At 44.0% G+C, this 72,089-nt stretch overlaps 2 protein-coding genes and 8 pseudogenes across 2 annotated transcripts; 2 read left to right on the top strand and 8 right to left on the bottom strand.

The window, feature by feature from the left end:
- Positions 1 to 40,891: 40,891 nt before the first annotated feature.
- Positions 40,892 to 41,010, bottom strand: LOC149670719 (5S ribosomal RNA; annotated as a pseudogene).
- Positions 41,011 to 41,372: 362 nt separating this feature from the next.
- LOC149670718 (5S ribosomal RNA) lies at positions 41,373 to 41,491 on the bottom strand (annotated as a pseudogene).
- Positions 41,492 to 41,852: 361 nt separating this feature from the next.
- LOC149670717 (5S ribosomal RNA) lies at positions 41,853 to 41,971 on the bottom strand (annotated as a pseudogene).
- A 122-nt stretch (positions 41,972 to 42,093) lies between these two features.
- Positions 42,094 to 42,196, bottom strand: LOC149670716 (5S ribosomal RNA; annotated as a pseudogene).
- Positions 42,197 to 42,333: 137 nt separating this feature from the next.
- LOC149670715 (5S ribosomal RNA) lies at positions 42,334 to 42,452 on the bottom strand (annotated as a pseudogene).
- A 360-nt stretch (positions 42,453 to 42,812) lies between these two features.
- LOC149670714 (5S ribosomal RNA) lies at positions 42,813 to 42,931 on the bottom strand (annotated as a pseudogene).
- A 362-nt stretch (positions 42,932 to 43,293) lies between these two features.
- On the bottom strand, positions 43,294 to 43,412 carry LOC149670713 (5S ribosomal RNA; annotated as a pseudogene).
- A 314-nt stretch (positions 43,413 to 43,726) lies between these two features.
- On the bottom strand, positions 43,727 to 43,845 carry LOC149670712 (5S ribosomal RNA; annotated as a pseudogene).
- Positions 43,846 to 46,195: 2,350 nt separating this feature from the next.
- On the top strand, positions 46,196 to 50,041 carry LOC149670711 (uncharacterized). Its single transcript, XM_089840456.1, has one exon. The coding sequence runs from the start codon at positions 46,196 to 46,198 to the stop codon at positions 50,039 to 50,041; it is 3,846 nt and encodes a 1,281-aa protein (XP_089696582.1).
- LOC149670710 (uncharacterized) lies at positions 50,042 to 50,998 on the top strand. The gene has a single exon (XM_089840455.1). The coding sequence runs from the start codon at positions 50,042 to 50,044 to the stop codon at positions 50,996 to 50,998; it is 957 nt and encodes a 318-aa protein (XP_089696581.1).
- The last annotated feature ends 21,091 nt before the right edge of the window (positions 50,999 to 72,089 follow it).

Below are 72,089 nucleotides of genomic sequence, written 5' to 3'. Positions count from 1 at the left end.
CTCCCGGGAGGGCTCAAAACACCAGTCTTTTGAATAGCAGCTGAACGCGCTAACCATTGCGCCACGGAAGCCCAAAAATTAAATGGTCGTCAGGTATTGTGGAAAAACCTTGACTTTTTACTTCACAACTGAGACGTCACAACACCGCTCCCGGATGGGCTCGAACCACCAACTTATTCGTTAACAGCCGAACGCGCTAACCATTGATCCACGGAAGCTCAGAAATTAAATGGTTGTCAGGTATTGTGGAAAAGTTACGACTTTTTACGCTACATCTGAGACCCCACAACACCTCTCCTGGGTGGGCTCGAAATACCAACCTTTCGATTAACAGCTGAACGTTCTAACCATTGCGCTACGGAAGCCCAAAAATTAAATGTTCGTCAGGTATTGTGGAAAAACTCAGACATTTTACGTTACATCTGGGACGTCACAACACCGCTCCCGGGAGGGCTCAAACCACCAGTCTTTTGAATAGCAGCTGAACGCGCTAACCCTTGCTCCACGGAAGCCCAAAAATTAAATGGTCATCAGGTATTGTGGAAAAACTTTGACTATTTACTTCACATCTGAGACGTCACAACACCGCTCCCGGATGGGCTCGAACCACCTACCTATTCGTTAACAGCCGAACGCGCTAACCATTGAGCCACGGAAGCTCAGAAATTAAATGGTTGTCAGGTATTGTGGAAAAGTTATGACTTTTTACGCTACATCTGAGACCCCACAACACCTCTCCCGGGTGGGCTCGAACCACCAACCTTTCGGTTAACAGCTGAAAGCGCTAACCATTGCGCCACGGAAGCCCAAAAATTAAATGTTCGTCAGGTATTGTGGAAAAACTCTGACATTTTACGTTACATCTGAGACGTCACGACACCGCTCCCGGGAGGGCTCAAACCACCAGTCTTCTGAATAGCAGCTGAACGCGCTAACCATTGCGCCACGGAAGCCCAAAAATTAAATGTTCGTCAGGTATTGTGGAAAAACCTTGACTATTTACTTCACATCTGAGACGTCACAACACCGCTCCCGGATGGGCTCGAACCACCTTCCTATTCGTTAACAGCCGAACGCGCTAACCATTGAGCCACGGAAGCTCAGAAATTAAATGGTTGTCAGGTATTGTGGAAAAGTTATGAATTTTTACGCTACATCTGAGACCCCACAACACCTCTCCCGGGTGGGTTCGAACCACCAACCTTTCGATTAACAGCTGAACGTGCTAACCATTGCGCCACTGAAGCCCAAAAATTAAATGTTCGTCAGGTATTGTGGAAAAACTCTGACATTTTACGTTACATCTGAGACGTCACAACACCGCTCCCGGGAGGGTTCAAAACACCAGTCTTTTGAAAAGCAGCTGAACGCGCTAACCATTGCGCCACGGAAGCCCAAAAATTAAATGGTCGTCAGGTATTGTGGAAAAACCTTGACTTTTTACTTCACATCTGAGACGTCACCACACCGCTCCCGGGAGGGCTCAAAACACCAGTCTTTTGAATAGCAGCTGAACGCGCTAACCATTGCGCCACGGAAGCCCAAAAATTAAATGGTCGTCAGGTATTGTGGAAAAACCTTGACTTTTTACTTCACATCTGAGACGTCACCACACCGCTCCCGGGAGGGCTCAAAACACCAGTCTTTTGAATAGCAGCTGAACGCGCTAACCATTGCGCCACGGAAGCCCAAAAATTAAATGGTCGTCAGGTATTGTGGAAAAACCTTGACTTTTTACTTCACATCTGAGACGTCACCACACCGCTCCCGGGAGGGTTCAAAACACCAGTCTTTTGAAAAGCAGCTGAACGCGCTAACCATTGCGCCACGGAAGCCCAAAAATTAAATGGTCGTCAGGTATTGTGGAAAAACCTTGACTTTTTACTTCACATCTGAGACGTCACCACACCGCTCCCGGGAGGGCTCAAAACACCAGTCTTTTGAATAGCAGCTGAACGCGCTAACCATTGCGCCACGGAAGCCCAAAAATTAAATGGTCGTCAGGTATTGTGGAAAAACCTTGACTTTTTACTTCACATCTGAGACGTCACCACACCGCTCCCGGGAGGGCTCAAAACACCAGTCTTTTGAATAGCAGCTGAACGCGCTAACCATTGCGCCACGGAAGCCCAAAAATTAAATGGTCGTCAGGTATTGTGGAAAAACCTTGACTTTTTACTTCACATCTGAGACGTCACCACACCGCTCCCGGGAGGGCTCAAAACACCAGTCTTTTGAATAGCAGCTGAACGCGCTAACCATTGCGCCACGGAAGCCCAAAAATTAAATGGTCGTCAGGTATTGTGGAAAAACCTTGACTTTTTACTTCACATCTGAGACGTCACCACACCGCTCCCGGGAGGGTTCAAAACACCAGTCTTTTGAAAAGCAGCTGAACGCGCTAACCATTGCGCCACGGAAGCCCAAAAATTAAATGGTCGTCAGGTATTGTGGAAAAACCTTGACTTTTTACTTCACATCTGAGACGTCACCACACCGCTCCCGGGAGGGCTCAAAACACCAGTCTTTTGAATAGCAGCTGAACGCGCTAACCATTGCGCCACGGAAGCCCAAAAATTAAATGGTCGTCAGGTATTGTGGAAAAACCTTGACTTTTTACTTCACATCTGAGACGTCACAACACCGCTCCCGGATGGGCTCGAACCACCAACCTATTCGTTAACAGCCGAACGCGCTAACCATTGAGCCACGGAAGCTCAGAAATTAAATGGTTGTCAGGCATTGTGGAAAGGTTATGACTTTTTACGCTACACCGGAGACCCCACAACACCTCTCCCGGGTGGGTTCGAACCACCAACCTTTCGATTAACAGCTGAACGTGCTAACCATTGCGCCACTGAAGCCCAAAAATTAAATGTTCGTCAGGTATTGTGGAAAAACTCTGACATTTTACGTTACATCTGAGACGTCACAACACCGCTCCCGGGAGGGTTCAAAACACCAGTCTTTTGAAAAGCAGCTGAACGCGCTAACCATTGCGCCACGGAAGCCCAAAAATTAAATGGTCGTCAGGTATTGTGGAAAAACCTTGACTTTTTACTTCACATCTGAGACGTCACCACACCGCTCCCGGGAGGGCTCAAAACACCAGTCTTTTGAATAGCAGCTGAACGCGCTAACCATTGCGCCACGGAAGCCCAAAAATTAAATGGTCGTCAGGTATTGTGGAAAAACCTTGACTTTTTACTTCACATCTGAGACGTCACAACACCGCTCCCGGATGGGCTCGAACCACCAACCTATTCGTTAACAGCCGAACGCGCTAACCATTGAGCCACGGAAGCTCAGAAATTAAATGGTTGTCAGGTATTGTGGAAAAGTTATGACTTTTTACGCTACATCGGAGACCCCACAACACCTCTCCCGGGTGGGTTCGAACCACCAACCTTTCGATTAACAGCTGAACGTGCTAACCATTGCGCCACTGAAGCCCAAAAATTAAATGTTCGTCAGGTATTGTGGAAAAACTCTGACATTTTACGTTACATCTGAGACGTCACAACACCGCTCCCGGGAGGGTTCAAAACACCAGTCTTTTGAAAAGCAGCTGAACGCGCTAACCATTGCGCCACGGAAGCCCAAAAATTAAATGGTCGTCAGGTATTGTGGAAAAACCTTGAATTTTGACTTCACATCTGAGACGTCAACACACCGCTCCCGGGAGGGCTCAAAACACCAGTCTTTTGAATAGCAGCTGAACGCGCTAACCATTGCGCCACGGAAGCCCAAAAATTAAATGGTCGTCAGGTATTGTGGAAAAACCTCGACTTTTTACTTCACATCTGAGACGTCACAACACCGCTCCCGGATGGGCTCGAACCACCAACCTATTCGTTAACAGCCGAACGCGCTAACCATTGAGCCACGGAAGCTCAGAAATTAAATGGTTGTCAGGTATTGTGGAAAAGTTATGACTTTTTACGCTACATCTGAGACCCCACAACACCTCTCCCGGGTGGGTACGAACCACCAACCTTTCGATTAACAGCTGAACGTGCTAACCATTGCGACACTGAAGCCCAAAAATTAAATGTTCGTCAGGTATTGTGGAAAAACTCTGACATTTTACGTTACATCTGAGACGTCACAACACCGCTCCCGGGAGGGTTCAAAACACCAGTCTTTTGAAAAGCAGCTGAACGCGCTAACCATTGCGCCACGGAAGCCCAAAAATTAAATGGTCGTCAGGTATTGTGGAAAAACCTCGACTTTTTACTTCACATCTGAGACGTCACAACACCGCTCCCGGATGGGCTCGAACCACCAACCTATTCGTTAACAGCCGAACGCGCTAACCATTGAGCCACGAAAGCTCAGAAATTAAATGGTTGTCAGGCATTGTGGAAAAGTTATGACTTTTTACGCTACATCGGAGACCCCACAACACCTCTCCCGGGTGGGTTCGAACCACCAACCTTTCGATTAACAGCTGAACGTGCTAACCATTGCGCCACTGAAGCCCAAAAATTAAATGTTCGTCAGGTATTGTGGAAAAACTCTGACATTTTACGTTACATCTGAGACGTCACAACACCGCTCCCGGGAGGGTTCAAAACACCAGTCTTTTGAAAAGCAGCTGAACGCGCTAACCATTGCGCCACGGAAGCCCAAAAATTAAATGGTCGTCAGGTATTGTGGAAAAACCTTGACTTTTTACTTCACATCTGAGACGTCGCCACACCGCTCCCGGGAGGGCTCAAAACACCAGTCTTTTGAATAGCAGCTGAACGCGCTAACCATTGCGCCACGGAAGCCCAAAAATTAAATGGTCGTCAGGTATTGTGGAAAAACCTTGACTTTTTACTTCACATCTGAGACGTCACAACACCGCTCCCGGATGGGCTCGAACCACCAACCTATTCGTTAACAGCCGAACGCGCTAACCATTGAGCCACGGAAGCTCAGAAATTAAATGGTTGTCAGGCATTGTGGAAAAGTTATGACTTTTTACGCTACATCGGAGACCCCACAACACCTCTCCCGGGTGGGTTCGAACCACCAACCTTTCGATTAACAGCTGAACGTGCTAACCATTGCGCCACTGAAGCCCAAAAATTAAATGTTCGTCAGGTATTGTGGAAAAACTCTGACATTTTACGTTACATCTGAGACGTCACAACACCGCTCCCGGGAGGGTTCAAAACACCAGTCTTTTGAAAAGCAGCTGAACGCGCTAACCATTGCGCCACGGAAGCCCAAAAATTAAATGGTCGTCAGGTATTGTGGAAAAACCTTGACTTTTTACTTCACATCTGAGACGTCACAACACCGCTCCCGGATGGGCTCGAACCACCAACCTATTCGTTAACAGCCGAACGCGCTAACCATTGAGCCACGGAAGCTCAGAAATTAAATGGTTGTCAGGTATTGTGGAAAAGTTATGACTTTTTACGCTACATCGGAGACCCCACAACACCTCTCCCGGGTGGGTTCGAACCACCAACCTTTCGATTAACAGCTGAACGTGCTAACCATTGCGCCACTGAAGCCCAAAAATTAAATGTTCGTCAGGTATTGTGGAAAAACTCTGACATTTTACGTTACATCTGAGACGTCACAACACCGCTCCCGGGAGGGTTCAAAACACCAGTCTTTTGAAAAGCAGCTGAACGCGCTAACCATTGCGCCACGGAAGCCCAAAAATTAAATGGTCGTCAGGTATTGTGGAAAAACCTTGACTTTTTACTTCACATCTGAGACGTCACCACACCGCTCCCGGGAGGGCTCAAAACACCAGTCTTTTGAATAGCAGCTGAACGCGCTAACCATTGCGCCACGGAAGCCCAAAAATTAAATGGTCGTCAGGTATTGTGGAAAAACCTCGACTTTTTACTTCACATCTGAGACGTCACAACACCGCTCCCGGATGGGCTCGAACCACCAACCTATTCGTTAACAGCCGAACGCGCTAACCATTGAGCCACGGAAGCTCAGAAATTAAATGGTTGTCAGGTATTGTGGAAAGGTTATGACTTTTTACGCTACATCTGAGACCCCACAACACCTCTCCCGGGTGGGTACGAACCACCAACCTTTCGATTAACAGCTGAACGTGCTAACCATTGCGACACTGAAGCCCAAAAATTAAATGTTCGTCAGGTATTGTGGAAAAACTCTGACATTTTACGTTACATCTGAGACGTCACAACACCGCTCCCGGGAGGGTTCAAAACACCAGTCTTTTGAAAAGCAGCTGAACGCGCTAACCATTGCGCCACGGAAGCCCAAAAATTAAATGGTCGTCAGGTATTGTGGAAAAACCTTGACTTTTTACTTCACATCTGAGACGTCACCACACCGCTCCCGGGAGGGCTCAAAACACCAGTCTTTTGAATTGCAGCTGAACGCGCTAACCATTGCGCCACGGAAGCCCAAAAATTAAATGGTCGACAGGTATTGTGGAAAAACCTTGACTTTTTACTTCACATCTGAGACGTCACAACACCGCTCCCGGATGGGCTCGCACCACCAACCTATTCGTTAACAGCCGAACGCGCTAACCATTGAGCCACGGAAGCTCAGAAATTAAATGGTTGTCAGGCATTGTGGAAAAGTTATGACTTTTTACGCTACATCGGAGACCCCACAACACCTCTCCCGGGTGGGTTCGAACCACCAACCTTTCGATTAACAGCTGAACGTGCTAACCATTGCGCCACTGAAGCCCAAAAATTAAATGTTCGTCAGGTATTGTGGAAAAACTCTGACATTTTACGTTACATCTGAGACGTCACAACACCGCTCCCGGGAGGGTTCAAAACACCAGTCTTTTGAAAAGCAGCTGAACGCGCTAACCATTGCGCCACGGAAGCCCAAAAATTAAATGGTCGTCAGGTATTGTGGAAAAACCTTGACTTTTTACTTCACATCTGAGACGTCACCACACCGCTCCCGGGAGGGCTCAAAACACCAGTCTTTTGAATAGCAGCTGAACGCGCTAACCATTGCGCCACGGAAGCCCAAAAATTAAATGGTCGTCAGGTATTGTGGAAAAAACCTTGACTTTTTACTTCACATCTGAGACGTCACAACACCGCTCCCGGATGGGCTCGAACCACCAACCTATTCGTTAACAGCCGAACGCGCTAACCCTTGAGCCACGGAAGCTCAGAAATTAAATGGTTGTCAGGTATTGTGGAAAAGTTATGACTTTTTACGCTACATCGGAGACCCCACAACACCTCTCCCGGGTGGGTTCGAACCACCAACCTTTCGATTAACAGCTGAACGTGCTAACCATTGCGCCACTGAAGCCCAAAAATTAAATGTTCGTCAGGTATTGTGGAAAAACTCTGACATTTTACGTTACATCTGAGACGTCACAACACCGCTCCCGGGAGGGTTCAAAACACCAGTCCTTTGAAAAGCAGCTGAACGCGCTAACCATTGCGCCACGGAAGCCCAAAAATTAAATGGTCGTCAGGTATTGTGGAAAAACCTTGACTTTTTACTTCACATCTGAGACGTCACAACACCGCTCCCGGGAGGGCTCAAAACACCAGTCTTTTGAATAGCAGCTGAACGCGCTAACCATTGCGCCACGGAAGCCCAAAAATAAATGGTCGTCAGGTATTGTGGAAAAACCTTGACTTTTTACTTCACATCTGAGACGTCACAACACCGCTCCCGGATGGGCTCGAACCACCAACCTATTCGTTAACAGCCGAACGCGCTAACCATTGAGCCACGGAAGCTCAGAAATTAAATGGTTGTCAGGTATTGTGGAAAAGTTATGACTTTTTACGCTACATCTGAGACCCCACAACACCTCTCCCGGGTGGGTTCGAACCACCAACCTTTCGATTAACAGCTGAACGTGCTAACCATTGCGACACTGAAGCCCAAAAATTAAGTGTTCGTCAGGTATTGTGGAAAAACTCTGACATTTTACGTTACATCTGAGACGTCACAACACCGCTCCCGGGAGGGTTCAAAACACCAGTCTTTTGAAAAGCAGCTGAACGCGCTAACCATTGCGCCACGGAAGCCCAAAAATTAAATGGTCGTCAGGTATTGTGGAAAAACCTTGACTTTTTACTTCACATCTGAGACGTCACAACACCGCTCCCGGGAGGGCTCAAAACACCAGTCTTTTGAATAGCAGCTGAACGCGCTAACCATTGCGCCACGGAAGCCCAAAAATTAAATGGTCGTCAGGTACTGTGGAAAAACTCTGACATTTTACGTTACATCTAAGACGTCACAACTCCGCTCCCGGGAGAGCTCAAACCACCAGTCTTTTGAATAGCAGCTGAACGCGCTAACCATTGCGCCTGGGAAGCCCAAAAAAAAATGTTCGTCAGGTATTGTGGAAAAACTCTGACATTTTACGTTACATCTGAGACGTCACAACACCGCTCCCGGGAGGGTTCAAAACACCAGTCTTTTGAATAGCAGCTGAACGCGCTAACCATTGCGCCACGGAAGCCCAAAAATTAAATGGTCGTCAGCTATTTTAGAAAAACTCTGACATTTTACGTTACATCTGAGACGTCACAACACCGCTCCCGGGAGGGTTCAAAACACCAGTCTTTTGAATAGCAGCTGAACGCGCTAACCATTGCGCCACGGAAGCACAAAAATTAAATGTTCGTCAGGTATTGTGGAAAAACTCTGACATTTTACGTTACATCTGAGACGTCACGACACCGCTCCCGGAAGGGCTCAAACCACCAGTCTTTTGAATAGCAGCTGAACGCGCTAACCATTGCGCCACGGAAGCCCTATTTACTTCTCATCTGAGACGTCACAACACCGCTCCCGGATGGGCTCGAACCACCAACCTATTCGTTAACAGCCGAGCGCGCTAACCATTGAGCCACGGAAGCTCAGAAATTAAATGGTTGTCAGGTATTGTGGAAAAGTTATGACTTTTTACGCTCCATCTTAGACCCCACAACACCTCTCCCGGGTGGGCTCGAACCATCAACCTTTCGGTTAACAGCTGAAAGCGCTAACCATTGCGCCACGGAAGCCCAAAAATTAAATGTTCGTCAGGTATTGTGGAAAAACTCTGACATTTTACGTTACATCTGAGACGTCACGACACCGCTCCCGGGAGGGCTCAAACCACCAGTCTTTTGAATAGCAGCTGAACGCGCTAACCATTGCGCCACGGAAGCCCAAAAATTAAATGGTCGTCAGGTATTGTGGAAAAACCTTGACTTTTTACTTCACATCTGAGACGTCACAACACCGCTCCCGGATGGGCTCGAACCACCAACCTATTCGTTAACAGCCGAACGCGCTAACCATTGAGCCACGGAAGCTCAGAAATTATATGGTTGTCAGGTATTGTGGAAAAGTTATGACTTTTTACGCTACATCTGAGACCCCACAACACCTCTCCCGGGTGGGTTCGAACCACCAACCTTTCGATTAACAGCTGAACGTGCTAACCATTGCGACACTGAAGCCCAAAAATTAAATGTTCGTCAGGTATTGTGGAAAAACTCTGACATTTTACGTTACATCTGAGACGTCACAACACCGCTCCCGGGAGGGTTCAAAACACCAGTCTTTTGAAAAGCAGCTGAACGCGGTAACCATTGCGCCACGGAAGCCCAAAAATTAAATGGTCGTCAGGTATTGTGGAAAAACCTTGACTTTTTACTTCACATCTGAGACGTCACAACACCGCTCCCGGGAGGGCTCAAAACACCAGTCTTTTGAATAGCAGCTGAACGCGCTAACCATTGCGCCACGGAAGCCCAAAAATTAAATGGTCGTCAGGTATTGTGGAAAAACTCTGACATTTTACGTTACATCTAAGACGTCACAACTCCGCTCCCGGGAGAGCTCAAACCACCAGTCTTTTGAATAGCAGCTGAACGCGCTAACCATTGCGCCTGGGAAGCCCAAAAATTAAATGTTCGTCAGGTATTGTGGAAAAACCTTGACTTTTTACTTCACATCTGAGACGTCACAACACCGCTCCCGGGAGGGCTCAAAACACCAGTCTTTTGAATAGCAGCTGAACGCGCTAACCATTGCGCCACGGAAGCCCAAAAATTAAATGGTCGTCAGGTATTGTGGAAAAACTCTGACATTTTACGTTACATCTGAGACGTCACAACACCGCTCCCGGGAGGGTTCAAAACACCAGTCTTTTGAATAGCAGCTGAACGCGCTAACCATTGCGCCACGGAAGCCCAAAAATTAAATGGTCGTCAGGTATTGTGGAAAAACCTTGACTTTTTACTTCACATCTGAGACGTCACAACACCGCTCCTGGATGGGCTCGAACCACAAACCTATTCGTTAACAGCCGAACGCGCTAACCATTGAGCCACGGAAGCTCAGAAATTAAATGGTTGTCAGGTATTGTGGAAAAGTTATTACTTTTTACGCTACATCTGAGACCCCACAACACCTCTCCCGGGTGGGTTCGAACCACCAACCTTTCGATTAACAGCTGAACGTGCTAACCATTGCGACACTGAAGCCCAAAAATTAAATGTTCGTCAGGTATTGTGGAAAAACTCTGACATTTTACGTTACATCTGAGACGTCACAACACCGCTCCCGGGAGGGTTCAAAACACCAGTCTTTTGAAAAGCAGCTGAACGCGCTAACCATTGCGCCACGGAAGCCCAAAAATTAAATGGTCGTCAGGTATTGTGGAAAAACCTTGACTTTTTACTTCACATCTGAGACGTCACAACACCGCTCCCGGGAGGGCTCAAAACACCAGTCTTTTGACTAGCAGCTGAACGCGCTAACCATTGCGCCACGGAAGCCCAAAAATTAAATGGTCGTCAGGTATTGTTGAAAAACTCTGACATTTTACGTTACATCTGAGACGTCACGACACCGCTCCCGGGAGGGCTCAAACCACCAGTCTTTTGAATAGCAGCTGAACGCGCTAACCATTGCGCCACGGAAGCCCAAAAATTAAATGGTCGTCAGGTATTGTGGAAAAACCTTGACTTTTTTCTTCACATCTGAGACGTCACAACACCGCTCCCGGATGGGCTCGAACCACCAACCTATTCGTTAACAGCCGAACGCGCTAACCATTGAGCCACGGAAGCTCAGAAATTAAATGGTTGTCAGGTATTGTGGAAAAGTTATGACTTTTTACGCTACATCTGAGACCCCACAACACCTCTCCCGGGTGGGTTCGAACCACCAACCTTTCGATTAACAGCTGAACGTGCTAACCATTGCGACACTGAAGCCCAAAAATTAAATGTTCGTCAGGTATTGTGGAAAAATTCTGACATTTTACGTTACATCTGAGACGTCACAACACCGCTCCCGGGAGGGTTCAAAACACCAGTCTTTTGAAAAGCAGCTGAACGCGCTAACCATTGCGCCACGGAAGCCCAAAAATTAAATGGTCGTCAGGTATTGTGGAAAAACCTTGACTTTTTACTTCACATCTGAGACGTCACAACACCGCTCCCGGGAGTGCTCAAAACACCAGTCTTTTGAATAGCAGCTGAACGCGCTAACCATTGCGCCACGGAAGCCCAAAAATTAAATGGTCGTCAGGTATTGTGGAAAAACTCTGACATTTTACGTTACATCTAAGACGTCACAACGCCGCTCCCGGGAGAGCTCAAACCACCAGTCTTTTGAATAGCAGCTGAACGCGCTAACCATTGCGCCTGGGAAGCCCAAAAATTAAATGTTCGTCAGGTATTGTGGAAAAACTCTGACATTTTACGTTACATCTGAGACGTCACAACACCGCTCCCGGGAGGGTTCAAAACACCAGTCTTTTGAATAGCAGCTGAACGCGCTAACCATTGCGCCACGGAAGCCCAAAAATTAAATGGTCGTCAGGTATTGTGGAAAAACCTTGACTTTTTACTTCACATCTGAGACGTCACAACACCGCTCCTGGATGGGCTCGAACCACCAACCTATTCGTTAACAGCCGAACGCGCTAACCATTGAGCCACGGAAGCTCAGAAATTAAATGGTTGTCAGGTATTGTGGAAAAGTTATTACTTTTTACGCTACATCTGAGACCCCACAACACCTCTCCCGGGTGGGTTCGAACCACCAACCTTTCGATTAACAGCTGAACGTGCTAACCATTGCGACACTGAAGCCCAAAAATTAAATGTTCGTCAGGTATTGTGGAAAAACTCTGACATTTTACGTTACATCTGAGACGTCACAACACCGCTCCCGGGAGGGTTCAAAACACCAGTCTTTTGAAAAGCAGCTGAACGCGCTAACCATTGCGCCACGGAAGCCCAAAAATTAAATGGTCGTCAGGTATTGTGGAAAAACCTTGACTTTTTACTTCACATCTGAGACGTCACAACACCGCTCCCGGGAGGGCTCAAAACACCAGTCTTTTGAATAGCAGCTGAACGCGCTAACCATTGCGCCACGGAAGCCCAAAAATTAAATGGTCGTCAGGTATTGTGGAAAAACTCTGACATTTTACGTTACATCTAAGACGTCACAACTCCGCTCCCGGGAGAGCTCAAACCACCAGTCTTTTGAATAGCAGCTGAACGCGCTAACCATTGCGCCTGGGAAGCCCAAAAATTAAATGTTCGTCAGGTATTGTGGAAAAACTCTGACATTTTACGTTACATCTGAGACGTCACAACACCGCTCCCGGGAGGGTTCAAAACACCAGTCTTTTGAATAGCAGCTGAACGCGCTAACCATTGCGCCACGGAAGCCCAAAAATTAAATGGTCGTCAGGTATTGTGGAAAAACTCTGACATTTTACGTTACATCTAAGACGTCACAACTCCGCTCCCGGGAGAGCTCAAACCACCAGTCTTTTGAATAGCAGCTGAACGCGCTAACCATTGCGCCTGGGAAGCCCAAAAATTAAATGTTCGTCAGGTATTGTGGAAAAACTCTGACATTTTACGTTACATCTGAGACGTCACAACACCGCTCCCGGGAGGGTTCAAAACACCAGTCTTTTGAATAGCAGCTGAACGCGCCAACCATTGCGCCACGGAAGCCCAAAAATTAAATGGTCGTCAGGTATTGTGGAAAAACTCTGACATTTTACGTTACATCTAAGACGTCACAACTCCGTTCCCGGGAGAGCTCAAACCACCAGTCTTTTGAATAGCAGCTGAACGCGCTAACCATTGCGCCTGGGAAGCCCAAAAATTAAATGTTCGTCAGGTATTGTGGAAAAACTCTGACATTTTACGTTACATCTGAGACGTCACAACACCGCTCCCGGGAGGGTTCAAAACACCAGTCTTTTGAATAGCAGCTGAACGCGCCAACCATTGCGCCACGGAAGCCCAAAAATTAAATGGTCGTCAGGTATTGTGGAAAAACTCTGACATTTTACGTTACATCTGAGACGTCACAACACCGCTCCCGGGAGGGTTCAAAACACCAGTCTTTTGAATAGCAGCTGAACGCGCTAACCATTGCGCCACGGAAGCCCAAAAATTAAATGGTCGTCAGGTATTGTGGAAAAACCTTGACTTTTTACTTCACATCTGAGACGTCACAACACCGCTCCCGGGAGGGCTCAAAACACCAGTCTTTTGAATAGCAGCTGAACGCGCTAACCATTGCGCCACGGAAGCCCAAAAATTAAATGGTCGTCAGGTATTGTGGAAAAACTCTGACATTTTACGTTACATCTAAGACGTCACAACTCCGCTCCCGGGAGAGCTCAAACCACCAGTCTTTTGAATAGCAGCTGAACGCGCTAACCATTGCGCCTGGGAAGCCCAAAAATTAAATGTTCGTCAGGTATTGTGGAAAAACTCTGACATTTTACGTTACATCTGAGACGTCACAACACCGCTCCCGGGAGGGTTCAAAACACCAGTCTTTTGAATAGCAGCTGAACGCGCCAACCATTGCGCCACGGAAGCCCAAAAATTAAATGGTCGTCAGGTATTGTGGAAAAACTCTGACATTTTACGTTACATCTGAGACGTCACAACACCGCTCCCGGGAGGGTTCAAAACACCAGTCTTTTGAATAGCAGCTGAACGCGCTAACCATTGCGCCACGGAAGCCCAAAAATTAAATGGTCGTCAGGTATTGTGGAAAAACCTTGACTTTTTACTTCACATCTGAGACGTCACAACACCGCTCCTGGATGGGCTCGAACCACCAACCTATTCGTTAACAGCCGAACGCGCTAACCATTGAGCCACGGAAGCTCAGAAATTAAATGGTTGTCAGGTATTGTGGAAAAGTTATTACTTTTTACGCTACATCTGAGACCCCACAACACCTCTCCCGGGTGTGCTCGAACCACCAACCTTTCGATTAAAAGCTGAACGTGCTAACCATTGCGCCACGGAAGCCCAAAAATTAAATGTTCGTCAGGTATTGTAGAAAAACTCTGACATTTTACGTTACATCTGAGACGTCACAACACCGCTCCCGGGAGGGTTCAAAACACCAGTCTTTTGAAAAGCAGCTGAACGCGCTAACCATTGCGCCACGGAAGCCCAAAAATTAAATGGTCGTCAGGTATTGTGGAAAAACCCTGACTTTTTACTTCACATCTGAGACGTCACAACACCGCTCCCGGGAGGGCTCAAAACACCAGTCTTTTGAAAAGCAGCTGAACGCGATAACCATTGCGCCACGGAAGCCCAAAAATTAAATGGTCGTCAGGTATTGTGGAAAAACCTTGACTTTTTACTTCACATCTGAGACGTCACCACACCGCTCCCGGGAGGGCTCAAAACACCAGTCTTTTGAATAGCAGCTGAACGCGCTAACCATTGCGCCACGGAAGCCCAAAAATTAAATGGTCGTCAGGTATTGTGGAAAAAACCTTGACTTTTTACTTCACATCTGAGACGTCACAACACCGCTACCGGATGGGCTCGAACCACCAACCTATTCGTTAACAGCCGAACGCGCTAACCATTGAGCCACGGAAGCTCAGAAATTAAATGGTTGTCAGGTATTGTGGAAAAGTTATGACTTTTTACGCTACATCGGAGACCCCACAACACCTCTCCCGGGTGGGTTCGAACCACCAACCTTTCGATTAACAGCTGAACGTGCTAACCATTGCGCCACTGAAGCCCAAAAATTAAATGTTCGTCAGGTATTGTGGAAAAACTCTGACATTTTACGTTACATCTGAGACGTCACAACACCGCTCCCGGGAGGGTTCAAAACACCAGTCTTTTGAAAAGCAGCTGAACGCGCTAACCATTGCGCCACGGAAGCCCAAAAATTAAATGGTCGTCAGGTATTGTGGAAAAACCTTGACTTTTTACTTCACATCTGAGACGTCACAACACCGCTCCCGGGAGGGCTCAAAACACCAGTCTTTTGAATAGCAGCTGAACGCGCTAACCATTGCGCCACGGAAGCCCAAAAATAAATGGTCGTCAGGTATTGTGGAAAAACCTTGACTTTTTACTTCACATCTGAGACGTCACAACACCGCTCCCGGATGGGCTCGAACCACCAACCTATTCGTTAACAGCCGAACGCGCTAACCATTGAGCCACGGAAGCTCAGAAATTAAATGGTTGTCAGGTATTGTGGAAAAGTTATGACTTTTTACGCTACATCTGAGACCCCACAACACCTCTCCCGGGTGGGTTCGAACCACCAACCTTTCGATTAACAGCTGAACGTGCTAACCATTGCGACACTGAAGCCCAAAAATTAAGTGTTCGTCAGGTATTGTGGAAAAACTCTGACATTTTACGTTACATCTGAGACGTCACAACACCGCTCCCGGGAGGGTTCAAAACACCAGTCTTTTGAAAAGCAGCTGAACGCGCTAACCATTGCGCCACGGAAGCCCAAAAATTAAATGGTCGTCAGGTATTGTGGAAAAACCTTGACTTTTTACTTCACATCTGAGACGTCACAACACCGCTCCCGGGAGGGCTCAAAAGACCAGTCTTTTGAATAGCAGCTGAACGCGCTAACCATTGCGCCACGGAAGCCCAAAAATTAAATGGTCGTCAGGTACTGTGGAAAAACTCTGACATTTTACGTTACATCTAAGACGTCACAACTCCGCTCCCGGGAGAGCTCAAACCACCAGTCTTTTGAATAGCAGCTGAACGCGCTAACCATTGCGCCTGGGAAGCCCAAAAATTAAATGTTCGTCAGGTATTGTGGAAAAACTCTGACATTTTACGTTACATCTGAGACGTCACAACACCGCTCCCGGGAGGGTTCAAAACACCAGTCTTTTGAATAGCAGCTGAACGCGCTAACCATTGCGCCACGGAAGCCCAAAAATTAAATGGTCGTCAGCTATTTTAGAAAAACTCTGACATTTTACGTTACATCTGAGACGTCACAACACCGCTCCCGGGAGGGTTCAAAACACCAGTCTTTTGAATAGCAGCTGAACGCGCTAACCATTGCGCCACGGAAGCACAAAAATTAAATGTTCGTCAGGTATTGTGGAAAAACTCTGACATTTTACGTTACATCTGAGACGTCACGACACCGCTCCCGGAAGGGCTCAAACCACCAGTCTTTTGAATAGCAGCTGAACGCGCTAACCATTGCGCCACGGAAGCCCTATTTACTTCTCATCTGAGACGTCACAACACCGCTCCCGGATGGGCTCGAACCACCAACCTATTCGTTAACAGCCGAGCGCGCTAACCATTGAGCCACGGAAGCTCAGAAATTAAATGGTTGTCAGGTATTGTGGAAAAGTTATGACTTTTTACGCTCCATCTTAGACCCCACAACACCTCTCCCGGGTGGGCTCGAACCATCAACCTTTCGGTTAACAGCTGAAAGCGCTAACCATTGCGCCACGGAAGCCCAAAAATTAAATGTTCGTCAGGTATTGTGGAAAAACTCTGACATTTTACGTTACATCTGAGACGTCACGACACCGCTCCCGGGAGGGCTCAAACCACCAGTCTTTTGAATAGCAGCTGAACGCGCTAACCATTGCGCCACGGAAGCCCAAAAATTAAATGGTCGTCAGGTATTGTGGAAAAACCTTGACTTTTTACTTCACATCTGAGACGTCACAACACCGCTCCCGGATGGGCTCGAACCACCAACCTATTCGTTAACAGCCGAACGCGCTAACCATTGAGCCACGGAAGCTCAGAAATTATATGGTTGTCAGGTATTGTGGAAAAGTTATGACTTTTTACGCTACATCTGAGACCCCACAACACCTCTCCCGGGTGGGTTCGAACCACCAACCTTTCGATTAACAGCTGAACGTGCTAACCATTGCGACACTGAAGCCCAAAAATTAAATGTTCGTCAGGTATTGTGGAAAAACTCTGACATTTTACGTTACATCTGAGACGTCACAACACCGCTCCCGGGAGGGTTCAAAACACCAGTCTTTTGAAAAGCAGCTGAACGCGGTAACCATTGCGCCACGGAAGCCCAAAAATTAAATGGTCGTCAGGTATTGTGGAAAAACTCTGACATTTTACGTTACATCTGAGACGTCACGACACCGCTCCCGGAAGGGCTCAAACCACCAGTCTTTTGAATAGCAGCTGAACGCGCTAACCATTGCGCCACGGAAGCCCTATTTACTTCTCATCTGAGACGTCACAACACCGCTCCCGGATGGGCTCGAACCACCAACCTATTCGTTAACAGCCGAGCGCGCTAACCATTGAGCCACGGAAGCTCAGAAATTAAATGGTTGTCAGGTATTGTGGAAAAGTTATGACTTTTTACGCTCCATCTTAGACCCCACAACACCTCTCCCGGGTGGGCTCGAACCATCAACCTTTCGGTTAACAGCTGAAAGCGCTAACCATTGCGCCACGGAAGCCCAAAAATTAAATGTTCGTCAGGTATTGTGGAAAAACTCTGACATTTTACGTTACATCTGAGACGTCACGACACCGCTCCCGGGAGGGCTCAAACCACCAGTCTTTTGAATAGCAGCTGAACGCGCTAACCATTGCGCCACGGAAGCCCAAAAATTAAATGGTCGTCAGGTATTGTGGAAAAACCTTGACTTTTTACTTCACATCTGAGACGTCACAACACCGCTCCCGGATGGGCTCGAACCACCAACCTATTCGTTAACAGCCGAACGCGCTAACCATTGAGCCACGGAAGCTCAGAAATTATATGGTTGTCAGGTATTGTGGAAAAGTTATGACTTTTTACGCTACATCTGAGACCCCACAACACCTCTCCCGGGTGGGTTCGAACCACCAACCTTTCGATTAACAGCTGAACGTGCTAACCATTGCGACACTGAAGCCCAAAAATTAAATGTTCGTCAGGTATTGTGGAAAAACTCTGACATTTTACGTTACATCTGAGACGTCACAACACCGCTCCCGGGAGGGTTCAAAACACCAGTCTTTTGAAAAGCAGCTGAACGCGGTAACCATTGCGCCACGGAAGCCCAAAAATTAAATGGTCGTCAGGTATTGTGGAAAAACCTTGACTTTTTACTTCACATCTGAGACGTCACAACACCGCTCCCGGGAGGGCTCAAAACACCAGTCTTTTGAATAGCAGCTGAACGCGCTAACCATTGCGCCACGGAAGCCCAAAAATTAAATGGTCGTCAGGTATTGTGGAAAAACTCTGACATTTTACGTTACATCTAAGACGTCACAACTCCGCTCCCGGGAGAGCTCAAACCACCAGTCTTTTGAATAGCAGCTGAACGCGCTAACCATTGCGCCTGGGAAGCCCAAAAATTAAATGTTCGTCAGGTATTGTGGAAAAACCTTGACTTTTTACTTCACATCTGAGACGTCACAACACCGCTCCCGGGAGGGCTCAAAACACCAGTCTTTTGAATAGCAGCTGAACGCGCTAACCATTGCGCCACGGAAGCCCAAAAATTAAATGGTCGTCAGGTATTGTGGAAAAACTCTGACATTTTACGTTACATCTGAGACGTCACAACACCGCTCCCGGGAGGGTTCAAAACACCAGTCTTTTGAATAGCAGCTGAACGCGCTAACCATTGCGCCACGGAAGCCCAAAAATTAAATGGTCGTCAGGTATTGTGGAAAAACCTTGACTTTTTACTTCACATCTGAGACGTCACAACACCGCTCCCGGATGGGCTCGAACCACCAACCTATTCGTTAACAGCCGAACGCGCTAACCATTGAGCCACGGAAGCTCAGAAATTAAATGGTTGTCAGGTATTGTGGAAAAGTTATGACTTTTTACGCTACATCTGAGACCCCACAACACCTCTCCCGGGTGGGTTCGAACCACCAACCTTTCGATTAACAGCTGAACGTGCTAACCATTGCGACACTGAAGCCCAAAAATTAAATGTTCGTCAGGTATTGTGGAAAAACTCTGACATTTTACGTTACATCTGAGACGTCACAACACCGCTCCCGGGAGGGTTCAAAACACCAGTCTTTTGAAAAGCAGCTGAACGCGCTAACCATTGCGCCACGGAAGCCCAAAAATTAAATGGTCGTCAGGTATTGTGGAAAAACTCTGACATTTTACGTTACATCTAAGACGTCACAACGCCGCTCCCGGGAGAGCTCAAACCACCAGTCTTTTGAATAGCAGCTGAACGCGCTAACCATTGCGCCTGGGAAGCCCAAAAATTAAATGTTCGTCAGGTATTGTGGAAAAACTCTGACATTTTACGTTACATCTGAGACGTCACAACACCGCTCCCGGGAGGGTTCAAAACACCAGTCTTTTGAATAGCAGCTGAACGCGCTAACCATTGCGCCACGGAAGCCCAAAAATTAAATGGTCGTCAGGTATTGTGGAAAAACCTTGACTTTTTACTTCACATCTGAGACGTCACAACACCGCTCCTGGATGGGCTCGAACCACCAACCTATTCGTTAACAGCCGAACGCGCTAACCATTGAGCCACGGAAGCTCAGAAATTAAATGGTTGTCAGGTATTGTGGAAAAGTTATTACTTTTTACGCTACATCTGAGACCCCACAACACCTCTCCCGGGTGGGTTCGAACCACCAACCTTTCGATTAACAGCTGAACGTGCTAACCATTGCGACACTGAAGCCCAAAAATTAAATGTTCGTCAGGTATTGTGGAAAAACTCTGACATTTTACGTTACATCTGAGACGTCACAACACCGCTCCCGGGAGGGTTCAAAACACCAGTCTTTTGAAAAGCAGCTGAACGCGCTAACCATTGCGCCACGGAAGCCCAAAAATTAAATGGTCGTCAGGTATTGTGGAAAAACCTTGACTTTTTACTTCACATCTGAGACGTCACAACACCGCTCCCGGGAGGGCTCAAAACACCAGTCTTTTGAATAGCAGCTGAACGCGCTAACCATTGCGCCACGGAAGCCCAAAAATTAAATGGTCGTCAGGTATTGTGGAAAAACTCTGACATTTTACGTTACATCTAAGACGTCACAACTCCGCTCCCGGGAGAGCTCAAACCACCAGTCTTTTGAATAGCAGCTGAACGCGCTAACCATTGCGCCTGGGAAGCCCAAAAATTAAATGTTCGTCAGGTATTGTGGAAAAACTCTGACATTTTACGTTACATCTGAGACGTCACAACACCGCTCCCGGGAGGGTTCAAAACACCAGTCTTTTGAATAGCAGCTGAACGCGCCAACCATTGCGCCACGGAAGCCCAAAAATTAAATGGTCGTCAGGTATTGTGGAAAAACTCTGACATTTTACGTTACATCTAAGACGTCACAACTCCGTTCCCGGGAGAGCTCAAACCACCAGTCTTTTGAATAGCAGCTGAACGCGCTAACCATTGCGCCTGGGAAGCCCAAAAATTAAATGTTCGTCAGGTATTGTGGAAAAACTCTGACATTTTACGTTACATCTGAGACGTCACAACACCGCTCCCGGGAGGGTTCAAAACACCAGTCTTTTGAATAGCAGCTGAACGCGCCAACCATTGCGCCACGGAAGCCCAAAAATTAAATGGTCGTCAGGTATTGTGGAAAAACTCTGACATTTTACGTTACATCTGAGACGTCACAACACCGCTCCCGGGAGGGTTCAAAACACCAGTCTTTTGAATAGCAGCTGAACGCGCTAACCATTGCGCCACGGAAGCCCAAAAATTAAATGGTCGTCAGGTATTGTGGAAAAACCTTGACTTTTTACTTCACATCTGAGACGTCACAACACCGCTCCCGGGAGGGCTCAAAACACCAGTCTTTTGAATAGCAGCTGAACGCGCTAACCATTGCGCCACGGAAGCCCAAAAATTAAATGGTCGTCAGGTATTGTGGAAAAACTCTGACATTTTACGTTACATCTAAGACGTCACAACTCCGCTCCCGGGAGAGCTCAAACCACCAGTCTTTTGAATAGCAGCTGAACGCGCTAACCATTGCGCCTGGGAAGCCCAAAAATTAAATGTTCGTCAGGTATTGTGGAAAAACTCTGACATTTTACGTTACATCTGAGACGTCACAACACCGCTCCCGGGAGGGTTCAAAACACCAGTCTTTTGAATAGCAGCTGAACGCGCCAACCATTGCGCCACGGAAGCCCAAAAATTAAATGGTCGTCAGGTATTGTGGAAAAACTCTGACATTTTACGTTACATCTGAGACGTCACAACACCGCTCCCGGGAGGGTTCAAAACACCAGTCTTTTGAATAGCAGCTGAACGCGCTAACCATTGCGCCACGGAAGCCCAAAAATTAAATGGTCGTCAGGTATTGTGGAAAAACCTTGACTTTTTACTTCACATCTGAGACGTCACAACACCGCTCCTGGATGGGCTCGAACCACCAACCTATTCGTTAACAGCCGAACGCGCTAACCATTGAGCCACGGAAGCTCAGAAATTAAATGGTTGTCAGGTATTGTGGAAAAGTTATTACTTTTTACGCTACATCTGAGACCCCACAACACCTCTCCCGGGTGTGCTCGAACCACCAACCTTTCGATTAAAAGCTGAACGTGCTAACCATTGCGCCACGGAAGCCCAAAAATTAAATGTTCGTCAGGTATTGTAGAAAAACTCTAACATTTTACGTTACATCTGAGACGTCACAACACCGCTCCCGGGAGGGTTCAAAACACCAGTCTTTTGAAAAGCAGCTGAACGCGCTAACCATTGCGCCACGGAAGCCCAAAAATTAAATGGTCGTCAGGTATTGTGGAAAAACCCTGACTTTTTACTTCACATCTGAGACGTCACAACACCGCTCCCGGGAGGGCTCAAAACACCAGTCTTTTGAATAGCAGCTGAACGCGCTAACCATTGCGCCACGGAAGCCCAAAAATTAAATGGTCGTCAGGTATTGTGGAAAAACTCTGACATTTTACGTTACATCTAAGACGTCACAACTCCGCTCCCGGGAGAGCTCAAACCACCAGTCTTTTGAATAGCAGCTGAACGCGCTAACCATTGCGCCTGAGAAGCCCAAAAATTAAATGTTCGTCAGGTATTGTGGAAAAACTCTGACATTTTACGTTACATCTGAGACGTCACAACACCGCTCCCGGGAGGGTTCAAAACACCAGTCTTTTGAATAGCAGCTGAACGCGCCAACCATTGCGCCACGGAAGCCCAAAAATTAAATGGTCGTCAGGTATTGTGGAAAAACCTTGACTTTTTACTTCACATCTGAGACGTCACAACACCGCTCCTGGATAGGCTCGAACCACCAACCTATTCGTTAACAGCCGAACGCGCTAACCATTGAGCCACGGAAGCTCAGAAATTAAATGGTTGTCAGGTATTGTGGAAAAGTTAAGACTTTTTACGCTACATCTGAGACCCCACAACACCTCTCCCGGGTGGGCTCGAACCACCAACCTTTCGATTAACAGCTGAACGTGCTAACCATTGCGCCACGGAAGCCCAAAAATTAAATGTTCGTCAGGTATTGTGGAAAAACTCTGACATTTTACGTTACATCTGAGACGTCACGACACCGCTCCCGGGAGGGCTCAAACCACCAGTCTTTTGAATAGCAGCTGAACGCGCTAACCTTTGCGCCACGGAAGCCCAAAAATTAAATGGTCGTCAGGTATTGTGGAAAAACCTTGACTTTTTACTTCACATCTGAGACCCTACGACACCTCTCCAGGGTGGGCTTGAACCACCAACCTATTCGTTAACAGCCGAACACGCTAACCATTGAGCCACGGAAGCTCAGAAATTAAATGGTTGTCAGGTATTGTGGAAAAGTTATGACTTTTTACGCTCCATCTTAGACCCCACAACACCTCTCCCGGGTGGGCTCGAACCATCAACCTTTCGGTTAACAGCTGAAAGCGCTAACCATTGCGCCACGGAAGCCCAAAAATTAAATGTTCGTCAGGTATTGTGGAAAAACTCTGACATTTTACGTTACATCTGAGACATCACGACACCGCTCCCGGGAGGGCTCAAACCACCAGTCTTTTGAATAGCAGCTGAACGCGCTAACCATTGCGCCACGGAAGCCCAAAAATTAAATGGTCGTCAGGTATTGTGGAAAAACCTTGACTTTTTACTTCACATCTGAGACGTCACAACACCGCTCCCGGGAGGGCTCAAAACACCAGTCTTTTGAATAGCAGCTGAACGCGCTAACCATTGCGCCACGGAAGCCCAAAAATTAAATGGTCGTCAGGTATTGTGGAAAAACTCTGACATTTTACGTTACATCTAAGACGTCACAACTCCGCTCCCGGGAGAGCTCAAACCACCAGTCTTTTGAATAGCAGCTGAACGCGCTAACCATTGCGCCTGGGAAGCCCAAAAATTAAATGTTCGTCAGGTATTGTGGAAAAACTCTGACATTTTACGTTACATCTGAGACGTCACAACACCGCTCCCGGGAGGGTTCAAAACACCAGTCTTTTGAATAGCAGCTGAACGCGCCAACCATTGCGCCACGGAAGCCCAAAAATTAAATGGTCGTCAGGTATTGTGGAAAAACCTTGACTTTTTACTTCACATCTGAGACGTCACAACACCGCTCCTGGATAGGCTCGAACCACCAACCTATTCGTTAACAGCCGAACGCGCTAACCATTGAGCCACGGAAGCTCAGAAATTAAATGGTTGTCAGGTATTGTGGAAAAGTTAAGACTTTTTACGCTACATCTGAGACCCCACAACACCTCTCCCGGGTGGGCTCGAACCACCAACCTTTCGATTAACAGCTGAACGTGCTAACCATTGCGCCACGGAAGCCCAAAAATTAAATGTTCGTCAGGTATTGTGGAAAAACTCTGACATTTTACGTTACATCTGAGACGTCACGACACCGCTCCCGGGAGGGCTCAAACCACCAGTCTTTTGAATAGCAGCTGAACGCGCTAACCTTTGCGCCACGGAAGCCCAAAAATTAAATGGTCGTCAGGTATTGTGGAAAAACCTTGACTTTTTACTTCACATCTGAGACCCTACGACACCTCTCCAGGGTGGGCTTGAACCACCAACCTATTCGTTAACAGCCGAACACGCTAACCATTGAGCCACGGAAGCTCAGAAATTAAATGGTTGTCAGGTATTGTGGAAAAGTTATGACTTTTTACGCTCCATCTTAGACCCCACAACACCTCTCCCGGGTGGGCTCGAACCATCAACCTTTCGGTTAACAGCTGAAAGCGCTAACCATTGCGCCACGGAAGCCCAAAAATTAAATGTTCGTCAGGTATTGTGGAAAAACTCTGACATTTTACGTTACATCTGAGACATCACGACACCGCTCCCGGGAGGGCTCAAACCACCAGTCTTTTGAATAGCAGCTGAACGCGCTAACCATTGCGCCACGGAAGCCCAAAAATTAAATGGTCGTCAGGTATTGTGGAAAAACCTTGACTTTTTACTTCACATCTGAGACGTCACAACACCGCTCCCGGGAGGGCTCAAAACACCAGTCTTTTGAATAGCAGCTGAACGCGCTAACCATTGCGCCACGGAAGCCCAAAAATTAAATGGTCGTCAGGTATTGTGGAAAAACTCTGACATTTTACGTTACATCTAAGACGTCACAACTCCGCTCCCGGGAGAGCTCAAACCACCAGTCTTTTGAATAGCAGCTGAACGCGCTAACCATTGCGCCTGGGAAGCCCAAAAATTAAATGTTCGTCAGGTATTGTGGAAAAACTCTGACATTTTACGTTACATCTGAGACGTCACAACACCGCTCCCGGGAGGGTTCAAAACACCAGTCTTTTGAATAGCAGCTGAACGCGCCAACCATTGCGCCACGGAAGCCCAAAAATTAAATGGTCGTCAGGTATTGTGGAAAAACCTTGACTTTTTACTTCACATCTGAGACGTCACAACACCGCTCCTGGATAGGCTCGAACCACCAACCTATTCGTTAACAGCCGAACGCGCTAACCATTGAGCCACGGAAGCTCAGAAATTAAATGGTTGTCAGGTATTGTGGAAAAGTTAAGACTTTTTACGCTACATCTGAGACCCCACAACACCTCTCCCGGGTGGGCTCGAACCACCAACCTTTCGATTAACAGCTGAACGTGCTAACCATTGCGCCACGGAAGCCCAAAAATTAAATGTTCGTCAGGTATTGTGGAAAAACTCTGACATTTTACGTTACATCTGAGACGTCACGACACCGCTCCCGGGAGGGCTCAAACCACCAGTCTTTTGAATAGCAGCTGAACGCGCTAACCTTTGCGCCACGGAAGCCCAAAAATTAAATGGTCGTCAGGTATTGTGGAAAAACCTTGACTTTTTACTTCACATCTGAGACCCTACGACACCTCTCCAGGGTGGGCTTGAACCACCAACCTATTCGTTAACAGCCGAACACGCTAACCATTGAGCCACGGAAGCTCAGAAATTAAATGGTTGTCAGGTATTGTGGAAAAGTTATGACTTTTTACGCTCCATCTTAGACCCCACAACACCTCTCCCGGGTGGGCTCGAACCATCAACCTTTCGGTTAACAGCTGAAAGCGCTAACCATTGCGCCACGGAAGCCCAAAAATTAAATGTTCGTCAGGTATTGTGGAAAAACTCTGACATTTTACGTTACATCTGAGACATCACGACACCGCTCCCGGGAGGGCTCAAACCACCAGTCTTTTGAATAGCAGCTGAACGCGCTAACCATTGCGCCACGGAAGCCCAAAAATTAAATGGTCGTCAGGTATTGTGGAAAAACCTTGACTTTTTACTTCACATCTGAGACGTCACAACACCGCTCCCGGGAGGGCTCAAAACACCAGTCTTTTGAATAGCAGCTGAACGCGCTAACCATTGCGCCACGGAAGCCCAAAAATTAAATGGTCGTCAGGTATTGTGGAAAAACTCTGACATTTTACGTTACATCTAAGACGTCACAACTCCGCTCCCGGGAGAGCTCAAACCACCAGTCTTTTGAATAGCAGCTGAACGCGCTAACCATTGCGCCTGGGAAGCCCAAAAATTAAATGTTCGTCAGGTATTGTGGAAAAACTCTGACATTTTACGTTACATCTGAGACGTCACAACACCGCTCCCGGGAGGGTTCAAAACACCAGTCTTTTGAATAGCAGCTGAACGCGCCAACCATTGCGCCACGGAAGCCCAAAAATTAAATGGTCGTCAGGTATTGTGGAAAAACCTTGACTTTTTACTTCACATCTGAGACGTCACAACACCGCTCCTGGATTGGCTCGAACCACCAACCTATTCGTTAACAGCCGAACGCGCTAACCATTGAGCCACGGAAGCTCAGAAATTAAATGGTTGTCAGGTATTGTGGAAAAGTTAAGACTTTTTACGCTACATCTGAGACCCCACAACACCTCTCCCGGGTGGGCTCGAACCACCAACCTTTCGATTAACAGCTGAACGTGCTAACCATTGCGCCACGGAAGCCCAAAAATTAAATGTTCGTCAGGTATTGTGGAAAAACTCTGACATTTTACGTTACATCTGAGACGTCACGACACCGCTCCCGGGAGGGCTCAAACCACCAGTCTTTTGAATAGCAGCTGAACGCGCTAACCTTTGCGCCACGGAAGCCCAAAAATTAAATGGTCGTCAGGTATTGTGGAAAAACCTTGACTTTTTACTTCACATCTGAGACCCTACGACACCTCTCCAGGGTGGGCTTGAACCACCAACCTATTCGTTAACAGCCGAACACGCTAACCATTGAGCCACGGAAGCTCAGAAATTAAATGGTTGTCAGGTATTGTGGAAAAGTTATGACTTTTTACGCTCCATCTTAGACCCCACAACACCTCTCCCGGGTGGGTTCGAACCACCAACCTTTCGATTAACAGCTGAACGTGCTAACCATTGCGACACTGAAGCCCAAAAATTAAATGTTCGTCAGGTATTGTGGAAAAACTCTGACATTTTACGTTACATCTGAGACGTCACAACACCGCTCCCGGGAGGGTTCAAAACACCAGTCTTTTGAAAAGCAGCTGAACGCGCTAACCATTGCGCCACGGAAGCCCAAAAATTAAATGGTCGTCAGGTATTGTGGAAAAACTCTGACATTTTACGTTACATCTGAGACGTCACAACACCGCTCCCGGGAGGGTTCAAAACACCAGTCTTTTGAAAAGCAGCTGAACGCGCTAACCATTGCGCCACGGAAGCCCAAAAATTAAATGGTCGTCAGGTATTGTGGAAAAACCTTGACTTTTTACTTCACATCTAAGACGTCACAACACCGCTCCCGGGAGGGCTCAAAACACCAGTCTTTTGAATAGCAGCTGAACGCGCTAACCATTGCGCCACGGAAGCCCAAAAATTAAATGTCCGTCAGGTATTGTGGAAAAACTCTGACATTTTACGTTACATCTGAGACGTCACAACACCGCTCCCGGGAGGGTTCAAAACACCAGTCTTTTGAATAGCAGCTGAACGCGCTAACCATTGCGCCACGGAAGCCCAAAAATTAAATGGTCGTCAGGTATTGTGGAAAAACCTTGACTTTTTACTTCACATCTGAGACGTCACAACACCGCTCCTGGATGGGCTCGAACCACCAACCTATTCGTTAACAGCCGAACGCGCTAACCATTGAGCCACGGAAGCTCAGAAATTAAATGGTTGTCAGGTATTGTGGAAAAGTTATTACTTTTTACGCTACATCTGAGACCCCAACACACCTCTCCCGGGTGGGTTCGAACCACCAACCTTTCGATTAACAGCTGAACGTGCTAACCATTGCGACACTGAAGCCCAAAAATTAAATGTTCGTCAGGTATTGTGGAAAAACTCTGACATTTTACGTTACATCTGAGACGTCACAACACCGCTCCCGGGAGGGTTCAAAACACCAGTCTTTTGAAAAGCAGCTGAACGCGCTAACCATTGCGCCACGGAAGCCCAAAAATTAAATGGTCGTCAGGTATTGTGGAAAAACCTTGACTTTTTACTTCACATCTGAGACGTCACAACACCGCTCCCGGGAGGGCTCAAAACACCAGTCTTTTGAATAGCAGCTGAACGCGCTAACCATTGCGCCACGGAAGCCCAAAAATTAAATGGTCGTCAGGTATTGTGGAAAAACTCTGACATTTTACGTTACATCTAAGACGTCACAACTCCGCTCCCGGGAGAGCTCAAACCACCAGTCTTTTGAATAGCAGCTGAACGCGCTAACCATTGCGCCTGGGAAGCCCAAAAATTAAATGTTCGTCAGGTATTGTGGAAAAACTCTGACATTTTACGTTACATCTGAGACGTCACAACACCGCTCCCGGGAGGGTTCAAAACACCAGTCTTTTGAATAGCAGCTGAACGCGCTAACCATTGCGCCACGGAAGCCCAAAAATTAAATGGTCGTCAGGTATTGTGGAAAAACCTTGACTTTTTACTTCACATCTGAGACGTCACAACACCGCTCCTGGATGGGCTCGAACCACCAACCTATTCGTTAACAGCCGAACGCGCTAACCATTGAGCCACGGAAGCTCAGAAATTAAATGGTTGTCAGGTATTGTGGAAAAGTTATTACTTTTTACGCTACATCTGAGACCCCACAACACCTCTCCCGGGTGGGTTCGAACCACCAACCTTTCGATTAACAGCTGAACGTGCTAACCATTGCGACACTGAAGCCCAAAAATTAAATGTTCGTCAGGTATTGTGGAAAAACTCTGACATTTTACGTTACATCTGAGACGTCACAACACCGCTCCCGGGAGGGTTCAAAACACCAGTCTTTTGAAAAGCAGCTGAACGCGCTAACCATTGCGCCACGGAAGCCCAAAAATTAAATGGTCGTCAGGTATTGTGGAAAAACTCTGACATTTTACGTTACATCTGAGACCCCACAACACCTCTCCCGGGTGGGCTCGAACCACCAACCTTTCGGTTAACAGCTGAAAGCGCTAACCATTGCGCCACGGAAGCCCAAAAATTAAATGTTCGTCAGGTATTGTGGAAAAACTCTGACATTTTACGTTACATCTGAGACGTCACGACACCGCTCCCGGGAGGGCTCAAACCACCAGTCTTTTGAATAGCAGCTGAACGCGCTAACCTTTGCGCCACGGAAGCCCAAAAATTAAATGGTCGTCAGGTATTGTGGAAAAACCTTGACTTTTTACTTCACATCTGAGACCCTACGACACCTCTCCAGGGTGGGCTTGAACCACCAACCTATTCGTTAACAGCCGAACACGCTAACCATTGAGCCACGGAAGCTCAGAAATTAAATGGTTGTCAGGTATTGTGGAAAAGTTATGACTTTTTACGCTCCATCTTAGACCCCACAACACCTCTCCCGGGTGGGCTCGAACCATCAACCTTTCGGTTAACAGCTGAAAGCGCTAACCATTGCGCCACGGAAGCCCAAAAATTAAGTGTTCGTCAGGTATTGTGGAAAAACTCTGACATTTTACGTTACATCTGAGACATCACGACACCGCTCCCGGGAGGGCTCAAACCACCAGTCTTTTGAATAGCAGCTGAACGCGCTAACCATTGCGCCACGGAAGCCCAAAAATTAAATGGTCGTCAGGTATTGTGGAAAAACCTTGACTTTTTACTTCACATCTGAGACGTCACAACACCGCTCCCGGGAGGGCTCAAAACACCAGTCTTTTGAATAGCAGCTGAACGCGCTAACCATTGCGCCACGGAAGCCCAAAAATTAAATGGTCGTCAGGTATTGTGGAAAAACTCTGACATTTTACGTTACATCTAAGACGTCACAACTCCGCTCCCGGGAGAGCTCAAACCACCAGTCTTTTGAATAGCAGCTGAACGCGCTAACCATTGCGCCTGGGAAGCCCAAAAATTAAATGTTCGTCAGGTATTGTGGAAAAACTCTGACATTTTACGTTACATCTGAGACGTCACAACACCGCTCCCGGGAGGGTTCAAAACACCAGTCTTTTGAATAGCAGCTGAACGCGCCAACCATTGCGCCACGGAAGCCCAAAAATTAAATGGTCGTCAGGTATTGTGGAAAAACCTTGACTTTTTACTTCACATCTGAGACGTCACAACACCGCTCCTGGATAGGCTCGAACCACCAACCTATTCGTTAACAGCCGAACGCGCTAACCATTGAGCCACGGAAGCTCAGAAATTAAATGGTTGTCAGGTATTGTGGAAAAGTTAAGACTTTTTACGCTACATCTGAGACCCCACAACACCTCTCCCGGGTGGGCTCGAACCACCAACCTTTCGATTAACAGCTGAACGTGCTAACCATTGCGCCACGGAAGCCCAAAAATTAAATGTTCGTCAGGTATTGTGGAAAAACTCTGACATTTTACGTTACATCTGAGACGTCACGACACCGCTCCCGGGAGGGCTCAAAACACCAGTCTTTTGAATAGCAGCTGAACGCGCTAACCATTGCGCCACGGAAGCCCAAAAATTAAATGGTCGTCAGGTATTGTGGAAAAACTCTGACATTTTACGTTACATCTGAGACGTCACAACACCGCTCCCGGGAGGGTTCAAAACACCAGTCTTTTGAATAGCAGCTGAACGCGCTAACCATTGCGCCACGGAAGCCCAAAAATTAAATGGTCGTCAGGTATTGTGGAAAAACCTTGACTTTTTACTTCACATCTGAGACGTCACAACACCGCTCCTGGATGGGCTCGAACCACCAACCTATTCGTTAACAGCCGAACGCGCTAACCATTGAGCCACGGAAGCTCAGAAATTAAATGGTTGTCAGGTATTGTGGAAAAGTTATTACTTTTTACGCTACATCTGAGACCCCAACACACCTCTCCCGGGTGGGTTCGAACCACCAACCTTTCGATTAACAGCTGAACGTGCTAACCATTGCGACACTGAAGCCCAAAAATTAAATGTTCGTCAGGTATTGTGGAAAAACTCTGACATTTTACGTTACATCTGAGACGTCACAACACCGCTCCCGGGAGGGTTCAAAACACCAGTCTTTTGAAAAGCAGCTGAACGCGCTAACCATTGCGCCACGGAAGCCCAAAAATTAAATGGTCGTCAGGTATTGTGGAAAAACCTTGACTTTTTACTTCACATCTGAGACGTCACAACACCGCTCCCGGGAGGGCTCAAAACACCAGTCTTTTGAATAGCAGCTGAACGCGCTAACCATTGCACCACGGAAGCCCAAAAATTAAATGGTCGTCAGGTATTGTGGAAAAACTCTGACATTTTACGTTACATCTAAGACGTCACAACTCCGCTCCCGGGAGAGCTCAAACCACCAGTCTTTTGAATAGCAGCTGAACGCGCTAACCATTGCGCCTGGGAAGCCCAAAAATTAAATGTTCGTCAGGTATTGTGGAAAAACTCTGACATTTTACGTTACATCTGAGACGTCACAACACCGCTCCCGGGAGGGTTCAAAACACCAGTCTTTTGAATAGCAGCTGAACGCGCTAACCATTGCGCCACGGAAGCCCAAAAATTAAATGGTCGTCAGGTATTGTGGAAAAACCTTGACTTTTTACTTCACATCTGAGACGTCACAACACCGCTCCTGGATGGGCTCGAACCACCAACCTATTCGTTAACAGCCGAACGCGCTAACCATTGAGCCACGGAAGCTCAGAAATTAAATGGTTGTCAGGTATTGTGGAAAAGTTATTACTTTTTACGCTACATCTGAGACCCCACAACACCTCTCCCGGGTGGGTTCGAACCACCAACCTTTCGATTAACAGCTGAACGTGCTAACCATTGCGACACTGAAGCCCAAAAATTAAATGTTCGTCAGGTATTGTGGAAAAACTCTGACATTTTACGTTACATCTGAGACGTCACAACACCGCTCCCGGGAGGGTTCAAAACACCAGTCTTTTGAAAAGCAGCTGAACGCGCTAACCATTGCGCCACGGAAGCCCAAAAATTAAATGGTCGTCAGGTATTGTGGAAAAACTCTGACATTTTACGTTACATCTGAGACGTCACAACACCGCTCCCGGGAGGGTTCAAAACACCAGTCTTTTGAAAAGCAGCTGAACGCGCTAACCATTGCGCCACGGAAGCCCAAAAATTAAATGGTCGTCAGGTATTGTGGAAAAACCTTGACTTTTTACTTCACATCTGAGACGTCACAACACCGCTCCTGGATGGGCTCGAACCACCAACCTATTCGTTAACAGCCGAACGCGCTAACCATTGAGCCACGGAAGCTCAGAAATTAAATGGTTGTCAGGTATTGTGGAAAAGTTATTACTTTTTACGCTACATCTGAGACCCCACAACACCTCTCCCGGGTGGGTTCGAACCACCAACCTTTCGATTAACAGCTGAACGTGCTAACCATTGCGACACTGAAGCCCAAAAATTAAATGTTCGTCAGGTATTGTGGAAAAACTCTGACATTTTACGTTACATCTGAGACGTCACAACACCGCTCCCGGGAGGGTTCAAAACACCAGTCTCTTGAAAAGCAGCTGAACGCGCTAACCATTGCGCCACGGAAGCCCAAAAATTAAATGGTCGTCAGGTATTGTGGAAAAACTCTGACATTTTACGTTACATCTGAGACGTCACAACACCGCTCCCGGGAGGGTTCAAAACACCAGTCTTTTGAAAAGCAGCTGAACGCGCTAACCATTGCGCCACGGAAGCCCAAAAATTAAATGGTCGTCAGGTATTGTGGAAAAACCTTGACTTTTTACTTCACATCTGAGACGTCACAACACCGCTCCCGGGAGGGCTCAAAACACCAGTCTTTTGAATAGCAGCTGAACGCGCTAACCATTGCGCCACGGAAGCCCAAAAATTAAATGGTCGTCAGGTATTGTGGAAAAACTCTGACATTTTACGTTACATCTGAGACCCCACAACACCTCTCCCGGGTGGGCTCGAACCACCAACCTTTCGGTTAACAGCTGAAAGCGCTAACCATTGCGCCACGGAAGCCCAAAAATTAAATGTTCGTCAGGTATTGTGGAAAAACTCTGACATTTTACGTTACATCTGAGACGTCACGACACCGCTCCCGGGAGGGCTCAAACCACCAGTCTTTTGAATAGCAGCTGAACGCGCTAACCATTGCGCCACGGAAGCCCAAAAATTAAATGGTCGTCAGGTATTGTGGAAAAACCTTGACTATTTACTTCACATCTGAGACGTCACAACACCGCTCCCGGATGGGCTCGAACCACCAACCTATTCGTTAACAGCCGAACGCGCTAACCATTGAGCCACGGAAGCTCAGAAATTAAATGGTTGTCAGGTATTGTGGAAAAGTTAAGACTTTTTACGCTACATCTGAGACCCCACAACACCTCTCCCGGGTGGGCTCGAACCACCAACCTTTCGATTAACAGCTGAACGTGCTAACCATTGCGCCACGGAAGCCCAAAAATTAAATGTTCGTCAGGTATTGTGGAAAAACTCTGACATTTTACGTTACATCTGAGACGTCACGACACCGCTCCCGGGAGGGCTCAAACCACCAGTCTTTTGAATAGCAGCTGAACGCGCTAACCTTTGCGCCACGGAAGCCCAAAAATTAAATGGTCGTCAGGTATTGTGGAAAAACCTTGACTTTTTACTTCACATCTGAGACCCTACGACACCTCTCCAGGGTGGGCTTGAACCACCAACCTATTCGTTAACAGCCGAACACGCTAACCATTGAGCCACGGAAGCTCAGAAATTAAATGGTTGTCAGGTATTGTGGAAAAGTTATGACTTTTTACGCTCCATCTTAGACCCCACAACACCTCTCCCGGGTGGGTTCGAACCACCAACCTTTCGATTAACAGCTGAACGTGCTAACCATTGCGACACTGAAGCCCAAAAATTAAATGTTCGTCAGGTATTGTGGAAAAACTCTGACATTTTACGTTACATCTGAGACGTCACAACACCGCTCCCGGGAGGGTTCAAAACACCAGTCTTTTGAAAAGCAGCTGAACGCGCTAACCATTGCGCCACGGAAGCCCAAAAATTAAATGGTCGTCAGGTATTGTGGAAAAACTCTGACATTTTACGTTACATCTGAGACGTCACAACACCGCTCCCGGGAGGGTTCAAAACACCAGTCTTTTGAAAAGCAGCTGAACGCGCTAACCATTGCGCCACGGAAGCCCAAAAATTAAATGGTCGTCAGGTATTGTGGAAAAACCTTGACTTTTTACTTCACATCTGAGACGTCACAACACCGCTCCCGGGAGGGCTCAAAACACCAGTCTTTTGAATAGCAGCTGAACGCGCTAACCATTGCGCCACGGAAGCCCAAAAATTAAATGGTCGTCAGGTATTGTGGAAAAACTCTGACATTTTACGTTACATCTGAGACGTCACAACACCGCTCCCGGGAGGGTTCAAAACACCAGTCTTTTGAATAGCAGCTGAACGCGCTAACCATTGCGCCACGGAAGCCCAAAAATTAAATGGTCGTCAGGTATTGTGGAAAAACCTTGACTTTTTACTTCACATCTGAGACGTCACAACACCGCTCCTGGATGGGCTCGAACCACCAACCTATTCGTTAACAGCCGAACGCGCTAACCATTGAGCCACGGAAGCTCAGAAATTAAATGGTTGTCAGGTATTGTGGAAAAGTTATTACTTTTTACGCTACATCTGAGACCCCAACACACCTCTCCCGGGTGGGTTCGAACCACCAACCTTTCGATTAACAGCTGAACGTGCTAACCATTGCGCCACGGAAGCCCAAAAATTAAATGTTCGTCAGGTATTGTGGAAAAACTCTGACATTTTACGTTACATCTGAGACGTCACGACACCGCTCCCGGGAGGGCTCAAACCACCAGTCTTTTGAATAGCAGCTGAACGCGCTAACCTTTGCGCCACGGAAGCCCAAAAATTAAATGGTCGTCAGGTATTGTGGAAAAACCTTGACTTTTTACTTCACATCTGAGACCCTACGACACCTCTCCAGGGTGGGCTTGAACCACCAACCTATTCGTTAACAGCCGAACACGCTAACCATTGAGCCACGGAAGCTCAGAAATTAAATGGTTGTCAGGTATTGTGGAAAAGTTATGACTTTTTACGCTCCATCTTAGACCCCACAACACCTCTCCCGGGTGGGTTCGAACCACCAACCTTTCGATTAACAGCTGAACGTGCTAACCATTGCGACACTGAAGCCCAAAAATTAAATGTTCGTCAGGTATTGTGGAAAAACTCTGACATTTTACGTTACATCTGAGACGTCACAACACCGCTCCCGGGAGGGTTCAAAACACCAGTCTTTTGAAAAGCAGCTGAACGCGCTAACCATTGCGCCACGGAAGCCCAAAAATTAAATGGTCGTCAGGTATTGTGGAAAAACTCTGACATTTTACGTTACATCTGAGACGTCACAACACCGCTCCCGGGAGGGTTCAAAACACCAGTCTTTTGAAAAGCAGCTGAACGCGCTAACCATTGCGCCACGGAAGCCCAAAAATTAAATGGTCGTCAGGTATTGTGGAAAAACCTTGACTTTTTACTTCACATCTGAGACGTCACAACACCGCTCCCGGGAGGGCTCAAAACACCAGTCTTTTGAATAGCAGCTGAACGCGCTAACCATTGCGCCACGGAATCCCAAAAATTAAATGGTCGTCAGGTATTGTGGAAAAACTCTGACATTTTACGTTACATCTGAGACGTCACAACACCGCTCCCGGGAGGGTTCAAAACACCAGTCTTTTGAATAGCAGCTGAACGCGCTAACCATTGCGCCACGGAAGCCCAAAAATTAAATGGTCGTCAGGTATTGTGGAAAAACCTTGACTTTTTACTTCACATCTGAGACGTCACAACACCGCTCCTGGATGGGCTCGAACCACCAACCTATTCGTTAACAGCCGAACGCGCTAACCATTGAGCCACGGAAGCTCAGAAATTAAATGGTTGTCAGGTATTGTGGAAAAGTTATTACTTTTTACGCTACATCTGAGACCCCAACACACCTCTCCCGGGTGGGTTCGAACCACCAACCTTTCGATTAACAGCTGAACGTGCTAACCATTGCGACACTGAAGCCCAAAAATTAAATGTTCGTCAGGTATTGTGGAAAAACTCTGACATTTTACGTTACATCTGAGACGTCACAACACCGCTCCCGGGAGGGTTCAAAACACCAGTCTTTTGAAAAGCAGCTGAACGCGCTAACCATTGCGCCACGGAAGCCCAAAAATTAAATGGTCGTCAGGTATTGTGGAAAAACCTTGACTTTTTACTTCACATCTGAGACGTCACAACACCGCTCCCGGGAGGGCTCAAAACACCAGTCTTTTGAATAGCAGCTGAACGCGCTAACCATTGCGCCACGGAAGCCCAAAAATTAAATGGTCGTCACATATTGTGGAAAAACTCTGACATTTTACGTTACATCTAAGACGTCACAACTCCGCTCCCGGGAGAGCTCAAACCACCAGTCTTTTGAATAGCAGCTGAACGCGCTAACCATTGCGCCTGGGAAGCCCAAAAATTAAATGTTCGTCAGGTATTGTGGAAAAACTCTGACATTTTACGTTACATCTGAGACGTCACAACACCGCTCCCGGGAGGGTTCAAAACACCAGTCTTTTGAATAGCAGCTGAACGCGCTAACCATTGCGCCACGGAAGCCCAAAAATTAAATGGTCGTCAGGTATTGTGGAAAAACCTTGACTTTTTACTTCACATCTGAGACGTCACAACACCGCTCCTGGATGGGCTCGAACCACCAACCTATTCGTTAACAGCCGAACGCGCTAACCATTGAGCCACGGAAGCTCAGAAATTAAATGGTTGTCAGGTATTGTGGAAAAGTTATTACTTTTTACGCTACATCTGAGACCCCACAACACCTCTCCCGGGTGGGTTCGAACCACCAACCTTTCGATTAACAGCTGAACGTGCTAACCATTGCGACACTGAAGCCCAAAAATTAAATGTTCGTCAGGTATTGTGGAAAAACTCTGACATTTTACGTTACATCTGAGACGTCACAACACCGCTCCCGGGAGGGTTCAAAACACCAGTCTTTTGAAAAGCAGCTGAACGCGCTAACCATTGCGCCACGGAAGCCCAAAAATTAAATGGTCGTCAGGTATTGTGGAAAAACTCTGACATTTTACGTTACATCTGAGACGTCACAACACCGCTCCCGGGAGGGTTCAAAACACCAGTCTTTTGAAAAGCAGCTGAACGCGCTAACCATTGCGCCACGGAAGCCCAAAAATTAAATGGTCGTCAGGTATTGTGGAAAAACCTTGACTTTTTACTTCACATCTGAGACGTCACAACACCGCTCCCGGGAGGGCTCAAAACACCAGTCTTTTGAATAGCAGCTGAACGCGCTAACCATTGCGCCACGGAAGCCCAAAAATTAAATGGTCGTCAGGTATTGTGGAAAAACTCTGACATTTTACGTTACATCTGAGACCCCACAACACCTCTCCCGGGTGGGCTCGAACCACCAACCTTTCGGTTAACAGCTGAAAGCGCTAACCATTGCGCCACGGAAGCCCAAAAATTAAATGTTCGTCAGGTATTGTGGAAAAACTCTGACATTTTACGTTACATCTGAGACGTCACGACACCGCTCCCGGGAGGGCTCAAACCACCAGTCTTTTGAATAGCAGCTGAACGCGCTAACCATTGCGCCACGGAAGCCCAAAAATTAAATGGTCGTCAGGTATTGTGGAAAAACCTTGACTATTTACTTCACATCTGAGACGTCACAACACCGCTCCCGGATGGGCTCGAACCACCAACCTATTCGTTAACAGCCGAACGCGCTAACCATTGAGCCACGGAAGCTCAGAAATTAAATGGTTGTCAGGTATTGTGGAAAAGTTATGACTTTTTACGCTACATCTGAGACCCCACAACACCTCTCCCGGGTGTGCTTGAACCACGAACCTTTCGATTAAAAGCTGAACGTGCTAACCATTGCGCCACGGAAGCCCAAAAATTAAATGTTCGTCAGGTATTGTGGAAAAACTCTGACATTTTACGTTACATCTGAGACGTCACAACACCGCTCCCGGGAGGGTTCAAAACAACAGTCTTTTGAAAAGCAGCTGAACGCGCTAACCATTGCGCCACGGAAGCCCAAAAATTAAATGGTCGTCAGGTATTGTGGAAAAACCTTGACTTTTTACTTCACATCTGAGACGTCACAACACCGCTCCCGGATGGGCTCGAACCACCAACCTATTCGTTAACAGCCGAACGCGCTAACCATTGAGCCACGGAAGCTCAGAAATTAAATGGTTGTCAGGTATTGTGGAAAAGTTATGACTTTTTACGCTACATCTGAGACCCCACAACACCTCTCCCGGGTGGGTTCGAACCACCAACCTTTCGATTAACAGCTGAACGTGCTAACCATTGCGCCACTGAAGCCCAAAAATTAAATGTTCGTCAGGTATTGTGGAAAAACTCTGACATTTTACGTTACATCTGAGACGTCACAACACCGCTCTCGGGAGGGTTCAATACACCAGTCTTTTGAAAACCAGCTGAACGCGCTAACCATTGCGCCACGGAAGCCCAAAAATTAAATGGTCGTCAGGTATTGTGGAAAAACCTTGACTATTTACTTCACATCTGAGACGTCACAACACCGCTCCCGGATGGGCTCGAACCACCAACCTATTCGTTAACAGCCGAACGCGCTAACCATTGAGCCACGGAAGCTCAGAAATTAAATGGTTGTCAGGTATTGTGGAAAAGTTATGACTTTTTACGCTACATCTGAGACCCCACAACACCTCTCCCGGGTGGGTTCGAACCACCAACCTTTCGATTAACAGCTGAACGTGCTAACCATTGCGCCACTGAAGCCCAAAAATTAAATGTTCGTCAGGTATTGTGGAAAAACTCTGACATTTTACGTTACATCTGAGACGTCACAACACCGCTCTCGGGAGGGTTCAAAACACCAGTCTTTTGAAAACCAGCTGAACGCGCTAACCATTGCGCCACGGAAGCCCAAAAATTAAATGGTCGTCAGGTATTGTGGAAAAACCTTGACTATTTACTTCACATCTGAGACGTCACAACACCGCTCCCGGATGGGCTCGAACCACCAACCTATTCGTTAACAGCCGAACGCGCTAACCATTGAGCCACGGAAGCTCAGAAATTAAATGGTTGTCAGGTATTGTGGAAAAGTTATGACTTTTTACGCTACATCTGAGACCCCACAACACCTCTCCCGGGTGTGCTTGAACCACCAACCTTTCGATTAAAAGCTGAACGTGCTAACCATTGCGCCACGGAAGCCCAAAAATTAAATGTTCGTCAGGTATTGTGGAAAAACTCTGACATTTTACGTTACATCTGAGACGTCACAACACCGCTCCCGGGAGGGTTCAAAACAACAGTCTTTTGAAAAGCAGCTGAACGCGCTAACCATTGCGCCACGGAAGCCCAAAAATTAAATGGTCGTCAGGTATTGTGGAAAAACCTTGACTTTTTACTTCACATCTGAGGCGTCACAGCACCGCTCCCGGATGGGCTCGAACCACCAACCTATTCGTTAACAGCCGAACGCGCTAACCATTGAGCCACGGAAGCTCAGAAATTAAATGGTTGTCAGGTATTGTGGAAAAGTTATGACTTTTTACGCTACATCTGAGACCCCACAACACCTCTCCCGGGTGGGTTCGAACCACCAACCTTTCGATTAACAGCTGAACGTGCTAACCATTGCGCCACTGAAGCCCAAAAATTAAATGTTCGTCAGGTATTGTGGAAAAACTCTGACATTTTACGTTACATCTGAGACGTCACAACACCGCTCCCGGGAGGGTTCAAAACACCAGTCTTTTGAAAAGCAGCTGAACGCGCTAACCATTGCGCCACGGAAGCCCAAAAATTAAATGGTCGTCAGGTATTGTGGAAAAACCTTGACTTTTTACTTCACATCTGAGACGTCACAACACCGCTCCCGGGAGGGCTCAAAACACCAGTCTTTTGAATAGCAGCTGAACGCGCTAACCATTGCGCCACGGAAGCCCAAAAATTAAATGGTCGTCAGGTATTGTGGAAAAACCTTGACTTTTTACTTCACATCTGAGACGTCACAACACCGCTCCCGGATGGGCTCGAACCACCAACCAATTCGTTAACAACCGAACGCGCTAACCATTGAGCCACGGAAGCTCAGAAATTAAATGGTTGTCAGGTATTGTGGAAAAGTTATGACTTTTTACGCTACATCGGAGACGCCACAACACCTCTCCCGGGTGGGTTCGAACCAACAACCTTTCGATTAACAGCTGAACGTGCTAACCATTGCGCCACTGAAGCCCAAAAATTAAATGTTCGTCAGGTATTGTGGAAAAACACTGACATTTTACGTTACATCTGAGACGTCACAACACCGCTCCCGGGAGGGTTCAAAACACCGGTCTTTTGAAAAGCAGCTGAACGCGCTAGCCATTGCGTCACGGAAGCCCAAAAATTAAATGGTCGTCAGGTATTGTTGAATCAACGTCGGCGATCGGACGAGAACCGGTGTTCTCAGCGTGATATGGCCGTTGCCGAGAGTGCCAGATAATAATTCGAATTTAAATTAAGTGAGACAAATTAACCTTCATCTTTTTCAAACAATAACAAAAAGAAAATATGTTTGCTTTTTTCATATCTATTGGAATTTAAAAGAGGAAAAAAAAGTGAAAAAGCTAACGGCACGCAGTGTTCCTAAGTGGTCGCCCTCCCAAGTACTGACTGCGCTCGACGCTGCTTAACTTCGGTTATCGGACGAGAACCGGTGTATTCAGCGTGATATGGCCGTTGCCGAGAGTGCTAGTTAATAATTTTAATTTAATTAACCTTCATCTTTATAAAACAATAACAAAAAGAAGATATGTTTGCTTTTTTCATATCTGGTGGAATTTAAAAGAGGAAACAAAAGTGAAAAAACAAACGGCACGCAGTATTCCCAAGTACTGTATGCGCTCGACGCTGCTTAACTTCGGTGATCGGACGTGAACAGGTGTTTTCAGCGTGATATGGCCGTTGCCGAGAGTGCTAGTTAATAATTCGAGTTTAAATTAAGTGAGACAAATTAACCTTTATCATTTTAAAACAATAACAAAAAGAAAACATGTTTGCTTTTTTCATATCTATTAAAATTTAAAAGAGGAAAAAAAAGTGAAAAAGCCAACGGCACGCAGTGTTCCTAAGTGGTCTCCCTCCCTAGTAGTGACTGCGCTCGACGCTGCTTAACTTCGGTTATCGAACGAGAACCGGTGTATTCAGCGTGATATGGCCGTTGCCGAGAGTGCTAGTTAATAATTTGAATTTAATTAACTTTCATCTTTATAAAACAATAACAAAAAAGAAGATATGTTTGCTTTTTTCATATCTGGTGGAATTTGAAAGAGGAAACAAAAGTGAAAAAGCCAACGGCACGCAGTATTCCCAAGTACTGTATGCGCTCGACGCTGCTAACGTCGGCGATCGTACGAGAACCGGTGTTCTCAGCGTGATATGGCCGTTGCCGAGAGTGCTAGATAATAATTCGAATTTAAATTAAGTGAGACAAATTAACCTTCATCTTTTTAAAACAATAACAAAAAGAAAATATGTTTGCTTTTTTCATATGTATTGGAATTTAAAAGAGGAAAAAAAGTGAAAATGCTAACGGCACGCAGTATTCCTAAGTGGTCGCCCTCCCAAGTACTGACTGCGCTCGACGCTGCTTAACTTCGGTTATCGGACGAGAACCGGTGTATTCAGCGTGATATGGCCGTTGCCGATTGTCCTAGTTAATAATTTGAATTTAATTAACCTTCATCTTTATAAAACAATAACAAAAAGAAGATATGTTTGTTTTTTTCATATCTGGTGGAATTTAAAGGAGGAAACAAAAGTGAAAAAGCCAACGGCACGCAGTATTCCCAAGTACTGTATGCGCTCGACGCTGCTTAACTTCGGTGATCGGACGTGAACCGGTGTTTTCAGCGTGATATGACCGTTGCCGAGAGTGCTAGTTAATAATTCGAATTTAAGTTAAGTGAGACAAATTAACCTTCATCATTTTAAAACTATAACAAAAAGAAAACCTGTTTGCTTTTTACATATCTATTAAAATTTAAAAGAGGAAAAAAAAGTGAAAAAGCCAACGGCACGCAGTGTTCCTAAGCGGTCTCCCTCCCAAGTAATGACTGCGTTCGACGCTGCTTAACTTCGGTTATCGGACGAGAATCGGTGTATTCAGCGTGATATGGCCGTTGCCGAGAGTGCTAGTTAATAATTTGAATTTAATTAACTTTCATCTTTATAAAACAATAACAAAAAGAAGATATGTTTGCTTTTTTCATATCTGGTGGAATTTGAAAGAGGAAACAAAAGTGAAAAAGCAAACGGCACGCAGTATTACCAAGTACTGACTGCGCTCGACGCTGCTAACGTCGGCAATCGGACGAGAACCGGTTTTCTCAGCGTGATATGGCCGTTGCCGAGAGTGCTAGATAATAATTCGAATTTAAATTAAGTGAGACAAATTAACCTTCATCTTTTTCAAACAATAACAAAAAGAAAATATGTATGCTTTTTTCATATCTATTGGAATTTAAAAGAGGAAAAAAAGTGAAAAAGCTAACGGCACGCAGTGTTCCTAAGTGGTCGCCCTCCCAAGTACTGACTGCGCTCGACGCTGCTTAACTTCGGTTATCGGACGAGAACCGGTGTATTCAGCGTGACATGGCCGTTGCCGAGAGTGCTAGTTAATAATTTGAATTTAATTAACCTTCATCTTTATAAAACAATAACAAAAAGAAGATATGTTTGCTTTTTTCATATCTGGTGGAATTTAAAAGAGGAAACAAAAGTGAAAAAACAAACGGCACGCAGTATTCGCAAGTACTGTATGCGCTCGACGCTGCTTAACTTCGGTGATCGGACGTGAACCGGTGTTTTCAGCGTGATATGGCCGTTGCCGAGAGTGCTAGTTAATAATTCGAATTTAAATTAAGTGAGACAAATAAACCTTCATCATTTTAAAACAATAACAAAATGAAAACATGTTTGCTTTTTTCATATCTATTAAAAATTAAAAGAGGAAAAAAAAGTGAAAAAGCCAACGGCACGCAGTGTTCCTAAGTGGTCTCCCTCCCAAGTAGTGACTGCGCTCGACGCTACTTAACTTCAGTTATCGGACGTGAACCGGTGTATTCAGCGTGATATGGCCGTTGCCGAGAGTGCTAGTTAAAAATTCGAACTTAAATTAAGTGAGACAAATTAACCTTCATCTTTATAAAACAATAACAATAAGAAGATATGTTTGTTTTTTCATATCTGGTGGAATTTAAGAGGAAACAAAAGTGAAAAAGCCATCGGCATGCAGTGTTCCCAAGTAGTGACTGCGCTCGACGCTGCTTAACTTCGGTTATCGTACGAGAACCGGTGTATTCAGCGTGTTATGGCCGTTGCCGAGAGTGCTAGTTAAAAATTCGAATTTAAATTAAGTGAGACAAATTAACCTTCATCTTTATAAAACAATAACAAAAAGAAGATAGGCACGCAGTGTTCCTAAGTGGTCGCCCTCCCAAGTACTGACTGCGCTCGACGCTGCTTAACTTCGGTGATCGGACGAGAACCGGTGTATTCAGCGTGATATGGCCGTTGCCGAGAGTGCTAGTTAATAATTTGAACTTAATTAACCTTCATCTTTATAAAAAATAACAATAAGAAGATATGTTTGTTTTTTCATATCTGGTGGAATTTAAGAGGAAACAAGTTGGGAAAACCAAAATATTACCTCTCCGAGTCAAGACGACTACTTACAAACTTATTTACCCAGATATGGAAATGTTGCTTAAGTTAAAATTTATGAAATATTAAAGCAGTATACAAAGCATAGCAAATTTACTGTAAATCAGACGACATTTTACATCCAATAATGATATACTTGTACACATTTAAATCATCCGATGGGGAAAAACGGGAAATGAAGAGATAAAACTTTGGAGGGATATTACCTTTACGTGTTTGTAAAGGCCCAATTTTCTACTCCTCAACTGTATGCCCTCTATGTTCAAAGCCATATTCACAACAGGGTTGGCATGTAAACACTATCCTCTCGTTTCACCTCAACGATTTTCTTAGTTTAACAACATGACTTAACGTTACATAACACCAAAGCTTATTTGTGGCTACACACACTGAAAGTAAATGCGTACCATAAAAAGCATGAAAACACGAAGCTATTATCCGATTACGATCAGACCTTTCACTGGTCTGGGCTGCGTTCAGCAGAGCTCACCAAAAAAGACAGCGGATTTTGGAAATGTTTACCGGTGAGCTCTGTCGTCATAGCTTTTCTCCGGTCATCGGCGTTTTATAAATGACGCTAGCGCAATAAAGCGTGCAAGGTACCAAGGCTTAACAAAAATTGTAGGATAACATATTTATAGAGATAGATAACAACTTTTATAATTAAAATTAGAAAATAACATATCTCTTAAAATTCTCGCGTGATCAACTGGTTTCACGCCAATTAAATAGCTATAGTCCCATAAAGCTATTTGTATTAATTCCTCCATGGTTTTTTCGCCAAGCTGAGAACTACGCGTCTTACGTCACGTTATCCAAAAAGCCGACTATTTTTTTTGAAGACCGCGCTAGTAGCTCAGCGCTAAGGACCGTGACGTCAAAATTCAAAAACAAAATCCCGTTATGTAGGACACTGCTAACATCGCTGGGCTCTGCTGAACGCGGCCCAGATTTCCACCATGATTATAAAATCTAAGCCTAATTATTTAAGAGTGTATTTAACTTTCGGCTCATTCTGAACCGTTAATGTCTCTGCATACAGAAACGAAAACAAAACCCTAACGTTTACTGTTTGGTTCACTAGGCCTATTGACAAACAAAAGTTCATTTGGCCAACATAACAGCGTTGAGCTTGTATTCACTGTGACTTTAGAAAGGATTATGCTATAAACAGATGTAGTATAGCTTAAGTAATATATAAACATCCATTTTAAATAATAATATTAAAAAAAATCTTTGGAATATCAAAATGAAACGGAGCTATAAAGCTACAAAAGTACTAAATGCATCAAAATTACGAAAAATATTTCCACATATTCATTTTATATTATGGAAAACGGGAATATTAAGGTTCTGAAGGATTTCTTTACACATCAAAACAAAACGAACTTCTAACGCAGCGCACTAGTGTTACAACGGACGGACACATATAGACAAACACATAGACTGCTGTTTTACCCTTTCCGTATTAATTTTGAGTTGAGAGACATGATTATCTTAAATAATAAAATAAATATAATTAATATTAAATATTTTCTTCGATAGTTGTTCGCCTTATTGAGCGTTACATCGTTTTGAAAAAGAACAATTAAACATTCTTGAGAGACTTGACTAATATTGGCGTTTGAAATGAAGCATACGCCGGTTGCTTCGCCTTCATCAAATAGGTAGTATATAAGGGTGTCGAATCGCAGCTATGGATAAGAACAGCGCAATTGCGTGAACCTTTGGTGGAAGCCCCACCATTGGGAGGACGGACGTTTCTCGTAACCCTGGCTGTTCCGATCGGAAAAAATGATATTACATAAAAAAGATACTAATTTTGTAAACCTATTTTTTATCGTTTGTTTGTTAGTGTACATTTTTAGAATTAATTTTTTGTTCGTACTATATAATTAGATAACTTAATATCAAAATTGGATTTGGTTTTGTAGTCGCCGTCCGGGCACTTCGCTTAGTTTTTACCATTAGTTAAATAAATTGTTTATGTTTAGTTAACCAAGTTCGCTTTCTTGTCGTCAGACACCACAACCGCGTCCAGGCTAATTATAACCTTTTACCGTGTCAAGTCGTCCGCGCAAGTTGTCCGGTAGGCCTATTCGACTAGTTCACGAACATTTATGGTCCGTCGAGCCGGATCGTCAGAGTCGGCTTAATTACGTGGAAAGCTGGTCGTTGGGTTGATCACCACTGCGGACGTTCACAATGCCAGTAACCGCTCTGGAGAAAGCCACTGCGGAACGGAATAAAGGCGAATTGGGTCTGAACAACATCAGCAACAGAGTTCAAACACATGCCAAGACTCCTCTTAATCAACAGCAATTGGAATTTTTTCTGGAAGAAGTGGACAAGTCGTGGCAAGTCATCGATGATGCGCATGTCAAGGTGGTCTCGTTGGACGCTGAAAATGCTGGCCTGCATGAACGGAAATGGGATGACTTATTCACGTTGTATACGAATTCGAAATGCGCACTTAAATCTATGCTAGCCACTATGGTTCCAATCTCGACACGTCAGTTGTCTGTAGGGTCACATTCGGAGATCAAATTACCTAAAATCAACCTCCCAACGTTCGCGGGAGAAATACATAATTGGATATCATTCCGGGACATGTACCTCACTGCCATCCACAACAATCAAGAATTATCAGATGCCCAGAAATTTACCTATCTCAAGTCAAGTTTAACCGGAAACGCCGTAAATCTAATCAAATCACTCACCATTTCTGATGCCAATTACACCATTGCTTGGGATACGGTCACCAAGAGGTTCGAAAACAACAGAGAACTCTACTTTGCCATTATGAGACGATTCTGCTCGCTGCCCATGATACCAACCAGCAACTCAAATGCCTTACGATCGATCGTGGATGCGGCGATGGAATGTACCAGAGCTCTCGACACTCTTCCGATAGCGAATAAATGGGATGCCGTTCTGTTGTTCCTTCTAACCCAGAAGTTAGATCCGTCCTCTAAGGAGCAATGGGAACTTAGTCTCAAGAACACAGAGATACCAAAATCAAGCGATCTGCTGGAATTTATTGAACAAAGAGCGCGCTCCTTGGCGGCATCATCATCCGGTCGCAATCCTCACGTCACAAGGAACCCAGTGACCTTGCACACCAGAACTGGAGCATCGTCCTCAGATGGTAAATGTTCGTTCTGTTCCGCCAATCATTTCAATTTCCGATGCCCAAGACTGTCCGCTATGAAGGTCCACGAAAGACGATCATTAGTACAGCAATCGAACCTTTGTTTCAACTGCCTTCGGACGGGACATAGAGTGAAAGAATGTCCACTGGAAAAATACTGCAAGACCTGCGATAAAAAGCATCACTCCCTTCTTCACGTGGAAGTTGAGAAACCAGACAAAGAGTCAAGTAGTCAACCATCCAATACAAAAGAGTCCGATAGACAACAACCAAGCCAGGCGCAGAATTTTCATGTCCAGGACGCCGCCTGTGCAAGGGATGATTCCATACTAGCTACCGCTGTAATCAAAGTAAAAACTGCGCAAGAGACAGCCCTTCAAGTTCGAGCTCTATTGGATGGCGGATCGACTGTATCGTGCATCTCCGAAGCGTGCATGGCGAGACTGGGCCTCGCACGAAAGAAAGTCCAGACGGAAGTAGTAGGCCTAGGTGCGACGCAACTCGGTCGAGCTAGAGGACTTACTCAGGTTCATTTCAAACCATTCTTCGAGGACACAACGTCAGAAAGGTTTTGTGTCAACGCTTATGTATTGAAGAAAATCACATGTCAGCTACCTTTACGAAAATATGATACAAGCAATTGGCCTCATCTCAGGAAGCTGCGACTGGCGGATCCCGAGTTTAACATCCCTGGCGACATTGATGTACTGTTGGGTGCTGACGTATTTTTCAAACTCCTTTTAAATGGGAAACGAACCAAGGATGCCTTTTCTCCGGATGCGATCAATTCCAAGCTAGGATGGCTGGTTTCCGGGCCGACGAGCATTGACCAACCTAGAGTACACCTTCATCAAACTCTCACACTCGAAGAAACCCTGAATCAATTTTGGGCGATTGAACAAGTGCCAAAGACACAAGTCATGACGCCGGAAGAAAAAGCTTGCGAGGAGGATTTTCTAAAGTTCCATTGCCGAGATCCAGCCGGAAGATTCGTGGTACGCATACCAATGAAAGAGCCAACGATTCCTCTTGGATCTTCGCGCGAGATAGCCCTGAGAAGATTCTACCAAATTGAAAGGAAGATCGACGCACGCCCGGAGTTGAAAGCCTTATACGAAGGATTCATGGAACAGTACGAAGAGTTGGGACATATGTCGAAGATCTTGCCAGAGAACCAAAAGAAGTCTGCAAGAGTCTATATTCCTCATCACTATGTAATGAAAGATTGGAACCAAACCTGTAAATTCCGAGTGGTCTTCGATGCATCTTCTAAGACCACCTCTGGATTCTCCTTCAACGACGCGCAACTCGTGGGTCCAGTGGTCCAAGATTCGCTATATGCCATTGTCATGCGGTTCAGAATACATCGTATTGCCTTTGTCGCTGACATCATGAAAATGTACCGCCAGATACTAGTAGTCCCAGAACAACGAAATCTGCAATGCATACTGTGGCGGTCGACACCCAAGGCTCCTGTTCAAGAATTCCAATTGAACACTGTAACCTATGGAACAGCCTCGGCACCCTTCTTGGCAACTCGAGTATTGCAGGAGCTGGGCGACACGGGGTTACATGAACATCCGTTGGGAGCTGCGATTATCAAAACGGATTTTTACATGGACGATGTAATGAGCGGAGGACAAACCGCAACACAAACCAAGATCGCTATATACCAGATTCGCTCACTGTGCGATGGTGCCGGTTTCCGACTCAGTAAATTTGCCTCAAACGACCCTGATTGTTTAACAGAAGTACCGCCTGAGTTACAAGATTCCAAGAACATACTAGCGATGGATGACGATGCTCTTGTCAAGACACTCGGACTTTACTGGGATACGAGGAAAGATCAGTTCCTGTTCAAAGTACAACCTGCGCCCTGTCAGTTACCTCTTACGAAGAGGACTCTACTTTCCGAAATATCGAAGATCTTCGATCCCATGGGTTGGCTTGCCCCCATCATTATTCGCACGAAAATCTTGATGCAGGATGTATGGAAGGAGAAAATCGATTGGGATGCCGAAACTTCCGTAGGAGTTCAAACATTATGGGCGGATTTCAAGAATTCCATTATAAACATTCAAGATCTTCGAATAGACCGATGGATGCATTCTTTACCTGAGATATCCGTTCTCGAACTTCACGGATTTTCGGATGCATCCGAGAAAGCATACGCTGGAGTGGTATATCTGAGATCGGTCGATCAAGCTGGAAATGTCCACATTTCATTACTCACAGCAAAGACAAGAGTGGCTCCGGCAAATAAAGCGATATCAATCCCGAGGATGGAGCTCTGTGGTGCATTGCTCCTTGCGGATCTCATGGAAACAGTTCAAGAGTCCTTAAATCTGAACTTCAATCAAGTTAAAGCTTGGACAGATTCGACCATCGTATTATGTTGGCTGTCCTCTTGTCCACGTCGATGGAAGACGTTTGTCGCAAACCGGGTTTCAAGAATTCAAGAGATAATTCCGGTATCACACTGGCATCATGTTCCCGGACTTGAGAATCCAGCTGATGCAGCCTCCAGAGGAGTATCAGTGCCCGAGCTACTAAACCATAAACTCTGGTGGAAGGGACCTCTATGGCTATCCAGTCGGGAGCCGTGGCCAACTCCATCCATTTCGGATTCCAAGACGAATGCCACAGCCATCGAAGAAGAAGAAAAAATCGTCATTATGACCACAAGAATAATTGTTGATAACGACATCTTTACACGGTTCTCTACGCTTCTGCGACTACGACGCATAACAGCATGGATACTTCGTTTCAAACATAATGGCCTGAACAGTTACCGGAAGAGACAAGACCCCAACTTCAAAGCCGTAATACTTTCTGGTCCCTTGACAAGCATGGAATTAGAGAACGCGTTGCTCACATTAGTAAAGATAGTCCAAGCCTAAATGTTTCCGGAAGAGATAGAGTCCTTACGCCAGAGTAATCCGTTGCCGAAGCGAAGCAAACTACTATGTCTACATCCTGTCTTGGATTCCATCGGGGTCCTCCGTGTAGGAGGAAGACTTAAACACGCAGATCTCGATACAGCCACAAAGCGTCCAATTCTGCTACCGAGACATCACAAATTTACGGAGATGGTCATTCAAGAGGCCCATACCCAAAATCTGCATGCTGGTACTCAGATGGTTCAGAGCATCCTATCATTAAAGTATTGGATCATTCGAGGAAAAGATGCAGTAAGACACCAAATTCGGAAATGTGCAGTCTGCACCAGATATCGTGCCGCCACCGCTAACCAGATGATGGGTGATCTACCAAGGGCTCGAGTTCAATACTGCCGAGCATTTGCGAGAACTGGCGTTGACTACGCAGGACCCTTTTATCTTCGTCCAATCACTCCGAGAAGCAAGACATCCTACAAGGCTTACTTATCCCTTTTTGTATGCTTCGTGACGAAGGCACTACATCTTGAAATTGTCTCATCACAAACCACCGAAGCCTTTCTGGCAGCATTGCGCCGATTCACTTCAAGACGTGGGAAGCCTAGCGATATATATAGCGACTGTGGAACGACCTTCGTTGGGGCCGCCAAGGAACTAAAGGAATTTATGAAACTGATTCAGTCAAATCCACACAATGCAGCTGTCGCAGATCATCTTTCCGCACAGGGCATAACATGGCATTTTAACCCTGCCGGAGCCCCACATTTTGACGGACTATGGGAGGCCGGCGTCAAGTCGGTAAAATACCACCTACATCGAGTCATTGGTAACACCAGACTGACCTACGAAGAGTTCTCAACCGTAGTCACACAGATAGAGGGTTGCCTAAATTCAAGACCGTTAACTCCGCTTTCATCGGATCCCACCGATCTTAATGTTCTCACAGGGTCAAGTAATTAAGCAATACGTGAACAAACAAACCCCTCCATAGAAAATGCATTAGACTATATTTTGCAGGCCCATAACTCTGTGTCTACTAGAGATACCGGGAGGTTCTTAGGAAATGTTATAGTCCAACTTGTCCTTCATCTAACCATACTAAAAACTTTGGGCTACGACAAACAGGGGCCGAGTACTTAAGCAAAACGTAAAGAAACAAACCCCCTCCATAGGAAATGCATTAGACTATTTTTTGCAGGCTCGTAACTCTGTTTCTACTCGATATACGAGGATGTCCTTTGAGTATGGTATTGTCCAACTTGTCCCCCATCTAACCATATTAAAATATTTGGGTTACGACAAACAGGAGCCGAGTACTTAAGCAAAACGTAAAGAAACAAGCCCCCTCCATAGGACATGAGTTAGACTATAATTTGCAGGCTCGTTACTCTGTTTCTACTGGAGATACGAGGATGTCCTTTGAGTATGTTATAGTACAATTTGTCCCCCATCAAACCATACTAAAAACATTGAGCTACGACAAACAGGGGCCGAGTAATTAAGCTAAACGTAAACAAACAACCCCTCCATAGGAAATGCATGAGACTATTTTTTGCAGGCTCGTAACTCTGTTTCTACTCGAGATACGAGGATGTCCTTTGAGTATGGTATTGTCCAACTTGTCCCCCATCTAACCATATTAAAATATTTGGGTTACGACAAACAGGAGCCGAGTACTTAAGCAAAACGTAAAGAAACAAGCCCCCTCCATAGGAAATGAGTTAGACTATACTTTGCAGGCTCGTTACTCTGTTTCTACTGGAGATACGAGGATGTCCTTCGGATATGTTATAGTCCAAATTGTCCCCCATCTAACCATACTAAAAACTTTGGGCTACGACAAACAGGGGCCGAGTAATTAAGTTAAACGTAAAGAAACAACCCCTCCATAGGAAATGCATTAGACTATACTTTGCAGGCTCGTAACTCTGTTTCTACTGGAGATACGGGGATGTCCTTTGAGTATGTTTTAGTCCAATTTGTCTGTATGTCCTTAGGATATGTTATAGTCCAAATTGTCCCCCATCTAACCATTCTAAAAACATTGAGCTACGACAAACAGGGGCCGAGATATTAAGCAAAGTGTTCGTCAACTTTGGTATCGTCTCACTTATTTTATTATGTTACTTATGATTTTTGCACAAAACTTTGAAGGCTCATAACTCTTGTTCTACAAGAGATACTGGGATCTCCTTTGGATATGTTATAGTACTCTTTGCTCCCCATACAAGGATACTTTAAACTTGAGGCTACCTCAATATCGTCGTCAACTTATTTTTTGTCTCACTTATTGTTAGAAGGTTACTTTTGATTTTTGAAAAAAAACTTTGCAGGCTCCTAACTCTGTTTCTACTGGAGATACGGGGATGTCCTTTGAGTATGTTATAGACCAATTTGTCCCCCATCTAGCCATACTAAGAATTAGGGCTACGACAAACAGTAGTCGAGTAATTAAGTTAATCGTAAACAAACAAACCCCTCCATAGGAAATACATTAGACTAAATTCTGGAGGCTCGTAACTCTGGTTCTACCAGACATACGGGGATGTAAATAATGTGACCTTGACACAAATGTTCGGATAATTATAAAGATCTTTGCTGGTTCCAAGCAAAAAAAAAAAAAAAAACTTCGCGGTTTCGAACCTGTGGCCTTCCGGGAGTGAGGCGGATGCGATAACCGCTACACTAAAGATATGTTATTATTTTTAATCGAAAGAACAGGGTCAAGTAATTAAGCAATACGTGAACAAACAAACCCCTCCATAGAAAATGCATTAGACTATATTTTGCAGGCCCATAACTCTGTGTCTACTAGAGATACCGGGAGGTTCTTAGGATATGTTATAGTCCAACTTGTCCTTCATCTAACCATACTAAAAACTTTGGGCTACGACAAACAGGGGCCGAGTACTTAAGCAAAACGTAAAGAAACAAACCCCCTCCATAGGAAATGAGTTAGACTATAATTTGCAGGCTCGTAACTCTGTTTCTACTGGAGATACGGGGATGTCCTTTGAGTATGTTATAGTCCAATTTGTCCGCCATCAAACCATACTAAAAACATTGAGCTACGACAAACAGGGGCCGAGTAATTAAGCTAAACGTAAACAAACAACCCCTCCATAGGAAATGCATTAGACTATTTTTTGCAGGCTCGTAACTCTGTTTCTACTCGAGATACGAGGATGTCCTTTGAGTATGGTATTGTCCAACTTGTCCCCCATCTAACCATATTAAAATATTTGGGTTACGACAAACAGGAGCCGAGTACTTAAGCAAAACGTAAAGAAACAAGCCCCCTCCATAGGAAATGAGTTAGACTATACTTTGCAGGCTCGTTACTCTGTTTCTACTGGAGATACGAGGATGTCCTTCGGATATGTTATAGTCCAAATTGTCCCCCATCTAACCATACTAAAAACTTTGGGCTACGACAAACAGGGGCCGAGTAATTAAGTTAAACGTAAAGAAACAACCCCTCCATAGGAAATGCATTAGACTATACTTTGCAGGCTCGTAACTCTGTTTCTACTGGAGATACGGGGATGTCCTTTGAGTATGTTTTAGTCCAATTTGTCTGTATGTCCTTAGGATATGTTATAGTCCAAATTGTCCCCCATCTAACCATTCTAAAAACATTGAGCTACGACAAACAGGGGCCGAGATATTAAGCAAAGTGTTCGTCAACTTTGGTATCGTCTCACTTATTTTATTATGTTACTTATGATTTTTGCACAAAACTTTGAAGGCTCATAACTCTTGTTCTACAAGAGATACTGGGATCTCCTTTGGATATGTTATAGTACTCTTTGCTCCCCATACAAGGATACTTTAAACTTGAGGCTACCTCAATATCGTCGTCAACTTATTTTTTGTCTCACTTATTGTTAGAAGGTTACTTTTGATTTTTGAAAAAAAACTTTGCAGGCTCCTAACTCTGTTTCTACTGGAGATACGGGGATGTCCTTTGAGTATGTTATAGACCAATTTGTCCCCCATCTAGCCATACTAAGAATTAGGGCTACGACAAACAGTAGTCGAGTAATTAAGTTAATCGTAAACAAACAAACCCCTCCATAGGAAATACATTAGACTAAATTCTGGAGGCTCGTAACTCTGGTTCTACCAGACATACGGGGATGTAAATAATGTGACCTTGACACAAATGTTCGGATAATTATAAAGATCTTTGCTGGTTCCAAGCAAAAAAAAAAAAAAACTTCGCGGTTTCGAACCTGTGGCCTTCCGGGAGTGAGGCGGATGCGATAACCGCTACACTAAAGATATGTTATTATTTTTAATCGAAAGAACAGGGTCAAGTAATTAAGCAATACGTGAACAAACAAACCCCTCCATAGAAAATGCATTAGACTATATTTTGCAGGCCCATAACTCTGTGTCTACTAGAGATACCGGGAGGTTCTTAGGATATGTTATAGTCCAACTTGTCCTTCATCTAACCATACTAAAAACTTTGGGCTACGACAAACAGGGGCCGAGTACTTAAGCAAAACGTAAAGAAACAAACCCCCTCCATAGGAAATGAGTTAGACTATAATTTGCAGGCTCGTAACTCTGTTTCTACTGGAGATACGGGGATGTCCTTTGAGTATGTTATAGTCCAATTTGTCCGCCATCAAACCATACTAAAAACATTGAGCTACGACAAACAGGGGCCGAGTAATTAAGCTAAACGTAAACAAACAACCCCTCCATAGGAAATGCATTAGACTATTTTTTGCAGGCTCGTAACTCTGTTTCTACTCGAGATACGGGGATGTCCTTTGAGTATGGTATTGTCCAACTTGTCCTCCATCTAACCATATTAAAATATTTGGGTTACGACAAACAGGAGCCGAGTACTTAAGCAAAACGTAAAGAAACAAGCCCCCTCCATAGGAAATGAGTTAGACTATACTTTGCAGGCTCGTTACTCTGTTTCTACTGGAGATACGAGGATGTCCTTCGGATATGTTATAGTCCAAATTGTCCCCCATCTAACCATACTAAAAACTTTGGGCTACGACAAACAGGGGCCGAGTAATTAAGTTAAACGTAAAGAAACAACCCCTCCATAGGAAATGCATTAGACTATACTTTGCAGGCTCGTAACTCTGTTTCTACTGGAGATACGGGGATGTCCTTTGAGTATGTTTTAGTCCAATTTGTCTGTATGTCCTTAGGATATGTTATAGTCCAAATTGTCCCCCATCTAACCATTCTAAAAACATTGAGCTACGACAAACAGGGGCCGAGATATTAAGCAAAGTGTTCGTCAACTTTGGTATCGTCTCACTTATTTTATTATGTTACTTATGATTTTTGCACAAAACTTTGAAGGCTCATAACTCTTGTTCTACAAGAGATACTGGGATCTCCTTTGGATATGTTATAGTACTCTTTGCTCCCCATACAAGGATACTTTAAACTTGAGGCTACCTCAATATCGTCGTCAACTTATTTTTTGTCTCACTTATTGTTAGAAGGTTACTTTTGATTTTTGAAAAAAAACTTTGCAGGCTCCTAACTCTGTTTCTACTGGAGATACGGGGATGTCCTTTGAGTATGTTATAGACCAATTTGTCCCCCATCTAGCCATACTAAGAATTAGGGCTACGACAAACAGTAGTCGAGTAATTAAGTTAATCGTAAACAAACAAACCCCTCCATAGGAAATACATTAGACTAAATTCTGGAGGCTCGTAACTCTGGTTCTACCAGACATACGGGGATGTAAATAATGTGACCTTGACACAAATGTTCGGATAATTATAAAGATCTTTGCTGGTTCCAAGCAAAAAAAAAAAAAACTTCGCGGTTTCGAACCTGTGGCCTTCCGGGAGTGAGGCGGATGCGATAACCGCTACACTAAAGATATGTTATTATTTTTAATCGAAAGAACAGGGTCAAGTAATTAAGCAATACGTGAACAAACAAACCCCTCCATAGAAAATGCATTAGACTATATTTTGCAGGCCCATAACTCTGTGTCTACTAGAGATACCGGGAGGTTCTTAGGATATGTTATAGTCCAACTTGTCCTTCATCTAACCATACTAAAAACTTTGGGCTACGACAAACAGGGGCCGAGTACTTAAGCAAAACGTAAAGAAACAAACCCCCTCCATAGGAAATGAGTTAGACTATACTTTGCAGGCTCGTTACTCTGTTTCTACTGGAGATACGAGGATGTCCTTCGGATATGTTATAGTCCAAATTGTCCCCCATCTAACCATACTAAAAACTTTGGGCTACGACAAACAGGGGCCGAGTAATTAAGTTAAACGTAAAGAAACAACCCCTCCATAGGAAATGCATTAGACTATACTTTGCAGGCTCGTAACTCTGTTTCTACTGGAGATACGGGGATGTCCTTTGAGTATGTTTTAGTCCAATTTGTCTGTATGTCCTTAGGATATGTTATAGTCCAAATTGTCCCCCATCTAACCATTCTAAAAACATTGAGCTACGACAAACAGGGGCCGAGATATTAAGCAAAGTGTTCGTCAACTTTGGTATCGTCTCACTTATTTTATTATGTTACTTATGATTTTTGCACAAAACTTTGAAGGCTCATAACTCTTGTTCTACAAGAGATACTGGGATCTCCTTTGGATATGTTATAGTACTCTTTGCTCCCCATACAAGGATACTTTAAACTTGAGGCTACCTCAATATCGTCGTCAACTTATTTTTTGTCTCACTTATTGTTAGAAGGTTACTTTTGATTTTTGAAAAAAAACTTTGCAGGCTCCTAACTCTGTTTCTACTGGAGATACGGGGATGTCCTTTGAGTATGTTATAGACCAATTTGTCCCCCATCTAGCCATACTAAGAATTAGGGCTACGACAAACAGTAGTCGAGTAATTAAGTTAATCGTAAACAAACAAACCCCTCCATAGGAAATACATTAGACTAAATTCTGGAGGCTCGTAACTCTGGTTCTACCAGACATACGGGGATGTAAATAATGTGACCTTGACACAAATGTTCGGATAATTATAAAGATCTTTGCTGGTTCCAAGCAAAAAAAAAAAAAAACTTCGCGGTTTCGAACCTGTGGCCTTCCGGGAGTGAGGCGGATGCGATAACCGCTACACTAAAGATATGTTATTATTTTTAATCGAAAGAACAGGGTCAAGTAATTAAGCAATACGTGAACAAACAAACCCCTCCATAGAAAATGCATTAGACTATATTTTGCAGGCCCATAACTCTGTGTCTACTAGAGATACCGGGAGGTTCTTAGGATATGTTATAGTCCAACTTGTCCTTCATCTAACCATACTAAAAACTTTGGGCTACGACAAACAGGGGCCGAGTACTTAAGCAAAACGTAAAGAAACAAACCCCCTCCATAGGAAATGAGTTAGACTATAATTTGCAGGCTCGTAACTCTGTTTCTACTGGAGATACGGGGATGTCCTTTGAGTATGTTATAGTCCAATTTGTCCCCCATCAAACCATACTAAAAACATTGAGCTACGACAAACAGGGGCCGAGTAATTAAGCTAAACGTAAACAAACAACCCCTCCATAGGAAATGCATTAGACTATTTTTTGCAGGCTCGTAACTCTGTTTCTACTCGAGATACGGGGATGTCCTTTGAGTATGGTATTGTCCAACTTGTCCCCCATCTAACCATATTAAAATATTTGGGTTACGACAAACAGGAGCCGAGTACTTAAGCAAAACGTAAAGAAACAAGCCCCCTCCATAGGAAATGAGTTAGACTATACTTTGCAGGCTCGTTACTCTGTTTCTACTGGAGATACGAGGATGTCCTTCGGATATGTTATAGTCCAAATTGTCCCCCATCTAACCATACTAAAAACTTTGGGCTACGACAAACAGGGGCCGAGTAATTAAGTTAAACGTAAAGAAACAACCCCTCCATAGGAAATGCATTAGACTATACTTTGCAGGCTCGTAACTCTGTTTCTACTGGAGATACGGGGATGTCCTTTGAGTATGTTTTAGTCCAATTTGTCTGTATGTCCTTAGGATATGTTATAGTCCAAATTGTCCCCCATCTAACCATTCTAAAAACATTGAGCTACGACAAACAGGGGCCGAGATATTAAGCAAAGTGTTCGTCAACTTTGGTATCGTCTCACTTATTTTATTATGTTACTTATGATTTTTGCACAAAACTTTGAAGGCTCATAACTCTTGTTCTACAAGAGATACTGGGATCTCCTTTGGATATGTTATAGTACTCTTTGCTCCCCATACAAGGATACTTTAAACTTGAGGCTACCTCAATATCGTCGTCAACTTATTTTTTGTCTCACTTATTGTTAGAAGGTTACTTTTGATTTTTGAAAAAAAACTTTGCAGGCTCCTAACTCTGTTTCTACTGGAGATACGGGGATGTCCTTTGAGTATGTTATAGACCAATTTGTCCCCCATCTAGCCATACTAAGAATTAGGGCTACGACAAACAGTAGTCGAGTAATTAAGTTAATCGTAAACAAACAAACCCCTCCATAGGAAATACATTAGACTAAATTCTGGAGGCTCGTAACTCTGGTTCTACCAGACATACGGGGATGTAAATAATGTGACCTTGACACAAATGTTCGGATAATTATAAAGATCTTTGCTGGTTCCAAGCAAAAAAAAAAAAAACTTCGCGGTTTCGAACCTGTGGCCTTCCGGGAGTGAGGCGGATGCGATAACCGCTACACTAAAGATATGTTATTATTTTTAATCGAAAGAACAGGGTCAAGTAATTAAGCAATACGTGAACAAACAAACCCCTCCATAGAAAATGCATTAGACTATATTTTGCAGGCCCATAACTCTGTGTCTACTAGAGATACCGGGAGGTTCTTAGGATATGTTATAGTCCAACTTGTCCTTCATCTAACCATACTAAAAACTTTGGGCTACGACAAACAGGGGCCGAGTACTTAAGCAAAACGTAAAGAAACAAACCCCCTCCATAGGAAATGAGTTAGACTATAATTTGCAGGCTCGTAACTCTGTTTCTACTGGAGATACGGGGATGTCCTTTGAGTATGTTATAGTCCAATTTGTCCCCCATCAAACCATACTAAAAACATTGAGCTACGACAAACAGGGGCCGAGTAATTAAGCTAAACGTAAACAAACAACCCCTCCTTAGGAAATGCATTAGACTATTTTTTGCAGGCTCGTAACTCTGTTTCTACTCGAGATACGGGGATGTCCTTTGAGTATGGTATTGTCCAACTTGTCCCCCATCTAACCATATTAAAATATTTGGGTTACGACAAACAGGAGCCGAGTACTTAAGCAAAACGTAAAGAAACAAGCCCCCTCCATAGGAAATGAGTTAGACTATACTTTGCAGGCTCGTTACTCTGTTTCTACTGGAGATACGAGGATGTCCTTCGGATATGTTATAGCCCAAATTGTCCCCCATCTAACCATACTAAAAACTTTGGGCTACGACAAACAGGGGCCGAGTAATTAAGTTATACGTAAAGAAACAACCCCTCCATAGGAAATGCATTAGACTATACTTTGCAGGCTCGTAACTCTGTTTCTACTGGAGATACGGGGATGTCCTTTGAGTATGTTTTAGTCCAATTTGTCTGTATGTCCTTAGGATATTTTATAGTCCAATTTGTCCCCCATCAAACCATACTAAAACATTGAGCTACGACAAACAGGGGCCGAGTAATTAAGCTAAAAGTAAACAAACAACCCGTCCATAGGAAATGCATTAGACTATAATTTGCAGGCCCATAACTCTGTGTCTACTAGAGATACGGAGATGTCCTTAGGATATGTTAAAGTCCAAATTGTCCCCCATCTAACCATTCTAAAAACATTGAGCTACGACAAACAGGGGCCGAGATATTAAGCAAAGTGTTCGTCAAATTTGGTATCGTCTCACTTATTTTATTATGTTACTTATGATTTTTGCACAAAACTTTGAAGGCTCATAACTCTTGTTCTACAAGAGATACTGGGATCTCCTTTGGATATGTTATATTACTCTTTGCTCCCCATACAAGGATACTTTAAACTTGAGGCTACCTCAATATCGTCGCCAACATATTTTTGTCTCACTTATTGTTAGAAGGTTACTTTTGATTTTTGAAAAAAAACTTTGCAGGCTCGTAACTCTGTTTCTACTGGAGATACGGGGATGTCCTTTGAGTATGTTATAGACCAATTTGTCCCCCATCTAGCCATACTAAGAATTAGGGCTACGACAAACAGTAGTCGAGTAATTAAGTTAATCGTAAACAAACAAACCCCTCCATAGGAAATACATTAGACTAAATTCTGGAGGCTCGTAACTCTGGTTCTACCAGAGATACGGGGATGTAAATAATGTGACCTTGACACAAATGTTCGGATAATTATAAAGATCTTTGCTGGTTCCAAGCAAAAAAAAAAACTTCGCGGTTTCGAATCTGTGGCCTTCCGGGAGTGAGGCGGATGCGATAACCGCTACACTAAAGATATGTTATTATTTTTAATCGAAAGAACAGGGTCAAGTAATTAAGCAATACGTGAACAAACAAACCCCTCCATAGAAAATGCATTAGACTATATTTTGCAGGCCCATAACTCTGTGTCTACTAGAGATACCGGGAGGTTCTTAGGATATGTTATAGTCCAACTTGTCCTTCATCTAACCATACTAAAAACTTTGGGCTACGACAAACAGGGGCCGAGTACTTAAGCAAAACGTAAAGAAACAAACCCCCTCCATAGGAAATGAGTTAGACTATAATTTGCAGGCTCGTAACTCTGTTTCTACTCGAGATACGGGGATGTCCTTTGAGTATGGTATTGTCCAACTTGTCCCCCATCAAACCATATTAAAATATTTGGGTTACGACAAACAGGAGCCGAGTACTTAAGCAAAACGTAAAGAAACAAGCCCCCTCCATAGGAAATGAGTTAGACTATACTTTGCAGGCTCGTTACTCTGTTTCTACTGGAGATACGAGGATGTCCTTCGGATATGTTATAGCCCAAATTGTCCCCCATCTAACCATACTAAAAACTTTGGGCTACGACAAACAGGGGCCGAGTAATTAAGTTATACGTAAAGAAACAACCCCTCCATAGGAAATGCATTAGACTATACTTTGCAGGCTCGTAACTCTGTTTCTACTGGAGATACGGGGATGTCCTTTGAGTATGTTTTAGTCCAATTTGTCTGTATGTCCTTAGGATATTTTATAGTCCAATTTGTCCCCCATCAAACCATACTAAAACATTGAGCTACGACAAACAGGGGCCGAGTAATTAAGCTAAAAGTAAACAAACAACCCGTCCATAGGAAATGCATTAGACTATAATTTGCAGGCCCATAACTCTGTGTCTACTAGAGATACGGAGATGTCCTTAGGATATGTTAAAGTCCAAATTGTCCCCCATCTAACCATTCTAAAAACATTGAGCTACGACAAACAGGGGCCGAGATATTAAGCAAAGTGTTCGTCAAATTTGGTATCGTCTCACTTATTTTATTATGTTACTTATGATTTTTGCACAAAACTTTGAAGGCTCATAACTCTTGTTCTACAAGAGATACTGGGATCTCCTTTGGATATGTTATAGTACTCTTTGCTCCCCATACAAGGATGCTTTAAACTTGAGGCTACCTCAATATCGTCGCCAACATATTTTTGTCTCACTTATTGTTAGAAGGTTACTTTTGATTTTTGAAAAAAAACTTTGCAGGCTCGTAACTCTGTTTCTACTGGAGATACGGGGATGTCCTTTGAGTATGTTATAGACCAATTTGTCCCCCATCTAGCCATACTAAGAATTAGGGCTACGACAAACAGTAGTCGAGTAATTAAGTTAATCGTAAACAAACAAACCCCTCCATAGGAAATACATTAGACTAAATTCTGGAGGCTCGTAACTCTGGTTCTACCAGAGATACGGGGATGTAAATAATGTGACCTTGACACAAATGTTCGGATAATTATAAAGATCTTTGCTGGTTCCAAGCAAAAAAAAAAACTTCGCGGTTTCGAATCTGTGGCCTTCCGGGAGTGAGGCGGATGCGATAACCGCTACACTAAAGATATGTTATTATTTTTAATCGAAAGAACAGGGTCAAGTAATTAAGCAATACGTGAACAAACAAACCCCTCCATAGAAAATGCATTAGACTATATTTTGCAGGCCCATAACTCTGTGTCTACTAGAGATACCGGGAGGTTCTTAGGATATGTTATAGTCCAACTTGTCCTTCATCTAACCATACTAAAAACTTTGGGCTACGACAAACAGGGGCCGAGTACTTAAGCAAAACGTAAAGAAACAAACCCCCTCCATAGGAAATGAGTTAGACTATAATTTGCAGGCTCGTAATTCTGTTTCTACTCGAGATACGGGGATGTCCTTTGAGTATGGTATTGTCCAACTTGTCCCCCATCAAACCATATTAAAATATTTGGGTTACGACAAACAGGAGCCGAGTACTTAAGCAAAACGTAAAGAAACAAGCCCCCTCCATAGGAAATGAGTTAGACTATACTTTGCAGGCTCGTTACTCTGTTTCTACTGGAGATACGAGGATGTCCTTCGGATATGTTATAGCCCAAATTGTCCCCCATCTAACCATACTAAAAACTTTGGGCTACGACAAACAGGGGCCGAGTAATTAAGTTATACGTAAAGAAACAACCCCTCCATAGGAAATGCATTAGACTATACTTCAACTAATATATTGCCTCCGAAGGCTCAACGTGGAGGGCGCGCGGAGAGGAAGAGAGAAAACGACCCCCAATATCTGCAGGCTCGTAACTCTGTTTCTACTGGAGATACGGGGATGTCCTTTGAGTATGTTTTAGTCCAATTTGTCTGTATGTCCTTAGGATATTTTATAGTCCAATTTGTCCCCCATCAAACCATACTAAAACATTGAGCTACGACAAACAGGGGCCGAGTAATTAAGCTAAAAGTAAACAAACAACCCGTCCATAGGAAATGCATTAGACTATAATTTGCAGGCCCATAACTCTGTGTCTACTAGAGATACGGAGATGTCCTTAGGATATGTTAAAGTCCAAATTGTCCCCCATCTAACCATTCTAAAAACATTGAGCTACGACAAACAGGGGCCGAGATATTAAGCAAAGTGTTCGTCAAATTTGGTATCGTCTCACTTATTTTATTATGTTACTTATGATTTTTGCACAAAACTTTGAAGGCTCATAACTCTTGTTCTACAAGAGATACTGGGATCTCCTTTGGATATGTTATAGTACTCTTTGCTCCCCATACAAGGATACTTTAAACTTGAGGCTACCTCAATATCGTCGCCAACATATTTTTGTCTCACTTATTGTTAGAAGGTTACTTTTGATTTTTGAAAAAAAACTTTGCAGGCTCGTAACTCTGTTTCTACTGGAGATACGGGGATGTCCTTTGAGTATGTTATAGACCAATTTGTCCCCCATCTAGCCATACTAAGAATTAGGGCTACGACAAACAGTAGTCGAGTAATTAAGTTAATCGTAAACAAACAAACCCCTCCATAGGAAATACATTAGACTAAATTCTGGAGGCTCGTAACTCTGGTTCTACCAGAGATACGGGGATGTAAATAATGTGACCTTGACACAAATGTTCGGATAATTATAAAGATCTTTGCTGGTTCCAAGCAAAAAAAAAAACTTCGCGGTTTCGAATCTGTGGCCTTCCGGGAGTGAGGCGGATGCGATAACCGCTACACTAAAGATATGTTATTATTTTTAATCGAAAGAACAGGGTCAAGTAATTAAGCAATACGTGAACAAACAAACCCCTCCATAGAAAATGCATTAGACTATATTTTGCAGGCCCATAACTCTGTGTCTACTAGAGATACCGGGAGGTTCTTAGGATATGTTATAGTCCAACTTGTCCTTCATCTAACCATACTAAAAACTTTGGGCTACGACAAACAGGGGCCGAGTACTTAAGCAAAACGTAAAGAAACAAACCCCCTCCATAGGAAATGAGTTAGACTATAATTTGCAGGCTCGTAATTCTGTTTCTACTCGAGATACGGGGATGTCCTTTGAGTATGGTATTGTCCAACTTGTCCCCCATCAAACCATATTAAAATATTTGGGTTACGACAAACAGGAGCCGAGTACTTAAGCAAAACGTAAAGAAACAAGCCCCCTCCATAGGAAATGAGTTAGACTATACTTTGCAGGCTCGTTACTCTGTTTCTACTGGAGATACGAGGATGTCCTTCGGATATGTTATAGCCCAAATTGTCCCCCATCTAACCATACTAAAAACTTTGGGCTACGACAAACAGGGGCCGAGTAATTAAGTTATACGTAAAGAAACAACCCCTCCATAGGAAATGCATTAGACTATACTTCAACTAATATATTGCCTCCGAAGGCTCAACGTGGAGGGCGCGCGGAGAGGAAGAGAGAAAACGACCCCCAATATCTGCAGGCTCGTAACTCTGTTTCTACTGGAGATACGGGGATGTCCTTTGAGTATGTTTTAGTCCAATTTGTCTGTATGTCCTTAGGATATTTTATAGTCCAATTTGTCCCCCATCAAACCATACTAAAACATTGAGCTACGACAAACAGGGGCCGAGTAATTAAGCTAAAAGTAAACAAACAACCCGTCCATAGGAAATGCATTAGACTATAATTTGCAGGCCCATAACTCTGTGTCTACTAGAGATAAGGAGATGTCCTTAGGATATGTTAAAGTCCAAATTGTCCCCCATCTAACCATTCTAAAAACATTGAGCTTCGACAAACAGGGGCCGAGATATTAAGCAAAGTGTTCGTCAAATTTGGTATCGTCTCACTTATTTTATTATGTTACTTATGATTTTTGCACAAAACTTTGAAGGCTCATAACTCTTGTTCTACAAGAGATACTGGGATCTCCTTTGGATATGTTATAGTACTCTTTGCTCCCCATACAAGGATACTTTAAACTTGAGGCTACCTCAATATCGTCGCCAACATATTTTTGTCTCACTTATTGTTAGAAGGTTACTTTTGATTTTTGAAAAAAAACTTTGCAGGCTCGTAACTCTGTTTCTACTGGAGATACGGGGATGTCCTTTGAGTATGTTATAGACCAATTTGTCCCCCATCTAGCCATACTAAGAATTAGGGCTACGACAAACAGTAGTCGAGTAATTAAGTTAATCGTAAACAAACAAACCCCTCCATAGGAAATACATTAGACTAAATTCTGGAGGCTCGTAACTCTGGTTCTACCAGAGATACGGGGATGTAAATAATGTGACCTTGACACAAATGTTCGGATAATTATAAAGATCTTTGCTGGTTCCAAGCAAAAAAAAAAAACTTCGCGGTTTCGAATCTGTGGCCTTCCGGGAGTGAGGCGGATGCGATAACCGCTACACTAAAGATATGTTATTATTTTTAATCGAAAGAACAGGGTCAAGTAATTAAGCAATACGTGAACAAACAAACCCCTCCATAGATAATGCATTAGACTATATTTTGCAGGCCCATAACTCTGTGTCTACTAGAGATACCGGGAGGTTCTTAGGATATGTTATAGTCCAACTTGTCCTTCATCTAACCATACTAAAAACTTTGGGCTACGACAAACAGGGGCCGAGTACTTAAGCAAAACGTAAAGAAACAAACCCCCTCCATAGGAAATGAGTTAGACTATAATTTGCAGGCTCGTAACTCTGTTTCTACTCGAGATACGGGGATGTCCTTTGAGTATGGTATTGTCCAACTTGTCCCCCATCAAACCATATTAAAATATTTGGGTTACGACAAACAGGAGCCGAGTGCTTAAGCAAAACGTAAAGAAACAAGCCCCCTCCATAGGAAATGAGTTAGACTATACTTTGCAGGCTCGTTACTCTGTTTCTACTGGAGATACGAGGATGTCCTTCGGATATGTTATAGTCCAAATTGTCCCCCATCTAACCATACTAAAAACTTTGGGCTACGACAAACAGGGGCCGAGTAATTAAGTTAAACGTAAAGAAACAACCCCTCCATAGGAAATGCATTAGACTATACTTTGCAGGCTCGTAACTCTGTTTCTACTGGAGATACGGGGATGTCCTTTGAGTATGTTTTAGTCCAATTTGTCTGTATGTCCTTAGGATATGTTATAGTCCAAATTGTCCCCCATCTAACCATACTAAAAACATTGAGCTACGACAAACAAGGGCCGAGATATTAAGCAAAATGTTCGTCAACTTTGGTATCGTCTCACTTATTTTTATTATGTTACTTATGATTTTTGCACTAAACTTTGGAGGCTCATAACTCTTGTTCTACAAGAGATACTGGGATCTCCTTTGGATATGTTATAGTACTCTTTGCTCCCCATACAAGGATACTTTAAACTTTAGGCTACCTCAATATCGTCGTCAACTTATTTTTTGTCTCACTTATTGTTAGAAGGTTACTTTTGATTTTTGAAAATAAACTTTGCAGGCTCGTAACTCTGTTTCTACTGGAGATACGGGGATGTCCTTTGAGTATATTATAGACCAATTTGTCCCCCATCTAGCCATACTAAGAATTAGGGCTACGACAAACAGTAGTCGAGTAATTAAGCTAATCGTAAACAAACAAACCCCTCCATAGGAAATACATTAGACTAAATTCTGGAGGCTCGTAACTCTGGTTCTACCAGAGATACGGTGATGTAAATAATGTGACCTTGACACAAATGTTCGGATAATTATAAAGATCTTTGCATGTTCCAAGCAAAAAAAAAAACTTCGCGGTTTCGAACCTGTGGCCTTCCAGGAGTGAGGCGGATGCGATAACCGCTACACCAAAGATATGTTATTATTTTTAATCGAAAGAACAGGGTCAAGTAATTAAGCAATACGTGAACAAACAAACCCCTCCATAGAAAATGCATTAGACTATATTTTGCAGGCCCATAACTCTGTGTCTACTAGAGATACCGGGATGTCCTTAGGATATGTTATAGTCCAACTTGTCCTTCATCTAACCATACTAAAAACTTTGCGCTACGACAAACAGGGGCCGAGTACTTAAGCAAAACGTAAAGAAACAAACCCCCTCCATAGGAAATGAGTTAGACTATAATTTGCAGGCTCGTAACTCTGTTTCTACTGGAGATACGGGGATGTCCTTTGAGTATGTTATAGTCCAATTTGTCCCCCATCTAACCATACTAAAAACATTGAGCTACGACAAACAGGGGCCGAGTAATTAAGCTAAACGTAAACAAACAACCCGTCCATAGGAAATGCATTAGACTATAATTTGCAGGCCCATAACTCTGTGTCTACTAGAGATACGGGGATGTCCTTAGGATATGTTAAAGTCCAAATTGTCCCCCATCTAACCATTCTAAAAACATTGAGCTACGACAAACAGGGGCCGAGATATTAAGCAAAGTGTTCGTCAACTTTGGTATCGTCTCACTTATTTTATTATGTTACTTATGATTTTTGCACAAAACTTTGAGGGCTCATAACTCTTGTTCTACAAGAGATACTGGGATCTCCTTTGGATTATAAAAAAACGTCTTGGTTTGGACCAAGGCCGAAAAAACAAACGATATGTGTGAGGTTTATCATTTGACTGAAGTTTCAGATATTGCAATTGTTTTAGTTATTTTTATTTATTTAATCCTTAATCAATATTAAATTCAATCAAATGATTTTACTGTTAATCGATCTAGTCCCTCTAAATTAATTGAAAAAATTACATATCTACGCTTTTTTAAGAACAATTACATTTTCCGAAAACATTTTATCATGAAATTAATTATTTTGAAGGGAGTACGTGTTGAGCTATCAACATAGAATATTTGAAATATTCTATTGACTTTCTAAAAAGAGCAAGCGAACTTTGACATAATTCGAAAGGAAAATGTAAAAATTTAATCGAAATGCTACATTTCTATTGTCGCCTCTATGAAGAAAACATTGCACTGCAATTTTCCTCTCCATGCTTTAGAATTTCTTGGTCATAACTCAGTCTTCATTTGAAACGTCACCACCCCTTTCTACATTGCTGGCGCTACTTGTACACCGGTTACGTATTACGCGTAATCATTTTAGCACGCTTAAAGACCATTTCGGAAAACACACAGGGGCGAGGCCACCATTGGGGTATTATCCCTCGCACCAAGGGTCACCGCCAGACGGAGTCAATTCGCTCTGCCTATAGCGGTGCTTCTAGGCGAGAGAGAGAAGACCCCAATGGCGGCATCACCCTTGTGTTTTAGTTTCTCTGTATGTAATTTCTAAAATGGTCTACTCACTTACAAATGTACACAAATTACACTGAGTGATCGGTCCTTCAGGCGCTAGTGAGTGACAAGCCACAACCATAATCATTCATGTACAGGAATGTTTTATAGTTTTAGGTTATTAAGGTTGGCGGGCAAGTCCGGAGAGTCACTAATGTGAAAAGGTTTCGAACTATATGGTATTATTGGCTGAGTGTGTTGCGACGGCTCAGATGACCCATACACTTGAACCACTGGTGCTTTTAAAAATTTTTATATTGGGAAAATAGAGGAAGGGGGGTCGGAGTAAAGTGTGACCTTCGCATAACTGTTAATGAATAATGTGTATACCCATATTATTTCCGCATGAAATGAATATAACAAGTCATTGGTACTGAGAAGTATTTCTTTTTATGTAATCTTTACCCTTACCTTCGGTTATATCAGAAGTAAGATAAGGGACTAGAAGTAACGAGGTAACCAAACTCTTCACTTGGTGATGGAAGCGGCATAAAATCGTCAAATTTGTTCACTAGTGCTAGGCTCTATTACCAATGCTAGGGCACTTTAATTCTAGTCCCTTATCTTACTGCTGGTTATATTTATACCGATATTGCCGATATCATATTTTTCCTGTGCTACAGAGAGCCACCTACTAAACGAAACCACACAGGATAAGCATTGTTGCTTTGTCTCAAGAAGACGACATTAGTTTGAGAAAAAAAGTTCTTTATCATATTTTCTCTAAAATCAGTCTTCTCAGAAACTTACTACAGATTTAAACTTTTTTGGTGCAAACTTGAAAATTTGTTAAGCCAGCAACAATTAAAACTATGCCCGTCAAGGTGCTTACAAGTTAGTGAGCAACGACACGAAATCCCTTCAAAATAATTAATTTCATGATAAAATGTTTTCGGAAAATGTAATTGTTCTTGAAAAAGCGTAGATATGTAATTTTTTCAATTAATTTAGAGGGACTAGATCGATTAACAGTAAAATCATTTGATTGAATTTAATATTGATTAAGGATTAAATGGATAAAAATAACTAAAACAATCGCAATATCTGAAACTTCAGTCAAATGATAAACCTCACACATATCGTTTGTTTTTTCGGCCTTGGTCCAAACCAAGACGTTTTTTTATAATATCTGTCACTTCAGTCTTTTTGTAATTAAAATTTGAATAATTTTATTTTTGCTTTACCGTCATACATTTGGGGTTGATCTATTTCTAATTGCTTAAAGAAGTACTTAAGTATCGTTAATTACATTTAACTTATATTCAAAAACATTGATTTCGATAAGCAAATAATGTTGTACTTTATTTATTAAAGAAGTTTAAAAACGACGGTATTTGAAATATGGACAGTGTTGTCGAGATCAGACCAACAGCTTCCTATATGTAAAACCCCCAATACTGCCAACGGGAGATGTCATACTAAATTATACTTGCCATAAATTATATTATATTATTATACTTGCCATAAATTATCAGGACTCGACACTGGACTTGAAACCTAGTTCTTAAGCTGACTTAAGGACTCGAGGACTCGATACCAATTAAAAGACTCGACTCGAGATTCTATGAGAGCTTTTTTAAGGACTCGAGACTCGACTCGAACCCTAAAAAACTGGACTCGCACAGGCCTAATTAAAATTTAAATGGAAAAGTTTCATTTTGACACATTCCTTACCCTAAAATTTTGTATTTGGAGCCCATTAATGTATTATAGTGAAAATGTAATTAATTTTAGTGTTAAATAGGAAAACATTTAAGCTGAAAGAACAACTCGCGTAGTTTGATCTTATTTTATTATTTCAGTTAAGATTTATCTAAAGTTACCCAAAAAACGTATTGTTTTCGATTAATTTCACGTTAAATATGGTTATTAAGTTGAAATTAACGGCTGATCTTCTTTTACTAGTCTTATTTCTGTTTATTAAACGAGTTTGAACAAGAAATTCTCCCTAGCTGCAAACTTTAGAGGCGTGACTGTTTGACTCTTGCGGAACAATCACTATTTTGCCCCAAAACTTTTAAATATCGCTCCTTTTCAATGGCTCTCTTTTCAAAATGGGGGAAAAATGCTTTTAAATGACAATTTAATTAATCGTAAGAATTAAACAGGAAAGTGGAGGCTGGGTGAAAGATAAGTGTAGTTTTAATTTTAATTTGTTAGATTAATTATAAGGTATCCATGAATTTACCCAAAACATTCGTATTTTGGGTTAATTTCACATTAATTATAATTGATCGAGTTTAATTTAACGGCTTATCTTGTTAATCTAGTGTGGATTTAGTTTATAATACAAGTAGTATGCGCTTTTGATATATTTTAATGATCATTTAAATTAATTTGAAAGTGAAATAGGAAACTACTGTGGCTGTACGAAAAACTTGTGAGGTTTTAATCTTAATTTGAGCGTGGTTCGTGAGAGTGGATTAAGCTTAAAATTTATTTGAATTTTTTACCCTAATTGCAATGTTTAGTGCAGTTTAATATTTTTGCCATATATTCATCATTGTGGTACCCTAAACTTTTGAATTTCGCTTTGACTATTTACTTCACATCTGAGACGTCACAACACCGCTCCCGGATGGGCTCAAACCACCAACCTATTCGTTAACAGCCGAACGCGCTAACCATTGAGCCACGGAATCTCAGAAATTAAATGGTTGTCAGGTATTGTGGAAAAGTTATGACTTTTTACGCTACATCTGAGACCCCACAACACCTCTCCCGGGTGGGCTCGAACCACCAACCTTTCGATTAATAGCTGAACGTGCTAACCATTGCGCCACGGAAGCCCAAAAATTAAATGTTCGTCATTTATTGTGGAAAAACTCTGACATTTTACGTTACATCTGAGACGTCACAACACCGCTCCCGGGAGGGTTCAAAACACCAGTCTTTTGAATAGCAGCTGAACGCGCTAACCATTGCGCCACGGAAGCCCAAAAATTAAATGGTCGTCAGGTATTGTGGAAAAACCTTGACTATTTACTTCACATCTGAGACGTCACAACACCGCTCCCGGATGGGCTCAAACCACCAACCTATTCGTTAACAGCCGAACGCGCTAACCATTGAGCCACGGAAGCTCAGAAATTAAATGGTTTTCATGTATTGTCGAAAAGTTATGACTTTTTACGCTACATCTGAGACCCCACAACACCTCTCCCGGGTGGGCTCGAACCACCAACCTTTCGATTAACAGCTGAACGTGCTAACCATTGCGCCACGGAAGCCCAAAAATTAAATGTTCGTCAGGTATTGTGGAAAAACTCTGACATTTTACGTTACATCTGAGACGTCACAACACCGCTCCCGGTAGGGTTCAAAACATCAGTCTTTTGAATAGCAGCTGAACGCGCTAACCATTGCGCCACGGAAGCCCAAAATTTAAATGGTCGTCAGGTATTGTGGAAAAACTCTGACATTTTACGTTACATCTGAGACGTCACAACACCGCTCCCGGGAGGGCTCAAACCACCAGTCTTTTGAATAGCAGCTGAACGCGCTAACCATTGCGCCACGGAAGCCCAAAAATTAAATGGTTTTCAGGAATTGTGGAAAAACCTTGACTTTTTACTTCACATCTGAGACGTCACAACACCGCTCCTGGGAGGGCTCAAACCACCAGTCTTTTGAATAGCAGATGAACGTGCTAACCATTGCGCCACGGAAGCCCAAAAATTAAATGGTCGTCAGGTATTGTGGAAAAACCTTGAATTTTTACTTCACATCTGAGACGTCACAAAACCGCACCCGGTTGGGCTCGAACCAGCAACCTATTCGTTAACAGCCGAACGCTCTAACCATTGAGCCACGGAAGCCCA

This window comes from Phalangium opilio, unplaced genomic scaffold (genome assembly GCF_054372755.1).
Source record: "Phalangium opilio isolate 3A_F unplaced genomic scaffold, DU_Popi_V2 ptg000054l_1, whole genome shotgun sequence".
NCBI lineage: Eukaryota > Metazoa > Arthropoda > Arachnida > Opiliones > Phalangiidae > Phalangium > Phalangium opilio.
Note: the sequence above shows the minus strand (reverse complement) of the source record. Positions and strands in the feature narration are given on the sequence as shown.

What these genes read in the sequence shown, in the direction of transcription:
- LOC149670710 (XM_089840455.1), top strand. Translation starts at nt 50,042, where the DNA reads ATGTTTCCGGAAGAGATAGAGTCCTTACGCCAGAGTAATCCGTTGCCG.
- LOC149670711 (XM_089840456.1), top strand. Translation starts at nt 46,196, where the DNA reads ATGCCAGTAACCGCTCTGGAGAAAGCCACTGCGGAACGGAATAAAGGC.